Source organism: Amblyomma americanum, chromosome 4, assembly GCF_052857255.1.
Source record: "Amblyomma americanum isolate KBUSLIRL-KWMA chromosome 4, ASM5285725v1, whole genome shotgun sequence".
Lineage (NCBI taxonomy): Eukaryota > Metazoa > Arthropoda > Arachnida > Ixodida > Ixodidae > Amblyomma > Amblyomma americanum.
In genome coordinates, this window is record NC_135500.1 from 114,819,666 (window position 1) to 114,891,754 (window position 72,089).

Consider the following 72,089-nt stretch of genomic DNA (forward strand, 5'->3'; position numbering starts at 1 on the left):
GGGGTACGTTACAGCGCCATTTACTTTCAAACTATGATCACGGAGCGTTCGTCAATTTTGAGCCCACGAGTCTGAAGGAGGGGTGGGAAAAAAATAAGTGTTGCATTATCAAGACAGATTTTCTTCAGCAATGAATTCGTCTCTTGGGGTGGAACTAACATCAAGTGTAACAAAAAGCCAATGCCAGATATTTCTGGGAAATAAATGGAAGTGAAAAGAAATGAAAATATTCTATTTATAGAAATAATACAGCTTGGATGCACTTGGCCCCGGCGTTCCTTCAACCGGTGCGAATGGCCAACCCTGTTCACACCTGCGATTCACATCATCGACGCTTAATATTGCTCTGAAATAGTTTTTAAGGCGGAAGCCTTTATTGACTCATCGTTGTCCGCCCTTGCGTCCTTACGTCCATCCGCGAAATATATTACACTATAGCTGTCAATCAAATGCGGTTCGGGTGCCCATCGAGTGGGGCAGGGGTCATTTCTTCTCCTTAAAACAAAATTTCATTTCATTTTTCTTTCCTTACGGCTCGGTACGGGTGCGGACCGAGATATGTGAGACAGGGGTTATTTCCTTTCCGTAAAACAAAATTTCGTATCAGCATCCCTCGATCACCCGGGTTCGAACCCTACCGCGGCGGCTGCGTTTTTATGGAGGAAAAACGCTAAGGCGCCCGTGTGCTGTGCGATATCAGTGCACGTTAAAGATCCCAAGGTGGTCGAAATTATTCCGGAGCCCTCCACTACGGCACCTCCGTCTTCCTTTCTTCTTTCACTCCCTCCCTTATCCCTTCCCTAACGGCGCGGTTCAGGTGTCCAACGATATATGAGACAGATACTGCACCATTTCCTTTCCTCAAAAAACCAATTATTATTATTATTATTATCCCTCGGTCACGAACTAATAACGCTCGCAACCTGTACGTGTTTCTTATGTTGTCAATAGTTTGTGTATATTACCTATCCTCTTATCCTCTCTTCCTGTCCCTCACCTCTTTCATTTCATTTCTTCTTTCTGTCTGCTATCCTTAATTCCGCTGCCCCAGTTCAGGTGCTTCAGTATCGATGGCAGATGCCGGGGCTAGCAAAAATGTTTTCTGTTTTTTTTATTATTATTTTATTTAAAGCTCTTACTACTACCACTTTTCTTACGGCGCGGTTCGGGTGTCTACCGAGATATGTGCGACAGGCGTCATTTCCTTTCCTTAAATTGTCCAATGAGCAAGGCGCCGCGGCTAACGGCCGGTCGCATTCCTGTACCCCTTGGCAACATTGCAACACGCTGTCGCGTCCCAATCTTAGACAAACCTTAAGCGTCCTCCAATGTGGAAGCATCCGCGCGCAGCCAGACGCCTCCTAAACGCTGATCTGGAAGGATGCCGCCAGAACACTGTAGTTTTTAATCAACGTCTTCACCACACATCACCGACACAAGCAGCAACACCGCGAAAACCTTTAACGGCTCATACTTGCGGTCAAGACCTTGTTATGTCTCAAGTGATGCCACAACGATGACTAAATTAACTCGATAAGAAAAAAATTGTCGGTCCAATTCACGCTGTGAAGGTGGACGGAAAGCGAAGCTATGCAGTTTGCATTGGATTTTTAGCTTGGCGTTTTTTGCTTACGATACGAAAACGCAATCTTCACCAGGAAACACATGCGAGGAGGAGGAACGTGCTTCGCATTGTTTACAGGCGCCGTTATCATGCATTATGCCATTTCCAGTTCACACGATGGTTTCGAATGAAGTAAGCCCCTTTCGAAGCAGCTGCAAACGTAATTTTTACCGGAACGCATAGTTGTAATTGACGGTCCCGCGTGTCGGTACCAGTTTTCATTTCTTTCCCTGCCTTACAGCACGGTTCACGTATTCTCCAAGATATGTGCGATATGCGTCTCCTCCTTTCCTTAACTTGTCCAACGGGCAAAGCGTCGCGCCGAACGAACGATGGCGTTCCGTGGACTCCTTGTTAAGGCTAGCTGCAAAACTCTGTCGCCTCACGCTCTTAAAGCCGAAGCTGAAGTTTTATTTGAAGTTTTTAGCTGTATTTTTCTATTCTTTAAAGTTCTTTATTTGTATTTCTTTCTCACTGTTTGTTATTTTTTATGTCACGACTCCTTTAAGATTCATCTTTAAAAGGGGGCCGCCGAGGTGGCAGAGTGGTTACGGCGCTTGGCTGCTGGCCCAAAAGACGCGGGTTCGATCCTGGCCGCCGCGGCTGAGTTTCGATGGAGGCGAAATTCTAGAGGCCCGTGTACTGTGCAATGTCAGTGCACGTTAAAGAACCCCAGGTGGTCGAAATTTCCGGAGCGCTTCCCTACGGCGTCTCTCATAGCCTGAGTTGCTTTGGGACGTTAAACCCCTATAAAGCATAAAACAAGATCGGGACGCAACAGCCTGTTGCAGCGTTGCCAAGGGCTCCACAGAACGCCATCGTCCGTTCGTCGCGCGCCATGCCCGTTGCACAATTTAAGCAAAGGAATGGCGGCTGTCAAACATATCTTGGTGGACACCCGAACCGCGCCTTAAGGCAAGCAAAATCAAATGAAAATTGGGTTTAAGGAAAGAATTTGACGCCTCTCTCATATATATCGGTACTTTTACACTCCTAGGGTTTTTGCTGACGACGACACGAAAATTTTTTTGGAGGGTAGAGGTATACAGCTTATAAAAACCTTATAAGTTGAATGACGATAACAGAGATGCGGGGCAACACCGCTTCGCCGAAGCGCCGAGGCTAGCCTGAGCAACAGATATCGGAAGTGCAAATTAAATCCCAGCGATGTTGTCACTGGTTCACCTCAATGTGGTGTCAGTATTCCTGAATACACTCACCAAAATTTTGAGCAACCGTTCGTGAGCAACTGTTTCCAGTTGCTTCATTAGCAGGCACGCCCATGTGCTGGCTGATTTGTGAGGCAGGCGAACTATTTGCATTGAGTGTTAATGAGATTATGCGTACGAGTTTGCGAAATTCGCTTATCAACGCTTCGGCGTAGTTAAACTTCTTGCATTTCTCCTGATGGGATGGCCGGATTGGGCTAGTCGGTTGCTCCTCGCGAGCGGGGAATGAGGATGGCACGCTGGCCGGTGATCGAATATATGGCGGTTAGCGGTATCAAGAGCACTTCGGGTCTTCGTCCGCTCGTCTTGCGACACGTTGCCGGTTGGTGCAGCAATTCGAACTCTTAAGACAAAACTTATTTAATAAAGACGGGATTAATAAAAAAATGCATATGAGCAAAAGGCAGTTTAAGAAAGGCTGATAAAGAAGCTGTTAAAAACGGCCGAGCTTGAGACTCGGCGCGGTCGTCCAAAGTCGTTGTTTCACGCGGGATTTAACCCCTTCGATAATTGGCGGAGCTTTACCAAACTAGCTATCGCCCAATTTGACCCAATAGTCATGCAATGTATAAGTGGGCGGAGCCCAGGGCACACTGGTCCGAACCCAGTGGACCCCGCTCCTCCCGGAACGTGCAGGGCGCGTGACTCCGCGTACGCAGCTCGCTGCATGCGCATTCCATCGACTTCCACGCACGGGATCGACAGCCAAGGAGTGTCTTTCCAACACCCTCTAAATACTTTCTTCAGGCCTCTCCAGGCCCTCCTTTCCACACGCGCTACGTCACGCCAAGTGTCCGGTCAGGCTGCTCACCAAGCGCGGCTCCGCTCCGCTCGGTTGTCTCCCTCGATGTGCTCGCGCTTGCCCGGGCAAGCACAGACACGAACGCAGTCTTGCAGTGAGCGTCTAGCTGCTGCTTGAGTCTTTCAGCCTGGCGTTGGGTGCATTTCCGTTCGCTCCTCGCACGGCTGTGTCTGTTTCGTGTGGCCGTTTCTTGTGTGGCGTGCGTACCTGTGCTAGCGCACGAATGGGAAACTGATTGCCTGCCGTGTAGCGAGTGCAACTTCGTGAAACATGGGCCGGTGCTGTGTTCCCGGGTGCCGCGGGAACTACCAGAATGGTCCCAAAGTACGTGTTTATTGCTTCCCAAGAGACGAAGTACGAAGAAAAGCCTGGTTGCGAGCCATTCCACGGAAGGATTTCACACCTACAGAGCATTCGAGGGTAAGACTCTGAAATATTGCTTAATAGGCGCTGGTAATTATCTTAGTTGTGAGCTGTCGCTCCCGGAAAGGCATGCTGTCTTTGTAGGCAATGATATCACTTCTTACACTTATGTATGAATTGTCCAGGAAGCATTTAGTTCTGTGGATGTGCATAAGGCTTGTGTAAAAGCTGTGTAAATATGTAAAAGCTGTTCACTATTCAGACTCTTTTTACTTAGTGTTTTAGGCAATGGAGAGTCATGGCGAATGGCCTTGCTTCATTTTCTCGTGCAGGTGTGTGAACTGCACTTCCACGCAGGCGACTTCATTACGACGTTGTCACACCAAGATGAACTGACAGGGAAAATAATAGAGGTGAAGCGTGACAGGCTACAGTTGAAGATTGATGCTGCGCCTTCTGTTTTTCCAAACTGCCCAAAATACTTGTCCTCAACGCCTGGACGGAGTGAATCGCCAGAGACGAAAAAAGCAAGAAGGGAAAACGCTGCTTTGCAGGAGGCTATGAGTAAGTCACTTCAGTCTAATGAGCTTGAACAGAAAAGAAACAAAGTTTCATCTTACGAGGAGTCAAATCTAAGTTGCCTGGAATCTGCAACACGAAATTCTGGACCGTTTCTGTCGATGAGCAGTGCGTTAGGTTCCTTCTCATCGAGAATGATCCTTCACCTAATGTGAAATGCGCCTTGGTAGTTCTCCCTGATCTGTCACTTTCTGTTTTCTTGAATGGAGTGAAGCTTCTGTCGCTTCCTTCAGGCAGGATTCTGCCAGCTCAAGTATGCGACACCTCCAGCCTGTCCTTGCTGCTAGAAGAACTCGAGATAGGCTTGCATAATATACCTGAGGTGACGAAAGAGTCGAAACATACTAAAGTATTGCAGTTTGTCGGTTCACTGCTTGCAGACCTCATTGAGGACAGTGATACGACGAAAGAACAGTCTTCTTTGCTGAAATTTCTGGTTGAGCAGATAGAGCTTCTCCTCGCGAAACAGCATGTGTATAGCGCAGAGCTGCTGGTATTCGCCAGTATTTTGAATTCAATTTCTCCTCACGCATATCACTTCACAAGAGCTGCATCAAGAATCATTCTGCCCCATCCTTCCACACTGCGCCGTGTTTGCTCAAATTACAAAGCTGACCCTCTTGTGGAGCAAAATCAACCGCACTGTCTCTCCTACATCCGAGAACGAGTCAAATCAATGAAAGACCACGAGAAGACAGTGACCCTGATGATCGATGAGATCCACATAAAACCATACTTCGACTACAAAGGGGGCACAATAGTAGGATCGTCGGTTCATTCAACGGAACCAGCAACAACAGCCCATGTGTTCATGGTACAATCACTCCTTTCTGCAAACAAGGACGTCATTCACATATTACCTGTGAGCAAACTGAGCGCAGAAATTTTGCACGAGCATGCTAAGAACATAATCATTAATGTTGAGAAAATGGGGCTCAAAATTATCGCTGTGATAACGGACAACAATGCTCTGAACCGCAAGATGATGTCGTTATTTGCTACAAGTCCTCAGGTGAGCATTGTCTATCCCCATCCAGCCGATAACGCTCGCCCTCTTTTCTACGTGGTCGATCCTGTGCATCTCTTGAAGTGCATTAGGAACAATTGGATTAACCAGAAAAACCCTGGAACATGCCTCTATTTCCCTGAAATGGACTTGAGTGGAGCAATGCCCGAAGGGCCTCCTCGTATGAAAGCTGCTTCTTTCGCAGCTGTGCGGCAGCTTTATTCTTCAGAGAAGACGTCGCTTGTGAAGGCTGCTTACAGACTGAACGCAAAAGCCGTGAATCCAACCTCAATGGAGCGGCAAAATGTAAAGCTCGCTCTCGACGTCATTAATCAGTTTGTTTCAAATGCCCTCAGGACACATGGTTCCGCGTTCAAGATTCCTCAAGCTGAGTCGACTGCTCTTTTCATTGACGTTATCCTCACATGGTGGCAAATAGTCAATGTTAAGACCCCTTGCAAAGGCCAGAGGCTAAGGGACAGCATGCAAGACCCTGTAAGGTCTGTTGATGACACACAGTTAGCTTTCCTGAGCGGCGTTGTGGACTGGTTGGACGCTTGGGCAAGAATAAACATCACCAGTGGCTCGCTGACGAAAGAGACTCACAGTGCTTTGCGACTGACATGCTATTCTCTGGTAGAACTCTCGCGCTACTGCTTAGAAGAACTTCACTTCAAGTACGTACTGCTGGGCAAATTTCAGACGGATGCGCTAGAAGACCGGTTCGGCCGTTACCGCCAGCTGGCAGGATCACAGTACCACATTTCCGTGCGTCAGCTCTACGAATGTGAGAAGAAGCTTCGTCTTCAAAAACTTTTGACATTTCCACGCGAGGAAACAGAGTTTGAAGACGTAAGTGAGGATCTTGTCCCATGCAACTTTTCTGTGGCTGTCAGCGACGACGATATTACACACGCCCACTCTGACATGGATGCTATTGTCTACATTGCAGGATACGCTGCTCATGCTGCTTTAAAGAAGCTTTCATGTTCTGATTGCTTCAGCACATTGGTGATTGAAAATCGAGAGATCGAAGCGGAAAATACTGCCATGATAGCTAACCTGTCGAGAGGAGGGCTGAAGTTTCCCCAGCCATGCACAGTTCACATGGTACTGATGACTAAACTAGTTGCAGAGAAGTTGTCTTTTGGAGCAACCGCGGAAGATTTTCTCTCCTGTAGAAATCAACGTGGTGTCGTGATTTCACAGACGATTTCCCTCCTGGACGAACACGACATTGAGACATGTGAAAATGGCCACACTGCACAAACTCTCCTGCGCTTGGTAGTACGCGTTGCAACCAACGTTGTTCTAAACAACTTTTGCAAACTAAGAAATGATGCCATACAAGACAATGCGCAGCAGAAGGCCGCAGCCCGGAAAGCAGCAACGCTTAAGAAGAAGTAAGTTTTATTCCCAAGCAATAAAAATGCTTTGCGCACACTTCATTGCTGGTGTCTCGTCGTTTTTTATTGTAAGGGTCAGATTAGCTGTACAAATACTCAACAGCGCAACATTATTGTGAGTGTCATTATTGCTGTGTGTGAAAGCTTTAAGCAAAACACAATACAGAATAAAACTAACACAATGCGCAGTAGACGGTGTTTTTTTTTTCAATGTTCACGAACTTCTACTTTAACAACTAGATATACGCATGTGCGGTCTGTGCGGATGGATTTTACCGCACGGCAGACATCATGTACGTGATAGAACCTAATAATTAGATGATTAATTGAAATTAACTAATCAATTTTTTATTATAATGACCAATAATGCGAAATTGGCGGCCGTATGCTAAATTGTTTATTATAAAAAACTGTATTAGCAGCTCGAACTTTCTTGACAATAAGGTGTTCTGCAATAAAAAAAATATATAAAGCAGATAAAATGATAGCCTAAGGCGCGCACAAACTAGCGAATTTCTTTTCTGCAGCAACGACAAAAATGAAAATGAAGGAATCACTTATAAGGCAGCTACGTACGGCAGTACCCGAATAGTGCAGACGGGCGCGGCGCGCTGAAATCGCGGAGCGCGGGGCCTGCACGGTCCCTTGGCGTGACGTCACGCGGCCGGTGGAGAGGCCTTAGCATTGAGAGGGTGTTGTTTAGAGACCAGTGTGGTGTTCTCGTTGGAGGGTGGTACGTACGGAGGCCATCTGTGCATCTGCGTTGGCATAGAGGGTGCTAACACTGGACCTAATTATTGTCACCGCAATCCGCCGCCGTCGGTCGAGGAAACATCATTCGTGGAAGAATGCGTACGCATCTAACATTTTAGGCATTTTGCGGTACAAGCCCGTGTGAAACGGCACGATGTTTGTAGGAAAACGCTCTAGCCAGAATTTCTTAGAGGCAATCGCATTATTCGGTTGAAAGGATTCCTCATACTTCCCAGATATCAGTGCAGCTAGAACTGCTCAAATCGAAGCGTGCAGACAGAAGCTATCCCACTAATATGCAGAATAGAAAGCACAAAGGTAAACTTTTCAGAAGCCCATTCTACTCGACCAGTGCTGTTGCGCTCGACGCCAACCGCAAGGTCGCCTATGGGCCGGAAATGAGCTCCTTCCTCGAGCCAGCTTTGGCACAGAGGGAAGAATTTGAGTAATGAATGTTCCCTCTCGGGTAAGGCCGGTCAGCAGAGAACGTGGCCCACGTGGAGGGGAGACGTGCTCTTGCCAGGGAAGCAGGCAGAGAGTTCGCAGGCAGTGACGAGCCACCTGCACAAGGTGCTGGCATGTGCGCAGCGGCGAGTCGACGCCGGAGTCTGAATGGATTAGCGCTGGTTGGGCTCAGTTCGGTGACCCCACCCCCATGTATACCAGGAGGGAGGGCGGATCGAGCCTCATGCGTGAAGCCGCTGGCTTGTCGGTTGTGCTACTGCCGGGTCGCCAAGTAGCAGAAATTGATGAATGCTCCAGCACTGACGTCCTTGCGCGGGTGCGATCAATTGGTGCGATACGCGAAGGGTGCGATACGCGTCTGACTTTGGTGGAGAGTGCAGCTAGGCCACGGAGGTGATGACAGCAGCGAGGGCAAGACGAACTCTTTTTTGTTATAGAGAACGCGCAGCTGAAAACCAGCTGTGCAATGGTGTCAACTAGGTGGCGAGACCCTGTATCCAATGTCGATTTACCGCCATCTCCGATGGCAAGAATGAACATTGCCGGAGGACGGGCGTCTCCCCACCCCCCCCCCCCCAGGGCTGAACCTGACCCTATTGGTGCGCATTGTGTCTGAAGGGTATTTAAACCATGTAGAAGGGTGGAGGGGGAACTTTTGACTGGGATGATGATGTGAACGAATAAATTGAAACCTGTAACCTGACGGTTCTCAGGGAAGCTCCTTCCATATGCCGGCAGAGGGAAAGAACGTATGAAGAAATACAAATAGTGCCGATGACTGGGGCGCGGCAACACAGAACAACGCCTTGCAGACGTGCAGCGGAAGATCGTGTGACGTTTTTGATTTCCAGGGCAGCCTCCAGCAGCCCTAATCGCCAGCGACGTATTTGCGCGTTCATTGAGGCTGACGGCAGTCTTTTCATGACCTTAAATAAAAGTGCTTTTTGGACTAGGGGGATTTTTGGGGAGCTTTATCCTCGGCTCATTCCTGCTCTTCGAGCGAAGTCCATTCGCTTCTATTGCTTTTTTTCTGTAGCTTTCTTTTTCAAGAGCAAAAATACAACACTCAGAGACGTTATATTTTCGATCCCTTTCCCGAGTGTAAAAGAATTAAGTAAAACGCTACGTCAAGCCAATGAAAATGGGTGCAGCCCATTTCGCTCCCACCTCATATCCACTGCAGAAAATCGCCGCAACGTTTCGTCACCATCGGCACAAAAAATCAATTATTGAGCAAATTAAAGCATTTTATATTACTAATTCGGCTATCTCCTTGGCGTCAAGGCGTTACCATGTCCGATGTTATGCATACAAAAAGTAAGAAAAACATACATGCTTGATTTGCGATTAGGGCTCCTTCAAGTAAACGACAGGAACAAAAACCACTGGCGTTACCGAAACGAGCGCTTGCTTTTCGTGTCGTTTCGGGGCTTGAGCCAAGCTTGTGCAGTTCAAGAGCCGTGCAAAATGCGCAAGGTTCTTCACGCTGGTCCAGTTCAACAAAAAAAATTACGGCCATATACAATGCCTACAACAGGACACCGAAAAATTGCAGGGGACACTTAAGCTCTACCAAGAATATGACGTGATAGCATAATGAGTTAATTCAATGTATGCAGAATACGTCGTTCTCTTCAATACAATCATAGAACTCCGGGCCCAGTGGTACAGGGGTTAAGCGATGCGCAACAGCCCTGCGATGGCAGCTGCTGCCACCTGTAGTCTTTGTGCAACCCAGGTTGCTCTTCCCGAGTGACCCATCATTAATTTAACTGCCAACTGCCACGACGTGCAGTTGCTCACAGTCCGGTAGGCAGGTTGTGATGACAACAAGAGATCACGTGGACCTAGGTGGCCCACCTGCATCTTAGGTTGCTTTTCTTTGGATTCGTGGGTTTTTTTGGTGCTCACGGTAAGTCACAACGCCGGATTTTCTGCGACACGAGCTCCTTATCGCTCTCGCGTTAAAAACCAAAGCGTCCACTGCAGTACTCGAGATCCCACTTTACGCTAGTTATAGCAGATAATTTGCCCGGCCTTGTTTTAGCAGCACGCATGGGAACTCTTCGTATTGGAGCCCAAGCCATGTAGAAGTACTGACAAGAGGCATCTACATTTCTAGCAGTCGCAAGGCGAATTTCGATCAAAGTATCCGACACAATTCGCAGCGACTCATTGCACCCGCGAAGGGCGTGTGCTCTGACGCCAACAGTGAACTAGTAAGGCGAACAGGAACGAAAGACTGACGCTACTGCGCCAGCGAAATGCCATGCTGCTGTCGTCAAAAAACACCGGCATGGTGCCTTATGCGGCCTCGAGGCGCCCTCGGCAATGAATATTTGCTTAACTAAGCTTTCAAGAACATGAATAGCGGATACTTTTATCGCGAAACACGCGACAAACTTCGCTGTCGCGTGCACACGCCACTTCCATCCACTCACGACCACTCGCACCCATTCACTTCAGTTCACATTCATTCTTCACTCATGTCGATTCACCACTCATCACTACTCACACTCCTCACTCATCTCCCCTCACACTCATATCCCCTCACTCGCACTCACACGCAAATACACTCCCACTCCCAACCAGTCACTGACACGCACATTCACAGGCGTGAGAGTGAGTGAGTGGGGCGATGTGAGTGCACTCACGAGCGATGTGCCGCCCTGTGGGTCGGGTAAGACACAAAGAGGCGGTGAAAAGAGAGAAACAGGAACAGTGGCTGGAGTGGACAGTTCCCGTTATACATGCATGCTGTGCCAGGTGAAGGTAAATTCAGGAATCAAGGACTGCCCTCTCCAGTCGGCACATTGCCTGTCTTGTTTTGAGTCGGCTCTGTCCGTGCGGACTGAGAATAACCAGATACGAGTTGGACTCCTAGGCAGCGTTTCACTCTTAGCATGCACGTGCTTCGCACTCACCTCGGTGTCCTTGATGTGTGTCAACGGTCCGTGTACGGGGCAGTCGCCGGGGTGGTCGCTCCCACAGTCGTCGCAAACTGCGAGCACAGTGTCCAGGTCAGGGTTTCGCCGAAGTCGCAATGAGAAGGCCGACATTTTGTATGCAATGCTCGCTGGCTGAAGTCAGGGATACGAAGTAGTTTACATCCACACGAAATTTGTACGTCTATAGGTGCCTAAGTCTCATTTGGTCATCAATTAAAAGGCAGTCTTCAACGAGCTCCTTCGAGAAGTGAGACATGAGCACCATAATGTAGTTTTCCAAATGGCTGCTCCGGAACGTAAGACAAAGAGCCAGAAAGACCAGCTAGAAAGAGTCTTCTACGGAAGACTTCGTGCAGTGCTGTACATGCCATCCTGCATTGCCAATGTCCACGCAGTTACTAATTACTACTGAATTTATTTACGACGAGCGTGAGTTTCCTAAGGAAGTTGGGAACAGATTTTTGTGGACAGCTCACACAGGTATTGTTCGTCGGAGTTCTCGCAGTCCATGGACTTGACTCTCTTTCGTTTTCTTCTCGGGTAGCGGGACTCGCCGGAATGTTCCCTGGAGGAAACTGCGATTAATCGCATGAGAGTTGTTGTAAAAATGGTTTTTGCATAGAGTCCTACAAGCATTTGCGAACGCAAGCAGCGATTGTGCGCTAAGATGAGTAGAGGCTTGAGCCTAATCAAGTGTCAAGCATTGGGGATATATTTATAGGGAAAATAAAATTAACAGCCCCGGACACGGTAAAAAAGTAAGTTCTGACCCAAACCGAGCTGCTGTTTCAAAACTTAAGGAGGCCATGACAGCCTATTTTCACACATACTCTGTTTATCGCGTTTAGTTTTCAACTTGTCAAATCAGAATTCTTCCAAGTTTCAGTTGTATCTGTGCGGTAAATATTTTTAATGCATTTCTTTCGTTTTTTCTGCGAACTGCTTGCTTGTCTGGCAACCTCTGATTTTTGACGTCAGAGAAGCATACCCGCCCCACGTCGGCTGCTGCGCGCTGTTGAGGTGATTGCATGCACACCGTAGAGGGCGGTCGCTCGAAAGTTTTCTTTTTTTTAGCTTATCGAAATAAAACGCATTTTCAGTGTTTTATTTTCGGAAGCCTCAACTTAGTACACGATCTGAGTGATTTCTTCGGCTTCCCAGGTTTGGCGCATGCGCTCAGTTGTTTGGCTCAGGTCCCGGTCGACACGGTTTTGTGGTTTTCCTTTAGTCCGAAGTTAGCGCTCGTTCTGTGGCTGTCTTCGTCCGTCGTCTTGTTTTCGCGCTCCTTTTATCATGGATCGATACCGACTAGCCCAACATTTCACCCTTGTACCTAAAACGTTACAGGTAATTGATTGCTGGCAATCAATTACGTTTTCTTCCAATTTTGAAATTTTACTCATTTACCTTATTTTTTCAAACCGCAACGGCTCGCGTAATTCAATAACTTTTATGTGTAACAGCTTACTAGTGATAAGTTACTTTTTCCAAAACAGAGTGTTAACGGCCGATAGAGGTTGGAGAAACTAAACCTGAAGGCAAACACAGGTGGTAGAGAGGATAATTCCGCCGTGACACAGCGCCAATCTACCACCTTCGGAGGAGCATCTTGTGTAATCATATCCGTACCTCATCACACTACATGCCGTCAGCGCCCGACTCTACGGATGTCCTCGTCTCGAGAAATATCATGTGGCTGCTCTGAGTAACCTCCGTCCTGTCTGATAGCGCCAAAACTAACCTCTAACAATGCACCAACTCGGATGCTTCCACACAATGCACGGAACAACAACGAAGCAAGGCGCTTCGTAGAGTACTTTGACACTAGCATCGAGGTACTGGCCAACTACAACCTGTTGCCTGAGGTGTTGAAACGTTCTAATGCCGTCCTTCGCTCCAGTGCATGCTTTGAGAGGGGTGAGTGCAGGTTTGAAAATCAATTTCTATGGAAAATTAAGAACGAGTAACTCGATATCAAGCAAGCCGCAGTAGTTTATTGTATCCTGAATAAATTGATGTAATGGCAACAAAGATTAGAAGAACAACACAATAGTAATAATTTTTTTTCTGTCATTGTTCAGTCATTTTTCTGAGAATGATGATGATGATGATGGATTCGCATGGCGCAAGGGTATCTGAGGCCAAAGAGCGCCATGGCACAAGGTTTTTTCGACTAATCAATGTGGGGTCAAAGACCCATTTCCCAAACATTTCACCCTAAAGAATCCGAGCACCAGGCAGGGGAAATCTTGTACCCATTGTATCACCGGTGGGTACCCGGCGGCACTGGAGATCGAACCCCGCACCTCCCGTATGCGAAGCCGACGCTCAACCACTTGGCCACCGCTGCGGTTTTTCTGGGAATGTAACCTACCACTGTAATCAGTTACGTTTCAGAATGCAATTGGTTACTTATTTTTTCGTGACGTGTACCACGACTGCTCTGGATTCTCAAACCAGAGCTGCGTGTTCATTACACACGGCAAAAAGCTGCTTGTCGTAGCATGCAATTAAGAGCAGCGGGACGACCGCACATGCGGCTGGTATTTACACTTCGGCCAGCCCGTGACATCACTGCGGGTAGCCCCGCTAACTCTGTCGGTTTCGGAAGGAAAAACGTGCAGCCTTACTGCAAAGAGGTGGAGCAGGCTAAAAGATACTTTCAGCTCTGGTAACGTTCTCGAGATACTCCAGCATGAACACACGTTACCAAAGTGCCTGCTGAAACTCGTTGTTTTACGCGATAGCATAAGAAACCCGTTGAGCCGTTTTGCGTTAACCCTTATTGCACACTGCCAAATAAAAATGAAAAGCTACATAGCCCAAGCGCAATTTGATCCCAGGCCGATACGAGAAGATCCGCTCCGCTAGCCAGTGCCTCAGACCACTACGCCACTGCGACAGGCAAAAAGCCCGCCTGTGAAACAGCCAGTATCTGGCCATGTGATCTGGGTGTGGCGGTGTTCATCCACTTATCGCGCTCTTGCCACTGACGACGCCGTCCAAACACCACACCGGATTGCTTTTACTATTGGTAACCGGGCTTGAGATTGAAGTTTTCACTTTTTTTTTTTTTTGAACGGATCCAAGTGTAACCTTTGATCTCCCGTTACAAAGGGAATGACACCAATATCGTCCCCGTAAGATGCCTCCACCCGTTAAACAAACTGACACAACAAACTGAGGATGCGTTCCGATACCCCCAAGTAGACATCTAATTAAACAAATAGCTGTCTAGCTGGAGAGCCGCCATCTTCAGACGCATTCCATTTGCGCGCGAATCAGGCAGCGAGGACATCAATGCAGGCAGGCTTCCTATCTAAACATGGTCGGGCACTATGGGGATCAGACTGCCGAGCCATCTGGACGCTTAAGTACGGAGCGGCACATTCTGTCAAGCGTGAGTGATAGCGTTAAGTTAACTGCGTGAACTATCACCTCATTATGCAACATTCGTGGACGTGCGTTTCCGGCTGTGCATATTCGTGAATTGTGGAGAAAGGAATCACGCGGGTGAGAGCATTACTAAATCAGTGGACGGCTCGAAACAAGAACTGAGTCCAGTGGACGTTGTAGGATTGTTTATAATCAGAAGATGCTGTCTGTCTGCATCTTGATTTTATAGTCTGTTTAAGATTAAACCTAGTTGCTGTCTTTGCTTTCTTTCCAGGTAGGGATGGCTAGTGTAACAGCACGTACATGTTCATCTTCCTGTAGTGTCCGTATCAAAACATTTTGTTCATATTCACTTTTACACTCTCGTAAGAAAAACGCTCCTGACGATAAGGCTTGCTGCACCTTAATTTTAGACACTAACATTAAAACAGGTTGCTCTTTCTGGGTTCCTTGCCGGGTAACACGACAGACCGCAGGTGCAATGGCACGCCCCTGCGTGTTTCTCTCGCGGCCACGCTGCAGTAGCCGTATCATCTTTCTTGCTTATTGTTGTTATGCTTATCGTCTTTCGTATCTTCTTTTTACGTTTACAATACCATCTGGGCGAGCACATTCGAGGATCACGAACACTCTGACACTGTCGTCTTCAGAAAGGCGTTGCCACCACTTGTCTCATTTGCACAACTTGACGATGAAACAGGCAACGGTATTGCACCACATGCACAAACTGTTTTGAACGCGTTTTTAATCTGCATTATAAACAAGTGTCTGAAAAATAGCATATTTAGTTTATGTTTATGCCCCGTGTGTACATGAACCGTGTTCCTAGACTTCAAACCAGAGGTCTCTTTGGGAGTCCAGACAATTGTAACATGACCTGAGAACGGCACTACAACGAAACAGCGAAGCGCCAGGACACCTTTTTTTTTTCTTCTTGGCTGATTGTACATGTGCACTCTTCAAATATTTTATCATAAAAGAGCGAGCGCCGACTGCCCGGTGACAAGGGGAAGCAGAGTGGAAACCGGGAGAGGGAACGAGCATGCGCGCCGAACATGCCGCTGTAGCTGGCGTCGTCTGCTTGCACGTGCTGTTCCGTGCGAAGCAACCACTGCGAAACAAGTTTTATGGCCGAATTCCGAGAGCGTTTGTTCCGTGTTCTATTTTCTGCTTGTTTCTGGCTCAGGGCTGGTGCGGACGCGTAGATTTCCAGGCACGAGACCCTGGTTGTATTTGCGGGTAGCGTCTTAACGAATTTAACAAGGCAAGACAGAGGGTCCTGTTCAGTCAGATTTTAGCAATTAACAGTCTTTACTAGTTCCTTGGACGTGCTAAGCTGTTCTCAATTGCATGCTCTTTCCGGAATCTTCCACACTATGTGCAGCGGATAAAAACGATTGCTTGCAGCCTTTTGGGGCTCCAATGCTTAACAGCCGATGATGGGCAGGGGTTGCTGCACACTAATCTGAACAGCCTAGCATACGAAGCTGAGCATGCCCTTGCCCTCGCACGCTATCTCCTTTCCTTCTTCCAGTGCGGTAGCCCTGGGCAGTCGACGCTCGCCCGTTCATGAATGATAAAAATTGGAAGGTTCTGCGTAGGAATTTCACCGGGACAAAATAGAAATAATGGCGAATAGAAGACTAGGGACACAACAGTACACTGTAGAAACAAAGACAAATAACATACATTTTTAGAAACTTGAAATATTTTGACTTGCCTCGTGCCGACGATTAGCGGGTCAGTATTTCGCGAATGCGGCTGAATGTCTAACTGAAGTTAAGTTCCCGCGTTTTCCCACCAGGTATCAACGCGCACGACGGAGAGCAAGGAAGAGTTTGGCAGAAGCCTCGCGACGCAATCGGCAGTAGGCTATAGCGGGCAGCTGCCGCAGCGAGCACTGTGTCGACAAGCTCACCAGCTGCTGCGCTGCCGCAGTCGTGGAGGCCGGCACGTGTCCGAGAGAGAGGAGACTGACGTCGTCGTCGCGATGACCGAAGCTCCATGGCATCTGTCACTGGTTGCATCCACGAAGTTGTTCAGCACTCACTACGCGCACACTCCCAATAACTCTCTGCACACCACAGGAGAGGAAAACGTCTGAAATAAACGAATATCAAGCGTGTCAGTGCAGAGCTCCTTGTGCATGCGAGCGCTGCAGAATGGCAGAGGGATACAGGGTGAAAAGATAATCACAAACACTAGCCGCGGTTACATGGCAGCGACTAAGTCACAGCGGAGCGAGTTGGCGCAGCATCGGCTGCGATTAGGCACTGTTTACATGAGAGCGCATCGAAGCACCCGCGATGGTGGCGCCTTCTTGTGTCGCAGCTGAGAGTTCAGGTGGATACACAATGGCCAGTCGCAAACGTTGTGCGTCCATACAGTTCCCGAAGGACGAAGAAAGCGACGAGAGACCACAGCAAATCGATTTCAACCTGTCGAGCGACTTCCAGCACCCGCCAATGCGAACCAGCCTTTAGGCCCCTGTTGCTCGTCCCCTGAAGCGAGCCGACGCGACGAAAACCGGTGTCGGTCGGTGAACCCCCCTGCGTTCTCCCCCACCCCCCTCCCTTCCGAGCTCAGCGACTCCCAAAAGGTCGTGCGAGCCGCGACGAACAGCCGCTTCATCACACGTTCCCAAAGGCTTCCAACAAGCATGCCTGTCAGCCACTCCTCAGCAAGATTTTCCCTCGTTCTGCGGATTCCTACTCGAGGATGCTAACTTTGCTACGGCTTACTGCAAAGACACTTGCCTGCACGGAGACGACGCGGAGGCGAACAGAGGCAGCCATGCTACGCTGGCTGGAATGGCAACCACGCGGCAAGGCTCAGCACAGCGGAGAAGAGAAGGGGGGCGGCGCGCAGAAAGAAAGCTTCGCACCCCTGTTCCCAGAAAAGGGAGACACCACTCACAAGGATGCGTCGAGTGGCCTCTACGTCAGTAGTGGACTGAAATAACTTTGCGCTGCTTAGACTGCTACAGTGTGCATTGTCGCCACGAAGACACGCGTGTAGGCGTCGTGCAGTCACGAAACACTCGGTCATCCACAGCACTTCACTGATCCCTGTCCTCTCCCTATCCCTTTTATTTCCTCTGGCCTCAGCTCAGATGCCTCTGGTTACGATGGCCGAAGCCGCAGACAACAAAAACCTTTTCATTCCCTTTTCGCGCGAAAACATGCTCTTGAGGTGGGAAACACAAAGCTGTAGTCCAAGGCAGATGGTCCGATCCACAAACCTATACTTCTTTTCATACATCAGGTGCAACGCTGTCAAAGCTAGCGCTCTTATTTGCGCTGCCTGCATCCACGACCAAAAAGTAGTGTGCTCCTTTTGGCGAGTGAAGCATATTAAAGGCTTTGTCTGCAGGCTTAATAGGTGACACATTTGTCATCAGCTTTATTAAATGCACTCTAACTGCTGACGAGAAGTCGTCGCTTTCTCGTGCCAGAGACCACTCGGCGACAGAACAAACGCGGACTAACACGCCTCCCTTTATTGTAGCGACAGCTACATTACGGTAGCATTTCGAGCCTTCAGCGCGGCGGCGCGCCACCCTGAGGCTGCGCCGCCACGCAATCACGTGGTTGGTCACGCGGTGCGAAGCAGCTGCCGGCGGCGCGGTGCCGTGGCTGATCACATGGTTGGTCACGTGACCAAGTTCCACTCGGCCAGCTGTAGCTATCACGTCACTCCAGGTTTAACCAGAGCTTAACTATCGCCAAATTTCTTTTCCGTACCGACTATTTCCGTACCTTTTCACAGCGTTGCACCTGATGTATGAAACGGAGTACAGGTGACCTCATGACGCCATCGACAGTGCCTACATCCTCAAAAAAAGTAGTAAAATATATATTCTCTAGTACCCCTGTCACACGGGCACGTGTAAGGCCTTAGGAATTAAGGTCCTTTGCCCCAAAGGCGCCTGACGCGCATCTACACGGCAAAGCGTCGAGACCTTTGCGAAAAAGGTGCGTAGCCGCAAAGGCAGCCATCAGCCTCCTTAAAGTTGCTTAAAGGAGCAACCTAGAGTCACTAATGACTCTAGAACAACCCAGACGGCAGCGCCAGCTAGCGAGCTCAAAGAATAGAAAATTGACGCAATATTTAGTTTTGAAAACGTAAAAAAAATATCTAATTTATCTTATTTAATGGCTAATTTTGCGTTACAGTGCACTTAACCGTAGAGGAGGATGACTTAAGACATCTACACTGCTAAGAAAGGACTTGAACACATTTCAGCAGCCGCATCGACACACACATGCTTCCGCTTCTCGCTTTGCTGTTTTTTTCTTCGTTTGCTCTTGATGGCAATTACACAATTCGTTCGAACGTCTTGCGGTTCGTCGCTCGTGATTACGGTAGCACGCTAACCAGACACAACCTAATTTCTTTGAAATATGCACAAGGACATAAGCAACAAAGCACGCTTCTCACACACAACGAGGAGCCGAACGGAAAAGTGCGCCTACTGTGGTCGGACCGGGAACGATGAAAAAAAAACTTTTGTTTCAAAATATCTGTTTCTCACCGTCAGAACGCTCTTTTATTATCGTGATAGCCACTTTTTCAAACATACACGAAAGCACTCTTATCCTCTTAGCTGAAGTGCTACAGTCTGCTTTAATTTCATAATGTTACTAGGGCCGCTTCACACACAGCGGTGACTTTTGGCAGTCACGAAGGCCGCGTTCTAGCTCCTTTGGATTTTCCGTGTAGCAGCGCCGCTGCTCCTTTTCGGTTTCCCTCCTTTAGTACATTAAGACAACTTTACGGCAAAGGCTGTGAAGAAGTCCCGTGTGACAGGGGTATAAGATTCTCTGCCCATTTGAGTTTCGAACCAAGACCGGCACAAAGAGATTAGCTTCGCTGGCCAATTCATTACAGCAAGGCACCGACACAACTTTTTTTTTCAACATCCTATTTACAACAGTGATGTAATCCTCTGCGTATATGAACAACGTAAAAGCCATGAGCATAACAGTGGAAAATTAACACGATGAATAATAAAACACACATAATCGACGGAGCAGAAGAAAAAATGCAATTAAGACCACGGCGGCTCGATCTGCCGCAGAAGCAGCTCGCTGATTGGGCTGTGCTGCCGATGATCGCGAAAGTTCCAGTTTGTGCCCCCACTGTAGCTGCCATGGCGTTGGCTATCAGCGAAGGATTAGTTACGTAAATATGCAAGACAGTAGAATAAAGTGTAATGGTTAGAAATAGAACTACAGTTGAAGAGCGATGAAATAGGTGTGTATGCTCTGTGCGAGACTCATCCGAGGGATCTGCAAGATCTACCGTTTATTGATGGCTGCATCTGAGAACGGTGCAACAGAACAACAACGGTTAATAAGGGAGGAGGAGTAGGTGTGCAGATACACCAAGGAACAAATTGACAACGAATGAAATCACCTTGCAAAGAACATGTCTGGGTATTTCATTTCATTTATTGAAGCCTTAAGGGCTTGTGGGCAACACTTAAGTTGTGGGCAAGAGCATTCTGGAACAACACGTCGATACCAGTTGAACTATTAAAAGCAGCTAAAAGACAATAGAACAGAATGAGATTATTTCGTAAGGCTCAAACATCAAAACACAGGTGACTCGCAAGTTTAGAGGGAAAATTTGCTCGATCTGTGCGCGAAGCAATATTATTAGGCACGACTTTACATCGGGCTCTTGCATTTGGAAGGAATGAATCATTCGTCACTGACGTGCGGCTTTTCATGAGAGCTACTGGATGACTGGTTTAGACGAGCGGACTTTCTTGACGTTCGCTGTCGCGGGGGGTGTCTGGTAATAGTGTAGGATAAAAAGGAATGACGGAGGCAGAGGCGTGATCGATGAGACGTGATTGAAGAGCTGGGAGGGAGAAGGTTCGTTTTAGTGCTATGACGGCAATATCACCCGAGTACTCTGGCGTGGTAAACCGCGCAACTGGGCTTTGAATGTCTCCTAATCCATAGGTAAGGTATGATTGTGTATAGGGTTCCAGACGGGTGAAGCATATTCGGGCTTCGGGCGTACGTATGTCTGATAAGGCAGTTATCTAATTTCACATGGTGCTGATTTTGCGTTTCGCCGCAAATAACCGAGAGTGCGCGAAGCCTGTAAGCGTATTGAATTAATATGAGAAGCCCATGACAAGGAAGGTGTCACGTGAGCGCCAAGGTACTTGTAAGAGGAAGTTCGGGCAATGGGAGATAGCATATGCTGTTAATAGAGGTTTGTCTACGAGAGAAGGACATGAATTGGCATTTTTCAGGTTAAGAAGCATCGAGCATAAACAACGCTCCTGCATAGTGCTGGCGTCGCAATTTAGGTATTAAGCGAAGCCTCTGCTTCGCGAGATGTGGAACGCAGCCGTGCCAAGCTTTCTCTAACTCTGCAGCCAAAGCTTGTCAGGAATGGAAAAGAGACAGACCTTCGTCCCCGGGCTGTGGAAAGAGGGGAATTATCGTACGGAAGTATAAGCGCATGTAGGGCGTAAGGCTTACAACACAAATCTCCAGCGCTTCTCCCAACTTCTGCCCGCGGGAGGAGCCCCGCCACCATAGAGAAATGTTTTTGCTTTGGAGGGAAGCTGAATTCTGCATTTCTGTAACCCGCCTATGTTGTTATTGACTATACATTAAATATTAAAAGACATTTTGGTGGCCGCTGCAAGTAAGAGGCAGGGATAGGAAGAGCGCCCGGTAGGAGAAACCGGTGTCACTCTCGGTGGAATGTCCTTGTATGCGTTCTGTAACCTGCGGAGGTCCTCAATTAATGTAGACTGCACCAAACAGTTTAATACGACAGCTTTAAGGGTGCCGATAAGCGTAAATGCTGGCGTAGTTCCTAGTTTATGTGTCAGGAAACTCCGGTTTTGTCGGAAAGGTCGCTACTTCACATGTGGAGCGGCGTGTTTAAAAGTGACTAAAACGATAGAAACCGTTTAATTAGAAGGTCGCATCATGATTCAAATTTCAGTAAGACATTTAAGTAAACCAGGTCTTTCATGTAACATTTCTGCAATTTTTAAATTGGTCTTTTCGAGTTACAAGGGTGTGTTTTTCGGCGTAGCATGGTCAGTGGTGTAGCGCGTCAGAATACAGCTAAGAGGTGCTAACACGTAGGCTTGTTAACTTAGATTGAATAGCAAACATTTTAACTGTTATCGTTGGGATTCTTAATTACTGACAGGCTTGCAGCCCACCGTAAATAATATAGATATATATTTTTAGAACTTCGAAAACGCATATACTCTCTGTGCTGTGGAACAATAAAACTTGGCTACTCTGACGAATTGCGTTGTGGAAATATGGAGGGAGCCTTCCGACACCGCACTCCAAGTCCGCGGATACAGCGTTTCCGCTCGACAACCGCGGAGGGGTTCGTGCTCGAGGGAACAAAGGGAGGGATGCCAAAGCGTGAACACTCATACGCTATTTAATACACTTGCAAGTAACACACAGAGCGGGCCAAGTAGCTGATCCGGAGTTCCCGGGTTCGAACCCGACCGCGGCGGCTGCGTTTTTATGGAGGAAAAACGCTAAGGTGCCCGTGTGCTGTGCGATGTCAGTGCACGTTAAAGATCCCCAGGTGGTCGAAATTATTCCGGAGCCCTCCACTACGGCACCTTCTTCTTTCACTCCCTCCCTTATCCCTTCCCTTACGGTGCGGTTCAGGTGTCCAACGATATATGAGACAGATACTGCGCCTTTTCCTTTCCCCAGAAAAACAATTATTATTATTATTATTATTATTATAAACGAGGCGCCCAACTGGTAGTGACATTGCAGCACACCCCGGTGCTCAGAAACCGAAACCGTAATCGCTCGGTATAAATAATGCAATAATAAATTATTTACCGCGCTTATATATATTGCGCAGCGTCTATCACGCGTCCTGGGGCAATACGCAGCGTTTGAAACAAAGAACAAGTGAACCAAAAATTTGATGTCTCCACACCTTTGACTGCTGTTCTATTTCTAACCACTTAATTCACTTTCTTTACACGCCCTTGCATTTTACGTAAATAATCTTTCACCGGTAGCTAGCGCCATGAGCGCTGCGGCGGTGCAAACTTGAACTTTCGTCATCACCGGCAGCGCCCCTTCCCTTACGGCGTGGTTCAGGTGTCCAACGATATATGAGACAGATACTGCGCCATTTCCTTTCCCCAAAAACCAATTATTATTATTATCACTCAGCGAGCCTCTCCTATCGGGAGACCTATCCGCCGCGGTATTCTTTGCCTTTTTTTCTAGTGCTGTGTCGATTATGCGTCTCGTATTATGCATCGTGTTGATTTGCCAATGTTATCGTCATGGTTTGTACACTGTTCACATACGTATAGGACTGTGTCATTGGAATAAATACCACATTGAAAAAAAAAAGCTGTGATGGCGCAGTGCTGAAATGAAGCGGCCAGCGAAGCTATATTCGAAGCCCAAATAGGCAGTTTAATCTCAAATTATCTACATACTTTTTCTGATGATGAAGGCGCTCCTGATGACGTCACGAGTTCACATAGGCTTGCAGACCGTCTGGCGTGGACGAGAACTTTGTGTTTCCCACCTCATGAGCTGTAAAATGTTTTCGCGTTAAAAAGGAACGAAAAAGCTTTTGCTGTCCACGGCATCGTAACCAGAAGCACCTGAGCTGCGGCCAGAGAAAATAAAAGGGATAGGGAGAGGACAGGAATCAGTGCAGTGCTTGAGAAGACCCAGTGGTTCGTGACTGCACTACACGCGTGTCTTCGTCGCGGTTATTTCGGTGCACTACTGAGGCAGAGGGGATTCAAGGCACCCTTGTGTGCGGGGTCTCCCTTTTCTGGGAACCGGGGTGCGAAGCTTTCTTTCTGCGCGCCGCCCGCCTTCTCTCCTCCGCTGTGCTGAGCCTTTCCGCGTGGTTGCGTTTCCAGCGAGCCTAGCATGGCTGCCTCTGTTCGCCTCCGCGTCGTCTGCGTGCAGGCAAGTGTATTTGCAGCACGGAGGAGTGGAAACTCCGTCTGCGGCGACCAGAAAAGGTCACAAGCCCGCGGCGCCACTATCCTGCTGGCGGCTTGGAAAGATACTACTGAAATACAACGTCACGGCATGCCCGCTGAAGCAACGTTGGCTGAAGCAAACAACCGTGTCGTCTGCTTGTCGTCTACTTTGAGCGCGCGTCGCCGGAGAACGCGCCGGAGCCGCCTGCCAGGGCGCTGCATTTTTTTTTTCCTGCTGCTTCTACGAGGCGCCGCAAGGCGCCGCCACTGCATGCGCCCTCGTCGGCGCATACAACTGTGACTATCTGGTCGCCTGCGCTCGCTCGCCCAGACGGTAGTTTCACCTCCTTTATAGTCTTGATCCGTGATTTGCAGAAAGCCGTCGCAAAGATGGCATCCTCGAGTAGGAATCCGCAGAACGCTGGAAAAATCTTGCTGAGGAGTCGCTGAAAGGCATGCTGGCTGGAAGCCTTTGGGAACTTGTGATGAAGCGGCCGTTCGTCGCGTCTCGCAGGGCATTTGGGAGTCCCTGGGCTCGGTAGTGCGGGGGGTAGGGGGGGGGGGGGGGATGCAGGGGTTGGTTCACCGACCGACACCCGTTTTCCGCGCGTCGGCTCGCTTCAGGGGACGAGCATCAGCGGCCTAAAGGCTGGTTCACATTGGCGGGTGCTGGTAGCCGCGCGACAGGTTGAAATCGATTTGCTACGCTCTCTCCCCGCTTTCCTCGTCCTTCGGGAACCGTACGGTCGTGCGACGTTTGCGACTGGCCATTGTGGACTCTGCCTGAACTCCCAGACGGCGCCACCATCGCGGACGCTTCCATGCTCTCCCTTACACACAGTGCTTTATCGCAGTGGAGGCTGCGCCAACTCGCTCCGCTGTGTCTACGCTGCCATGTGACCGCGGCTTGTGTTTGTGAGGAGCTTTTCATAGTGTATCGCTCCGCCATTCCGCGGGGCTGGCATGCACAAGGAGCTCTGCACTGACGCGCTTAATCTATGCTTATTCCAGACGTTTGCCTCTCCTGAGTTGTGCAGTGAGTGCTTCAGATTGTGCGCGAACTGAGGTGGTGCGTGCTGAAGGACTTCGTGGATGCAACCAGTGGCGGATGCCATGGAGCTTCGCTCATCGCGGCGACGTCCGTCTCCTCAGTCTCGGACACGTGCCGGCCTCCGCGACCGCGGCAGCGCAGCAACTGGTGAGCTTGTCGACACAGTGCTCGCTGCGGCGGCTGCCCGCTAGAGCCTACTGCCGATTGCGTCGCGAGGCTTCTGCCAAAGTTTTCTTTGCTTTTCATTGTGCGCGTTCGGACCTGGTGGGAAAACGCGGTAACTTGAGTTGGACATACGTCAATCGTTTAATTTTTGCGAGGACCTAATGCTGGTGTATCCGTGCAAATAGCAAATCATTTGAGCAATATGACGGAATCTGAGTTTCCTCTAAAATGGTTCGAGAAGAGCGCGTTGGTCCCGTCTTCAAACTGTATAGTTGATAACAATGAACATTCTGAGCCATGAATTCACAACTGCTCAAAAACATTGATTTCCCAATGCCAACCGCACGATATCCCTTACTCCAGTGCTCTTGCACGCTTGCAGTTCGCGGCGCACATGAGCGAGCCATGCCGCTTGAAAAGGGCTTCATCACGCATGCTCTAGAGTGTACGGGCACGCGCAGCATACAACCACGTGAAAGCGTTCCGAGAAAGGGGGAGCACTAGGAGGCCTGTCGTGCCTGCTTAGCTGCTTAGCAAAATTTATTACCTGCGATGTATTCGGAATCATCGACTTCAGCCGCATTCGCGAAGTACTGACCTCGCTAAATATGCGTCGTGTGCACGAGGCAAGTCTGAAATATTGAAGTTTCTAAAAATTTACGTTCATTACCTTTGTTGTACAGAGTACTGTACCGTCCCTCATCTTCGAGTCACCACTATTTCTATTTTTTTTTCGATCAAAATTTGTAAGCACTGCCTTCCAATTTTGAACATAAAACGCCGAGCGTCGACGTCGAGACGATAAGCATAAAAGCAATGAGCACGAAAGATGATGCGGCTACTGCCGAGAGCGAAACACGCTGCTGCGTGCTATTGCACGTACAGTACTCACGGATTGAAATAGGACATTCGGAGCGCGTGGCCGTCGCTTCATGGAGCGCCGCCCGTAGACGCTCATGGAACCAAGGTGGTGCATTGTGGTATGGCGTGAGAGGGAGAACATCTACAAAGCAGAATTGTTCCTTCCAGTAGCCAATCAGCCGGCCTGTGGTTTACCACATGCCTGCGTGGCACTGCAAGGCTAGCGCTCCGAATGCCCTATTTCAATCCGTGAGTACTGTACCTGCGGTCTCCCGTGTCACCCGGCAAGAAACTCAGAAAGAGCTACCAGTTTTAATCTTGCACTGTCTAAAATTAAGGTGCAGAAATCTGGCATCGTCAGGTGTGTTTTACTTACGAGACTGTAAATAAAAATGAATATGCACAAGATGATTTCATAGAGACACTACAGAAAAAGGAACATGTGCGTGCCGTTACACTAGCCGTCTCTACCTGGAGAGGAACCAAAGACAGCAACTAGGTTTAACTTAACCAGCTATAAAATCAAGGTGCAATGAGGCAGCATCGTCTGATTATAAACAAGCCTGCAATGTCGACTGGTCTCAGTCCTTGTTTCAAGCCGTCCACTGATTTAGCAATGCTCTCACACGCATGATTCCCGTCTCCTCCGTTAACGAATATGCACAGCCAGAAACACACATCCACGAATATTGCGTAATCAGCCACTAGTTCACGTAATTAACTTAACGCTATGACTCACGCTTGATGGATGCGGCCTATCCGTAATTAAGTGCCCACATGGCTCGGCAGTCTCATCGCCATAGTGCTGGACCATCTTTAGTCAAGGAGCTTACTTGCATCGACATCTTCGCTACCTGGTTCGTGCCCAAATATATTACGCGTCTCAAAATGGCAGCTATTCCGCTAGACAGCTATTCATTTAAGTAGATGTCTACTTGGTTGTATCGGAACGCATCCTCAGTTTGTTGTGTTAGTTCGTTTGAGGGCTGGCAGCATTTATTGGGGACAATATTGATGTCATTCCTTTTGTAAAGTGAGATCAACGGTTAGACCTGGATCGGTCCAAAAAAAAAAAAGAAAGAAAGAGATTAAAACTTCAATCTCAAGCCCAGTTAGTGATAGAACAAGGAACTCGGTGTGGTGTTTTTATGGTGTCGTAAGTGGCAAGACCGCTATAAGTAGATGTAAACCGCAACATCCAGATCACTGAGCCAGAGTCTAGCTGTTTCACAAGCAGGCTTTTTGCCTTTGGCATTGGCGTGTACATAGTGGTCTCAAGCACTGGCTAGCGGAACGGATCTGCTCATATCGGCGTGGGAAAAAATTGCGGTTTAGCTATGTAGCTTTTGTTCATTTAATTAATTTCACAATGTGCTACGTGAGTTAACGCAAAATGGCTCAAAAGTTTCTTTATGGTATCACGTGAAGCAATGAGTTTCAGCAGGCACTTTGGTCACGCGTGTTCATGCGGGAGTGTCGCTCCAAATGTAGCTCAGCCTGCTCCTACTCTCCACAGTAAGTAAGGTGGACGTTTCTCCTTCCGAAACCGACAGCGTTAACGAGGCTATTCTCAGTGGCGTGATTGGCTAGCCGAAGTGCAAATACCATCCGCATGTGCGGTCGTCCCGCAGCTCATAGTTGAATGCTAGGGCGAGCAGCTTTGTGCCGCGTGTAATCACCGCGTAGCTCTGGTTTGAGATTCCAGAGCAGTCTTGGTGCAGGTTACAAAAAATAGCTAACCAATTACAATGACTCCATCTGAAATGTAACGATCACGGAGGTCAATTAAATCCCCAGAAAAATAAGTGACAATTACAGAAAAATAATCGATTACTATAGCGCTCTTCTCCTTCCAACCTTTGTTGCCATTACATCAATTTATTCAGAATACAATGAACTACTGCTGCTTAATTGATGTGATGTTACTCGTTGATTCTCCATACAAATTCATTTTCGAAAGCTGCACTCACCCCTCTCAATGGATGTGCTGGAGCGAAGGACGGCATTAGAAGAAAGTTTGAACACCTTACGCAAAAGGTCGTAGTAGGCGAGACATAGATGCTAGTGCCAAAGTTCTCTACGAAGCGGTGTGCTTCGTTGTTGCTCCGTGCATTGTGTGGAAGCATCCGAGCTTGGTGCATAGTGAGAGGTTAGCTGCGGTGCTGTCAGGGAGAACGGAGGTAGCTTAGAGCAGCCACATGATATTTCCCGAGACGGGCACTGCCGTAGAATCGGGTGCTGATGGCATGAAGTGGGATGTGGTGCTGGCATGATTACACAAGATGCTCCTCCGCAGCCGGTCGGTTTTCCCTGTGTCTCGGCGCAATTATTTCCGTAACCACCTGTGTTTTCCATCAGGTTTAGTTTCTCCGACCTGTACCGGCCGTTAACACTCTGTTTTGGAAAAAGTTAGTTATCACCAGTAATCATATACAAAGTAATTGAAATATGCGTGACGTTGCCGTTTGAAAAAAAATTGTAATCGATTAAAATTGCAAAACAAGAAGAAAATGTAATTTATTAGGAGCAATCAATTACCTGCAACATGTCAGCTACAACCTGCTCAGGAGTGACCATGCAGATATGAGGGTTGAGCTTCTTTGTGTGCCCCACCACTCAGCCCCTGTCTCTAATGTGCCCTTCAAGAAGCCCCCCATGGTTTCTGTGAACAGAACAAGGAGCGAGGGGGGGGGGGGGGTCTCACTGCTTTTCCCTTAAGAAGGGATGCTCCTTGAAATTCACAATCGCAATCGAACTCGATGGAGCTGTGTCGCTGCTACATGGCAAATCTCTCTGGCCACTGAAATCATTCTCGTGTCTTACACCAATTTTGTGTGGCGCATTAATCGCTACTTTGCAATTTTGCTGAAACACACGCATACGCGCATGTTAAGAATCCTTTTAGTTGCACGTACGCGACGTATGACGATGGATGGATGAATACGGCTGAACCCTTTAAATCGGGCGGTGGCTCAGGCCACCTAGCCATGTCTTGTGAAATTTTACTCCTGTCTTGCTTTTAGCCACCAATCGTATAACCTGAGCTTGGTTACTTCTACCCACTTAAAATCTACTTTCCCTTCACTATCCTTTAACCCCAATGCCTTGGGTAAATCAGCCCCGCTGCTTTCCACTTTTGGGTGAAGCCCTTTACAGGAAAGTATCAAGTGTTCAGCCGTTTCCTTCTCTCCACACGCAAAGCACAACGTGTCTATCTTGTGGTACCTGACTCTGTACATCTTTGTCCGCAAAACTTCAGTTCTGGCCTCAAATAACAAAGTGCTTCCCCTACAATTATCATAGATATTTTTTTGGCAATTTCCTGTTTAAAGGTCCGGTATGTTCCCAGTGCCGATTTAGTCAGCATCCCGGTTTTCCATAGAGCTCTCTCTGTTTCTTTAACCTTTTTCTTAAACGATAATTGCTGATTTGCCCCCTTACTGCTGTCCAGATATTTGCTTGTCAATTTTCTAGTTTGCTTTCTCCATTTCGTGTCAATATTCTTTATATACAGGTATCTGAAAAACTTTCCTAGCCCACTGCTTTTGCCCCATTTTTCTCAATCGTTCCTGAAATGCTATCTTACTCATAACCTCTCTGCTCTCAAAAGACGCCCATCCCATATCACCCTGTACTCCCTGATATGGTGTATTGCCATGTGCTCCCAAAGCTAACCTCCCTACTCCCCATTGTTTAATTTCTAACCTTGCTTGTACATCTGGTCTCATGCACACGACTGCATTACCGAAAGTTAGGCTAGGGACCATCACCCCTTTCCATATCCCTCTTACCACTTCGTACCTATTGTAATTCCACAGTGCGCTATTTTTCATGACAGCTGCATTCCTACTAGCTTTATTCATTACATATTTTTCATGCTCTGTCAGATACTCAGAACTGTTATTTATCCACGCCCCAAGATACTTGTACTCATCCACTACCCCTAGCATGAACTCCTGTATTCTATGCTCGCCGACCTCTTCATTAAATATCATGACTGCAGATTTTTTCTTACTATACTTGAAACCTAATCTATCTCCCTCTGTACCGCATATGTCTATCAACTTCTGCAAGTCTTCCTTGTTGTTAGCCATTAGCACTATATCATCCCCGTATATTAGTCCCTTTAATTACTGTTTAATCCATTCATTTGCTTGAAAAAGAAAGGTTGAAGCCTAGTCTGCTCCCCTCTAGCTTGGTCTCCAACGCTTGCTGGTACAACATGAACAACAAAGGGGATAGAGGACATCCTTGCCTAAGCCCCCGCTGTATCTCTACAGGCCCTGATACATTTTTTCCCCCATTTTATGAGCACTCTGTTACCTTTATATATATCTTTTAAAAGATTAATTACTCCATCTTCTACATCCAATGTGCCCAGTATGTTCCACAAATACTCCTGAATAACATTGTCATAGGCTCCCTTATAACCAGAAATGCTAGCCATAGGGGCCTGTGTTCCTTTTCAGCAATCTCTATACACTGCGTCAATGAAAATAGATTGTCCTCCAACCTCCTTTGTTTCCGGAGCCCATTTTGTAGTTCTAGCACCCCCTCGTTCTCCACCCAAGCCTGCAGTCTATCCTTTATAATCTGCATCACCACCCTGTAAACCACAGATGTCACTGTTACGGGACGAGATAGTTAATTACGTCTGCTTTGTCCCCCTTTCCCTTATATATCATGTTCATTCTACTTAATCGCCATTCATCGGGGACTTTCTCATCCACTATCATTTTGTTCACTACCTGTATTAATGTTTTCTTGGAATTTGGTCCTAGCTTCTTTATCAACATAATCGGGATACCATCTGGTCCTGTTGATGTGCCACTAGGAACCTTCTTCTCTGCCCTTTCCCACTCTCCGTGCTCAAATGAAGCTTTTGCTGTAACCGGTCTATCCTCCTTCGACAGATTATGTACAACATTCCTTTCTGTAAATTTTTCTGTCATCTTTGTTCCTATGTGTTTTATTGCTTCATCCCCTTCTAGTTGAATACCCTCATCTATAACAATAAACCTTTGTTCTAGCCTAGTCTTATTACTCATTGCATTTAGATGTTTCCAGAATTTTTGGCTGCTTTTCTATCCTTTTCGTTTACTTTTGACATTCATTGGGCACCCTTTCTTCTAATTTTCTCATTAATCAAATAGGATGCTTCCTTTCTACACTTAATGAAGGTATCCCATTTTCTGTCTACTTCCAGTTTTGGTTCCCCCCTCTTCTTGGAATATCTGTGTTCCCTGGATGCTTCCTGACGTTTCTCTATTGCCTTCTTGACCTCCTCATTCCACCAACTCTTGGGTTTGCGTCTCTTCCCTTTTAGCTTTACTCGCACCTTAGCTAGCTCTAGCTCCAGTAATCGAGCTAATCTGGTATAAGTCCGTTCTGTTTCACTACCCTAAAAAATTACTTTCTCGATTTCTTTGGCTGCTGCTTCCAATTGTTTTTCTGAGTAGAATTCCCCTCTGAATGTTCATCTCGCTTCAGTCCTACATTGGTTTTTCTTCTGAAGCTCAACTTGATACGCTTGTGGTCACTACCTAGACTTCTGGAACCATGTTCTTCTATGCTCATTACCCCTAATCTGTTATACATCCTCTCTGACATTAGTGCATAATCTATCGTTGAGTGCAGACTCCCCGCCTCCCATGTTATGAGCCCTTCACACTTCTCGGTACTGTTGCATACAACTAAATCATGCCTGTCACACATGTCCTGCAGCATGCTTCCTGTCGAATCCGTGTACCCATCCAGGTCTTCCATAGGTGTGTTCATGTCACCTAATGTATTTATATCGCCCTGTCCTCCTAGCTCATCAATGTTGCTTGCAATACGTTCTATAACATTTTCCTGTTTTCCTCTTTGGCATTAGCTCCTGTCCACAGGTATACAAAGCCAAGGAGTGTTTGCTTGCCTGCCACTGTTCCTTTTAGCCATAAATGTTCCTTGCATCCAAGTCTAACCCTTCGAAAATTCATACTTTTATGCATGAATGCCCCAATTCCACCCCCCTTTCTGCTGCCCTCTGTTCTATTGCAATATTCTCCTGCGTAGTCTGGGTTACAGGGTGGTTGCTCCATGTCTCTAAGATGCGTTTCCACTAAACCATATACCATTAATTTCTCCTGCCCTAACTGTTCTTCTATTTCCTCCCATTTAAGTCTTCCTGCCACCTTGCATGTTAATGAAAGCTATATCTGAATTAACTTGGCCCTGGCGCTTGCGTCTATTTCTTCCCCTATGGTTCCATCGTTCCTTTGATCTTAATTCTTCCTTCTCTACACTGGTTCCTTCAGAGCTCTGGGTCCCCCCAAAAAAGCTGTTGCCTGGCGACCTATCCAACTGCCCACCCTCTTGCCAGTGGCACCACCGAAGTGGCACGCGAGTTGTTCCTAGCGCCATCTACTGACAGATGCATACACTGCTGTAGCCACTCTATAATACAAGACGAGCCAAAACCAAGCCATTCGAACTGCGTCGGAGCCCTGCTTATTCAGGCCAGCGCCTCCTCTATTTTAGAGGAGGCTAGAGGAGGCGCTGTTCCGGCATAACACCTGGGAAATCGCCTTAATATCTGAAAAAAAAAGCTACTTGTCTCTTGAAACTTTATTCGAGGGTAAGAATGGGCAAATCGAAGGCGAATACAACAGTTTAGAACATTCTATTGTTTTGAGGGATTAGCGACGAAGCTGTTATTTCTGAGAAGCGAGCAGGCAGGGCGCCGCCATGTTGTCAACGCTACGTACACAAGCAACGCAAACTCCGCAACGTAAAAATGAACGCACATAAAGCGCTCAAAACCAGAGGGAGACAATTTTAAAATAATTGTACATACTGCTTGCATTACACTTTTGCCGAATACTCATTGCTCATGCTTTTGTACCATGAATGTATCGTGTACGAAAGTGCGCTTGGCGCCGCTCGACGCAACCCTAGCAACCTTGGGCAGCGCTCGGGGGCCCTCGAAATCTCGATGGAGTTTTGCGCTGCTCCGTTGACTCGATTGGCTATTGACTCGATGGCCATTGAAACTGCCCGCGTAGCAGCACTCGATCGCCTTTGAGTCGATAGATTATCGGTTCGAGGACCTTCGAAAATGCCCGTGAGTCGGGGGATAATCTTTCCATTCCGGCGTCGCATATCTAGTGGGCTACTTCTATAATGCACTGACATACTGAGCATTTCTTCGGCGCGAGGTTGCTAGCAGGAAATGAACGGACTGCCGAATGGTGACAAATTTTCCATACAGAGAGAAAATCAAAGCTAGAAAGAGAAAACGAAAATTTGCGCACAGCCGCGTCGCTGTGGTGGGTCGCCGCCATACTTGACGTGCACGAAGCAGACGAACTCTCGCTCCGCCAGCGCGTGCTCTTCGCGTGTCGCACGGCCGCTTGTAAAACGCGTGCATCGGAGATTCGGCCGCTAGTTGCCGGGCGCGATAGCCGTATACGTAAGTACGTTGTAAACAAACGTCACTGCAATGGAGAAGATGCATTTGTTAGCGTTGTTGGGGCCGGTCGAGAAAGCAGGCGCAGCGACGAAAGTTAGCCACAGGTTTGGTTTCCCTCGATTCTGGGATCGAAGCGCGGATAGTGTTCAATGACAGCAGCGCTACCGTGAAACGAGAGAGCCGCATGTAGTTCAGGCACATTTAAAGTGACGAGATCCGTGGTCTGGCCACTCGCTGCGGCGTGTGCGGGGCATGAGCACACCTGGTAATGCTTGTTTCCCATGGAAGGGAAAACGCTAGCGAATGTAACAACTTTAAAATTTTCTGCGACGCGCCACTCAATCCTTCAGTCGCTTTCATTTAAGCCACCCTTAAATATGTTCGATCGCGGCCGTGGCAGTCGAGTTTCGATGGAGGCTAAATTCTAGAGGCCCGTGTGCTGTGGGATGTCAGTGCATGTTAAAGAACCCCAGGTGGTCGAAATTTCCGGAGCCCTCGACTACGGCGTCCATCATAGCCAGAGCAGATTTGGTACGTTAATCCCCCTCTCCAAAAAAACTAAGAAACAAAAAGCAGCATTAAATATCGGAGAAAAGGCGCATTCACATTCTCAAGTCGCGGAAGGAGGCCGCACGACAGGTTTAGGTCGATTTGCCCCGTTTTCCTGGTGCTTTGGAAACCGTAACTAATTGGCTGAAATCAGTCGTGCGACGTCTGCCACTCAATCCGCCTAGACAACAACAATTCTGTCTAGCTTGGGTGTCCTATACAAACAATGCATACATATGACCAGACTTGGGAAGCCTTTTTACCACTTTGGGGAAGTTGCTTTTTTTACACAAAAATGGTCTTACCTTGTTAAAACGGCTGGCAGAAAGACAGCAAGGTGGGCTAGGAAGTTGTTTACTTTTGCCGACTCTGCGCCGTGTTCACAAAATTCAACACTAGAGTGTCTGGTAGCTGACACTTGATAGCCGGCGCTTTTTCAGTGTCGTGTGTTTTTTTTTTTCGTGTTGGCTTCTCACAGCGCAGAGCACTGTGCAGAAATTACGTGCTGTTCTCCTGCGCCAGCACACGACCTTGCAGTATCATCATGACGCAAGCGCAGACTTCACATCGTCCACATTAAAGAGATGCCGCCTCGGTGGTGACGACTCCACTGAAAAACAGAGCGCATGCCCCAAGAATTCATTTCAAGGCCCAAGGCAGCACTAGATCACATACTTAAGTTCAACTCTGAAGCAAACTTTGGTGGCTGACCTACGCTTGTTTGCGGTGCACTTTCTCCAAAAATTAGCGAGTCATCCTAAGATTAACACTGGAAGCATTATATGAAGGTCAGATGTGTAGTGGAGGTGGGAAATCAAGGGGTCTGCGCATATACGCAGCACACAGTTATGCATGGAGCAGTGCAGACACGCCGCAGATATCCAGTGGCCGGGTCACCGATCTCTTCCTTGTGAATGTGTCTGAACTACATGCGGCTCTCTGGTTTCAAGGAAGCGCTGTTATCATTTACCTCTATCCGAGTGTGGATCCCAGAATCTAGGGCAACCAAACCCGCGACCATCATTGGTCGCTGTGCCTGTTTTCTCGACCGGCTCGAACAGCGCTCAGAAGAGCAACTGTCCAATCAAAGTAACGTTCGTTTGCGACGTAGTTAAGTGCGGTTATCGCGCCCTGCCACGATCATTTGAAAAATTAGTGCACTTCAGCTCAGGAGTTGGCTATGCAGGTTCCATAGTGGCGCTAAATTGTTCATGGGCTTTGGAATTTCTTTACATATAATATATTCTTCGCCTGTACTCTCTCTAAAAGTATTTGCAAATAAGGAATTATTTTGCGCGAACATAAAGGAAAATTGTGGGTCCAGACAGCAAAAAGTCAGCTGAACACTGCAGCAGCGCTGACGGAGACCGCCACCGACCAAAGTACGCATACAAGGGGCAGAGTTTCATCCCGTAAACCCTGGTGTAAATGCAAGTTACCATGCGGCGTCGCAGTCGAGATAAAACGGCAACCGAAAAGAGGGCTCTGCCTGTGACCAGCTTAGGCGCATTAACAAGTTTCCTTGATTGAACGATTGACTGATGCTTTTGCATTGAAGGTAGGCGCCTGTAGGTTCAGCTTAACGCTTTGCGTAGTCGGTGTAATACACAAAACCGATTACAAACTGGAGATCGTTGACCTGGCCTGCAAACGTCTGCCATGCAAGGTGACCGTGAACTATCATCGTCCACGGTAAAACAGCATGGAAAAAACACGAGGGCGAAACAAACACGGCGACACGAGCGCTGTGTTGTGTTTTTTCCGTGCTGTTTTACCATGGATAGTAGTAACCAACTTGCTCAGCTTTCCGTACTTCTAAGTATCGTCGCCCAACTCCAGGACGTTTTTGCTGACGTCAAGATCGCCAGCACTGAGCGTTTCTACCTGGCATTGTCGCGTTGCATTGATAACGTAAGCACGGCTTTGAGAAATCACTGCATAACGATGAAAGCTATAGGTGGTACGCTCTGGCGCATAGCCGCGCCGCGTCGCTGTGGTGCGCCGCCGCCGGCCGCCACGATTGAGGTGCACGTAGCAGACGAACTCCTTTTCTGCATGCATGTTTTCATCGCGCGTGGCATTCGGACTGCCGTTTGGAATCCGTATGCATCGTACATTAGGCCGGTAGTCGCAGGGCGCGATAGCTGCACGTAACTACATCGTAAACGAACACAACTTTGACTGGGCAGCTGCGCTTGTTAGCGCTGCTCAAGCCGGCCGAGAAAACAGGCTCCGCGACGAAAGTTGGTCGCGGATTTGGTTCCCTTCAATTCGGGGATAGAAGCTCAGTTAGTGGCCAATGACAGCATCGCTTCTATGAAACCAGGGAGTCGCATTTAGTTAAGCCACATTCGCGACGAAATGATCGCTGACCCTGCGCCACTCGACAGCAGCGACGCGTCTGCGGTGTTCCTTGCATAACTCTTCACTGCTGATTCCTGCGTAGAGCCGTTGATTTCCCAGCTGTACTGCTTATCTGACTTTGATATAATGCTTCAGATTTTAATACTAGGTTGCGCTGCGATACTTTTGGGAGAAGTCCATACTAAAAAAACGCAAAACGGCAAGTTTGCTTAAATGTTGAATGAATTAAAAGACTTTACCTCGTGCTTTCTTTGATGTTGAAGTGAATTATTCAGGCATACGCTTCGTTTTTCGGTGGAGTCGTGGCCGCCCAGGCGGCGTCTATATCGTGGACGATGTGAACTCTGCGCTTGCGTCAGGTTGATACTGCAAGCTCGCGAGCTGGCGCGGCAACCTCAATTCCTACCAAAACAGCACGCTACTTTTTGCACCGTGCGCTGTGTTGTCGGATGCCGGCACGAAAAAAGAAACATGACACTGACGAAGTGCGGACTATCAAGTGTCAGCTAGCAGATGCTCTCGTGTCGAAATTTGTCAACACGGCGCGCACAGTGCAAAACTGAACTACCATTGCCCAGTTTGCTGCCTTTTAAGCCGCCGTTGTGACAATCTACGACCACCGCCTTTGTGCAAAACATCGACTGCACCAGAGGGGCAGCAAAGCTTCCCAAGTCCGTTCATGTGTGCCAGAGGACTCCCACACAAGACATAATCGGCGCCTTATTGTCGGTATTTACCCGGTGTGCTCATGCACCTCAGACGCTGTAGCAAGAGGCCGGATCACTGATAACTTCCCCGAGAATGGTTTACCTAAATGCGGCTCTCTAGTTTCGTGGAAGCGCTGCTGTCATTGACCACTATCTGAGCTTCTATCCCCGAATTGAGGGGAACCAAACCCGCGACCAACATTCGCCGCGGCGCCTGTTTTCTCGGCTGGCTTGAGCAGCGCAGAGTGGCGTTTGTTACGACGTAGTTACGTGCAGCTGTCGCGCACTGTGACTACCGGCCTAATCTCCGATGCACGCAGATTCGAAACGGCAGTCCGAATGCCACGCGCGAAGGAAACATGCTTGCGGAGCAGGAGTTCGTCTGCTACATGCACCTCAATCATGGCGGCCGGCGGCGGCACACTGCAGCGCCGCCGTGCGGCTGTGCGCCAGTGCATACCACGTATAGTGCATACCACATATTCCTTAGATTTCAACTCAGGAAACTGAATCGCGGTAGCATTTACGTGTGGCGAACACTTCAGTTGAGCAAGCAACGTGCTTACATGTAACATTCGTGAGAAGACCTGATTAGAGCGCTGGAGTGGTGTGCTGCGGAAGAAATCATAGCGCGCAAATGCTGTTCATTCCTTGCTCTTATTTCTGTGCTGATTAACTTCAGCGTGGGGTCAGGCTACGAAATGCAGTACCGGCTGTAAAATTTCGCTCTGTTTGCTCTGCAGAGGACCTCCTGAGCGCTACCATACCAGCCTGTTCACGTCTGTACATTTGCGGGTTGAGCACGACACCATCGATCCGAGGCGCGCCCTCGAAGGAGGGTCGGCGCGGGTGGGGCGGTTCCCTTAGGTTTGATTTTTTTTTATTTTGCAGTCCGTTAAACACAAGTGTTTAGAAGGAATAGATACCAATGCGAAAATGTAGAACACAGAGAGGAAAAAAATAAAATGCCGGGGCTTGAAATGCACCTTCAGTTACGACGTGGTACAATTTGGAGAGTATCACCGTCGCATCGCGGGAGCAGTTACAGCGACCAGCCACGATTATGACCCGAATCGTTCAATTAAAGCCAGAGAAAGGTATAATCGCGCTGAGTTCTTAAAAGGAAAAAAGAAGTCGCCTCCCTGAAAATGCTGCAAAAAGACGACCATCCACAGTTGACATCAGCATCGGCTGTGACTGGTCGCCAATCCGCACTTTCTATTGCCGGTGTGAACCGATACATGACTGGGGAGTGTTGCGGGTGTGTTGGGGGTCCTGTATTAGGAGGATTCGGGCGCGAGGGTGAGTTTGGGGACGATAAGTTGAAGAGGCGCTCGCTTTCCACGGAAGCCGCGACAGTTCCATTGGAGGAGAGGTAATTGGGTATAATTAAGCATCTTCCCCGCCATGCTGGAGTGGGGGGGGGGTGGCGATTGAGGGGTGTGAAGCTGCTAAACGCGTTTCCAGCACCTGCATCATTCTGTTGTACAGTTGTTCAATCTGGTGTTCAAATCGGTGAGTGATTTGATCTATGGTGATGGTAAATATTGCCCCAAGGCGCGCCTCCATTTCTTGCAATTTTGCGTTGAGTTTTCTTCTAGTTTCCTGTGGTCGTCTTGGGTGACTTGGGGGGATTCCGGTGTGCGTTTCTTTTTGGCGGGTGGGTGATCGGATTCACAGGTGGGTTGCCTAGGGAGGACTGGGTGTGATGAGGGGCTTTGTGACGGGGGCGAGGCGGTTTGTGTGGGATGGATTAGGGAGGAGAGGAGGCTTACCTCCGCCCTTACGGGCTGTAGCAACACCCTCTCAATGCTAAGGCCTCTCCACCGGCCGCGTGACGTCACGCCAAGGGACCGTGCAGGCCCCGCGCTCCGCGATTTCAGCGCGCCGCGCCCGTCTGCACTATTCGGGTACTGCCGTACGTAGCTGCCTTATAAGTGATTCCTTCATTTTCATTTTTGTCGTTGCTGCAGAAAAGAAATTCGCTAGTTTGTGCGCGCCTTAGGCTATCATTTTATCTGCTTTATATATTTTTTTTATTGCAGAACACCTTATTGTCAAGAAAGTTCGAGCTGCTAATACAGTTTTTTATAATAAACAATTTAGCATACGGCCGCCAATTTCGCATTATTGGTCATTATAATAAAAAATTGATTAGTTAATTTCAATTAATCATCTAATTATTAGGTTCTATCACGTACATGATGTCTGCCGTGCGGTAAAATCCATCCGCACAGACCGCACATGCGTATATCTAGTTGTTAAAGTAGAAGTTCGTGAACATTGAAAAAAAAAACACCGTCTACTGCGCATTGTGTTAGTTTTATTCTGTATTGTGTTTTGCTTAAAGCTTTCACACACAGCAATAATGACACTCACAATAATGTTGCGCTGTTGAGTATTTGTACAGCTAATCTGACCCTTACAATAAAAAACGACGAGACACCAGCAATGAAGTGTGCGCAAAGCATTTTTATTGCTTGGGAATAAAACTTACTTCTTCTTAAGCGTTGCTGCTTTCCGGGCTGCGGCCTTCTGCTGCGCATTGTCTTGTATGGCATCATTTCTTAGTTTGCAAAAGTTGTTTAGAACAACGTTGGTTGCAACGCGTACTACCAAGCGCAGGAGAGTTTGTGCAGTGTGGCCATTTTCACATGTCTCAATGTCGTGTTCGTCCAGGAGGGAAATCGTCTGTGAAATCACGACACCACGTTGATTTCTACAGGAGAGAAAATCTTCCGCGGTTGCTCCAAAAGACAACTTCTCTGCAACTAGTTTAGTCATCAGTACCATGTGAACTGTGCATGGCTGGGGAAACTTCAGCCCTCCTCTCGACAGGTTAGCTATCATGGCAGTATTTTCCGCTTCGATCTCTCGATTTTCAATCACCAATGTGCTGAAGCAATCAGAACATGAAAGCTTCTTTAAAGCAGCATGAGCAGCGTATCCTGCAATGTAGACAATAGCATCCATGTCAGAGTGGGCGTGTGTAATATCGTCGTCGCTGACAGCCACAGAAAAGTTGCATGGGACAAGATCCTCACTTACGTCTTCAAACTCTGTTTCCTCGCGTGGAAATGTCAAAAGTTTTTGAAGACGAAGCTTCTTCTCACATTCGTAGAGCTGACGCACGGAAATGTGGTACTGTGATCCTGCCAGCTGGCGGTAACGGCCGAACCGGTCTTCTAGCGCATCCGTCTGAAATTTGCCCAGCAGTACGTACTTGAAGTGAAGTTCTTCTAAGCAGTAGCGCGAGAGTTCTACCAGAGAATAGCATGTCAGTCGCAAAGCACTGTGAGTCTCTTTCGTCAGCGAGCCACTGGTGATGTTTATTCTTGCCCAAGCGTCCAACCAGTCCACAACGCCGCTCAGGAAAGCTAACTGTGTGTCATCAACAGACCTTACAGGGTCTTGCATGCTGTCCCTTAGCCTCTGGCCTTTGCAAGGGGTCTTAACATTGACTATTTGCCACCATGTGAGGATAACGTCAATGAAAAGAGCAGTCGACTCAGCTTGAGGAATCTTGAACGCGGAACCATGTGTCCTGAGGGCATTTGAAACAAACTGATTAATGACGTCGAGAGCGAGCTTTACATTTTGCCGCTCCATTGAGGTTGGATTCACGGCTTTTGCGTTCAGTCTGTAAGCAGCCTTCACAAGCGACGTCTTCTCTGAAGAATAAAGCTGCCGCACAGCTGCGAAAGAAGCAGCTTTCATACGAGGAGGCCCTTCGGGCATTGCTCCACTCAAGTCCATTTCAGGGAAATAGAGGCATGTTCCAGGGTTTTTCTGGTTAATCCAATTGTTCCTAATGCACTTCAAGAGATGCACAGGATCGACCACGTAGAAAAGAGGGCGAGCGTTATCGGCTGGATGGGGATAGACAATGCTCACCTGAGGACTTGTAGCAAATAACGACATCATCTTGCGGTTCAGAGCATTGTTGTCCGTTATCACAGCGATAATTTTGAGCCCCATTTTCTCAACATTAATGATTATGTTCTTAGCATGCTCGTGCAAAATTTCTGCGCTCAGTTTGCTCACAGGTAATATGTGAATGACGTCCTTGTTTGCAGAAAGGAGTGATTGTACCATGAACACATGGGCTGTTGTTGCTGGTTCCGTTGAATGAACCGACGATCCTACTATTGTGCCCCCTTTGTAGTCGAAGTATGGTTTTATGTGGATCTCATCGATCATCAGGGTCACTGTCTTCTCGTGGTCTTTCATTGATTTGACTCGTTCTCGGATGTAGGAGAGACAGTGCGGTTGATTTTGCTCCACAAGAGGGTCAGCTTTGTAATTTGAGCAAACACGGCGCAGTGTGGAAGGATGGGGCAGAATGATTCTTGATGCAGCTCTTGTGAAGTGATATGCGTGAGGAGAAATTGAATTCAAAATACTGGCGAATACCAGCAGCTCTGCGCTATACACATGCTGTTTCGCGAGGAGAAGCTCTATCTGCTCAACCAGAAATTTCAGCAAAGAAGACTGTTCTTTCGTCGTATCACTGTCCTCAATGAGGTCTGCAAGCAGTGAACCGACAAACTGCAATACTTTAGTATGTTTCGACTCTTTCGTCACCTCAGGTATATTATGCAAGCCTATCTCGAGTTCTTCTAGCAGCAAGGACAGGCTGGAGGTGTCGCATACTTGAGCTGGCAGAATCCTGCCTGAAGGAAGCGACAGAAGCTTCACTCCATTCAAGAAAACAGAAAGTGACAGATCAGGGAGAACTACCAAGGCGCATTTCACATTAGGTGAAGGATCATTCTCGATGAGAAGGAACCTAACGCACTGCTCATCGACAGAAACGGTCCAGAATTTCGTGTTGCAGATTCCAGGCAACTTAGATTTGAACTCCTCGTAAGATGAAACTTTGTTTCTTTTCTGTTCAAGCTCATTAGACTGAAGTGACTTACTCATAGCCTCCTGCAAAGCAGCGTTTTCCCTTCTTGCTTTTTTCGTCTCTGGCGATTCACTCCGTCCAGGCGTTGAGGACAAGTATTTTGGGCAGTTTGGAAAAACAGAAGGCGCAGCATCAATCTTCAACTGTAGCCTGTCACGCTTCACCTCTATTATTTTCCCTGTCAGTTCATCTTGGTGTGACAACGTCGTAATGAAGTCGCCTGCGTGGAAGTGCAGTTCACACACCTGCACGAGAAAATGAAGCAAGGCCATTCGCCATGACTCTCCATTGCCTAAAACACTAAGTAAAAAGAGTCTGAATAGTGAACAGCTTTTACATATTTACACAGCTTTTACACAAGCCTTATGCACATCCACAGAACTAAATGCTTCCTGGACAATTCATACATAAGTGTAAGAAGTGATATCATTGCCTACAAAGACAGCATGCCTTTCCGGGAGCGACAGCTCACAACTAAGATAATTACCAGCGCCTATTAAGCAATATTTCAGAGTCTTACCCTCGAATGCTCTGTAGGTGTGAAATCCTTCCGTGGAATGGCTCGCAACCAGGCTTTTCTTCGTACTTCGTCTCTTGGGAAGCAATAAACACGTACTTTGGGACCATTCTGGTAGTTCCCGCGGCACCCGGGAACACAGCACCGGCCCATGTTTCACGAAGTTGCACTCGCTACACGGCAGGCAATCAGTTTCCCATTCGTGCGCTAGCACAGGTACGCACGCCACACAAGAAACGGCCACACGAAACAGACACAGCCGTGCGAGGAGCGAACGGAAATGCACCCAACGCCAGGCTGAAAGACTCAAGCAGCAGCTAGACGCTCACTGCAAGACTGCGTTCGTGTCTGTGCTTGCCCGGGCAAGCGCGAGCACATCGAGGGAGACAACCGAGCGGAGCGGAGCCGCGCTTGGTGAGCAGCCTGACCGGACACTTGGCGTGACGTAGCGCGTGTGGAAAGGAGGGCCTGGAGAGGCCTGAAGAAAGTATTTAGAGGGTGTTGGAAAGACACTCCTTGGCTGTCGATCCCGTGCGTGGAAGTCGATGGAATGCGCATGCAGCGAGCTGCGTACGCGGAGTCACGCGCCCTGCACGTTCCGGGAGGAGCGGGGTCCACTGGGTTCGGACCAGTGTGCCCTGGGCTCCGCCCACTTATACATTGCATGACTATTGGGTCAAATTGGGCGATAGCTAGTTTGGTAAAGCTCCGCCAATTATCGAAGGGGTTAAATCCCGCGTGAAACAACGACTTTGGACGACCGCGCCGAGTCTCAAGCTCGGCCGTTTTTAACAGCTTCTTTATCAGCCTTTCTTAAACTGCCTTTTGCTCATATGCATTTTTTTATTAATCCCGTCTTTATTAAATAAGTTTTGTCTTAAGAGTTCGAATTGCTGCACCAACCGGCAACGTGTCGCAAGACGAGCGGACGAAGACCCGAAGTGCTCTTGATACCGCTAACCGCCATATATTCGATCACCGGCCAGCGTGCCATCCTCATTCCCCGCTCGCGAGGAGCAACCGACTAGCCCAATCCGGCCATCCCATCAGGAGAAATGCAAGAAGTTTAACTACGCCGAAGCGTTGATAAGCGAATTTCGCAAACTCGTACGCATAATCTCATTAACACTCAATGCAAATAGTTCGCCTGCCTCACAAATCAGCCAGCACATGGGCGTGCCTGCTAATGAAGCAACTGGAAACAGTTGCTCACGAACGGTTGCTCAAAATTTTGGTGAGTGTATTCAGGAATACTGACACCACATTGAGGTGAACCAGTGACAACATCGCTGGGATTTAATTTGCACTTCCGATATCTGTTGCTCAGGCTAGCCTCGGCGCTTCGGCGAAGCGGTGTTGCCCCGCATCTCTGTTATCGTCATTCAACTTATAAGGTTTTTATAAGCTGTATACCTCTACCCTCCAAAAAAATTTTCGTGTCGTCGTCAGCAAAAACCCTAGGAGTGTAAAAGTACCGATATATATGAGAGAGGCGTCAAATTCTTTCCTTAAACCCAATTTTCATTTGATTTTGCTTGCCTTAAGGCGCGGTTCGGGTGTCCACCAAGATATGTTTGACAGCCGCCATTCCTTTGCTTAAATTGTGCAACGGGCATGGCGCGCGACGAACGGACGATGGCGTTCTGTGGAGCCCTTGGCAACGCTGCAACAGGCTGTTGCGTCCCGATCTTGTTTTATGCTTTATAGGGGTTTAACGTCCCAAAGCAACTCAGGCTATGAGAGACGCCGTAGGGAAGCGCTCCGGAAATTTCGACCACCTGGGGTTCTTTAACGTGCACTGACATTGCACAGTACACGGGCCTCTAGAATTTCGCCTCCATCGAAACTCAGCCGCGGCGGCCAGGATCGAACCCGCGTCTTTTGGGCCAGCAGCCAAGCGCCGTAACCACTCTGCCACCTCGGCGGCCCCCTTTTAAAGATGAATCTTAAAGGAGTCGTGACATAAAAAATAACAAACAGTGAGAAAGAAATACAAATAAAGAACTTTAAAGAATAGAAAAATACAGCTAAAAACTTCAAATAAAACTTCAGCTTCGGCTTTAAGAGCGTGAGGCGACAGAGTTTTGCAGCTAGCCTTAACAAGGAGTCCACGGAACGCCATCGTTCGTTCGGCGCGACGCTTTGCCCGTTGGACAAGTTAAGGAAAGGAGGAGACGCATATCGCACATATCTTGGAGAATACGTGAACCGTGCTGTAAGGCAGGGAAAGAAATGAAAACTGGTACCGACACGCGGGACCGTCAATTACAACTATGCGTTCCGGTAAAAATTACGTTTGCAGCTGCTTCGAAAGGGGCTTACTTCATTCGAAACCATCGTGTGAACTGGAAATGGCATAATGCATGATAACGGCGCCTGTAAACAATGCGAAGCACGTTCCTCCTCCTCGCATGTGTTTCCTGGTGAAGATTGCGTTTTCGTATCGTAAGCAAAAAACGCCAAGCTAAAAATCCAATGCAAACTGCATAGCTTCGCTTTCCGTCCACCTTCACAGCGTGAATTGGACCGACAATTTTTTTCTTATCGAGTTAATTTAGTCATCGTTGTGGCATCACTTGAGACATAACAAGGTCTTGACCGCAAGTATGAGCCGTTAAAGGTTTTCGCGGTGTTGCTGCTTGTGTCGGTGATGTGTGGTGAAGACGTTGATTAAAAACTACAGTGTTCTGGCGGCATCCTTCCAGATCAGCGTTTAGGAGGCGTCTGGCTGCGCGCGGATGCTTCCACATTGGAGGACGCTTAAGGTTTGTCTAAGATTGGGACGCGACAGCGTGTTGCAATGTTGCCAAGGGGTACAGGAATGCGACCGGCCGTTAGCCGCGGCGCCTTGCTCATTGGACAATTTAAGGAAAGGAAATGACGCCTGTCGCACATATCTCGGTAGACACCCGAACCGCGCCGTAAGAAAAGTGGTAGTAGTAAGAGCTTTAAATAAAATAATAATAAAAAAAACAGAAAACATTTTTGCTAGCCCCGGCATCTGCCATCGATACTGAAGCACCTGAACTGGGGCAGCGGAATTAAGGATAGCAGACAGAAAGAAGAAATGAAATGAAAGAGGTGAGGGACAGGAAGAGAGGATAAGAGGATAGGTAATATACACAAACTATTGACAACATAAGAAACACGTACAGGTTGCGAGCGTTATTAGTTCGTGACCGAGGGATAATAATAATAATAATAATTGGTTTTTTGAGGAAAGGAAATGGTGCAGTATCTGTCTCATATATCGTTGGACACCTGAACCGCGCCGTTAGGGAAGGGATAAGGGAGGGAGTGAAAGAAGAAAGGAAGACGGAGGTGCCGTAGTGGAGGGCTCCGGAATAATTTCGACCACCTTGGGATCTTTAACGTGCACTGATATCGCACAGCACACGGGCGCCTTAGCGTTTTTCCTCCATAAAAACGCAGCCGCCGCGGTAGGGTTCGAACCCGGGTGATCGAGGGATGCTGATACGAAATTTTGTTTTACGGAAAGGAAATAACCCCTGTCTCACATATCTCGGTCCGCACCCGTACCGAGCCGTAAGGAAAGAAAAATGAAATGAAATTTTGTTTTAAGGAGAAGAAATGACCCCTGCCCCACTCGATGGGCACCCGAACCGCATTTGATTGACAGCTATAGTGTAATATATTTCGCGGATGGACGTAAGGACGCAAGGGCGGACAACGATGAGTCAATAAAGGCTTCCGCCTTAAAAACTATTTCAGAGCAATATTAAGCGTCGATGATGTGAATCGCAGGTGTGAACAGGGTTGGCCATTCGCACCGGTTGAAGGAACGCCGGGGCCAAGTGCATCCAAGCTGTATTATTTCTATAAATAGAATATTTTCATTTCTTTTCACTTCCATTTATTTCCCAGAAATATCTGGCATTGGCTTTTTGTTACACTTGATGTTAGTTCCACCCCAAGAGACGAATTCATTGCTGAAGAAAATCTGTCTTGATAATGCAACACTTATTTTTTTCCCACCCCTCCTTCAGACTCGTGGGCTCAAAATTGACGAACGCTCCGTGATCATAGTTTGAAAGTAAATGGCGCTGTAACGTACCCCCAGGAATTCGTGCTGTCCAAAAATAAAAACAAACTAGTTTGACGCTTGCGGATTGTCATGAGACATTGTTTTCAACCTTTTCTGGCTTATAAAAGCTCAATTTCAGTAAACTAGCCTTTTGCCGTTGTAATGCTTTAATATATCAATGAAGCACCAACTTCAGCAAGTCCTCAGCTAGACCTAAATATTTCCCACCTGTCTTCTTCAATACGTCACATAATGCACTGCGCCATCCAGTTAACGCAATATTTTTGTTTTACAATGTCCCCTGTCGTAGTCGTACCGAAGTTCCCCGGCTACAGTGTAGTACCGCGCAAATGACGTCATCAGTTACGTAATCAATGAAGAAGTTCTGTATTAACTTAGTCTTCACATCTCACACACCTCTAGACTCAGCTGACAAACAGGCGATGAAATTCACGCCACAGGCAATCGTCATAAATCTGACACGTCCACTGCAGGACAAATGTCTCTCCCTTATCACCTGCGGCCACTCTATCAACGCATACTTCTTAATTTTGTCCGACCAATTAGCTTTCTGCAGTCCCTTGCCACGCTTGCATTCTTTTAAAATCCAGCCCGTTTCCCTTAAGGACCATCCGTTATCCTGCCTTCGATATACGTGCCCTGCCCAAGTCAGTTTCCTCCTATTGATTTCAACTAGGGTGTCATTAATCCGCGTTCGTTTCCTGACCAACTCTGCGCTATTCCTCTTTTAATTTTATACCTCTCCCTTTCCTTTCTCTAGCTCGCTGCGTCGCTTCAATTTAAGTTGTACCCTTTTCTTCAGCTGCACATTTTTTCCCCATAGCAGAGCACTGGTAAGGTTCAGCTGCTGTATACTTTTCGCTCGAGGAATATTGGTAAACTGTCAATCATAATATCAGAGAACCTGCCAAAATGCGTTGCAACCCATTTTTATGCTTCTAGTTATTTCGCTCTTATGATCCGGATCAATGGTCACCACCTGCCCCAGTACACGTACTCCCTTACCACTTCAAGCGCCTCGCTACGAATTATGAAGTTCTCTTCCCTTCCGACACCGTTGAACGTTACTTTGGTGTTCTGTTTGTTAATTTTTAAACCGAACGTTCTGCTCTGCTTGTCTAACTCGATTATGCTTTGCAGACAACCTCATGGGTGACAGAGCCCGGCAATGTCATACACGAATCGCAGATTACTAAGGTATTAGGTATTAACTCTTATCCCCAACTGTTCCCATTTCATGCCTCGCGAAACCTCCTTTAAAGAGGCGGTGAATGGCAATGGCGAGATCGTCTCTCCGTGCGCGACACCCTTCCGTATTATGATTTTATTGCTCACTTTACGGAGGACTATCGTGCTAACCCATAACCTATAGGACAGTGGTAAACGTGAGTTCCTTTGCGCTATGCAGCTAGGGCAGCGCACCTCGCTGCTTGCTCTGCTGGACGCGCCACCAGTGGCGGAAATTAGGAAGGGGGGAGGGAGGGGTGGTCTTGACCCGCCCTTCGTTATGCGCGGAGGGGAGGCACACCATACGAGTACACCCCCCCCCCACCCTCCGGACATCCGTCTTGCGACTACCCGGTCGGAATCGATTTATACAAGTAGCAGCACACGCAGCACAGTGGAGCCGTAGAGGGAGGAGGTAACTTCGTATCCACAGAATAGCTCAATAAAATTGGATGTCAAAAAACAATGCTCTCAAAACTACAATCTGCCAACAATCAAAGGACATTGTCTTGAATAAGTGTGATTGCATTTACCTCAAAGGCACTGCTTTTCTATAATTGAGTCATTTTGTGATTGAGAGTAGTCCTGGGTTTCGAGGGCCGGCGCTACGCAAAACTTTCTCAGGGATATTTCCTTGGTCCGTCCTGGCGACGACTTCGGTGAAAATTGTGTATGCATTGTGAAAAAAACAACAGAAGTGGGAGGAGGGCGGTAGATTCTCTGTGTAAACTGGTGAAAAATGCAGCGAGATACGGACTCACCAACTCGTCCACCAGCCCAGCAGCAAGTGGAACAGCGAGTGCACAATGTAAAAGGATTGGGACAGGAGCTTCCATGAAAGCGGCCCAGCCTTACAGATGAGCTATACTTCCTTGGCTACAATCGACAGACAAATTAGTAAACATAGTAATGGAAAGGCTTCGAAGATCTTCAAGCGGGAAAGGTAGACATCTTAATATTTTGGCGAGTGTGCCAATGATTTGTGGTTTACGTTTGAAGCTACTTTGAATGAACCTCTCCAGTTTTTCACCATCAAGTTCTTTTTCAAGAACAACCACTTATTATCGCTTTACAACTCAAGGCCCCAAAAACAAATATTAAATTATTGATCTGAACACAAGAACACTAAACAAAGCTATTCAAATATCTTGCATTCGCTCGAGCCTACAGAACTCGTATCATCATTGTATCCAAGATATTGTACTGTTACTGAAGTTGGAGAAAAGTGTTTCGGAACATAAGTAAACACTTTTTATTTCACCTTGAGGTGGTCAAAGTCAAAATACAGACGATGGCGGGTTTAGTAGAACTATTTATTGGCTTTCATTTTTGAAGTTTTAATTGAGGTAGTTTTTGTTCAAAGCGAGAAAAAGATTTTTAAAGTCGAGCTCTCACGCTGCAAGTTGCATCATCTTTTAATGCTTCGTCGAGTAACACAGCACCTGTCATGACACATTTATGACCACATGACCACTTTAGTTTACCCTCACTCACTGTAGTGCATGTATAGGGCTGGAGCTAAGGAAGGTATCGCATGACATTCGGCGGGTGGTATGCAATATGCGAGTTTGTTTTTGCTTTTGAAGTTCAAACGAACCCGCTATGGCAAAAGGCAGCCAAGAGCAGCAAAACTATGACTTTCAGTGTGTTGTCTCGCTTCAGCCACAAGAAAGGAACGACCACCTGGCACTATCGTAACACCAGTCCTTTTAATGTCCGAATAAGATTATGGAAAGCATGTGCCCCGGAGCGCACGTGATGGTACGAAGTCCTCACCATGGCTTCTGGTAACGCGAGACACGCTGGCGCTGGCACGGTCCGATCGAGTGGAGCTGCCTTGCTCTCGTGTGGTCAAACATACTGTGACCGTGGCACCGGCATGCAGTCGCCCCCTCCTTGAATTCTGTATACTCTTTTTCTTGCTTACCAGGCAACGCTGCCAAAACTAGCACGCCTTTTTGCAAATGTCAAGTCCATGCCCAAAATGTAGTTAACCATAAAAGCACAGTGACCCCATGCGTATTTTGTGCTGTAAATCTTAATTACCGTGAGTTACTGCCTCCTGCCCTTCGTTTTACCTCTTGCCACATTTTTGTCCTGCGGCTCATCGAGACTTCGAGAAGTAAAAATGACATGTGCTGATATGATATGCATCTCATAGGGCGAATCGCATATGCACCATCCGTGCCTAAAAAGTAGTCCTCACTCAGTGATAATTATATCCAGAAGTACTGAACACTAAGCGCCTTACTGCTTTTAGCGCGGTTTTCAATGATACCAGTTAATTTTATACCGCTTTGTTTTCATTCAAACACTCAGAGAGGCTTTGAGAAGAACAGATATGTGGTGGACTAAAATGGTTTTGCGAACACACTACATCCGCAGCGTTGCCTGTTATGTCTGTCATGTCTCTGACAACATTGACTTAGTGTGGTATGAACAAACTGAACAACAATCTCACTGGTGCAAGTGCCAACCCGGCAGCACAAAGAAAATCTTTTCCCACGATTATCTGTTCGCGTACACAATGTTCTGAGGGCTGTGCTGTGCTTTGTGTTGAAGAGGCGCAAAGAGACGACGCAGCTCGTGGCAGACGAGCTCTACTTCATAAATTTTATTCTCGCTTTAAACAAAAAACCTCAATTAAAACTTCAGAAATGAAATGCAATAAATTGTTCTACTAAACTTGCCATGGCTGGTAGTATTTTTATTTGGACCACCTCAGAGTGAAATGAACGAGTTTTTATGGTCCCAAATGCACTTTTCTGCAAATTCAGCATTTTATTTCACTTGGACTCATTCAGTTGCATGAGCTGTAACTTTTTTTATGACTAATAGACATCTAGAGAAGCAGGATGGCTATTTCTTAATTTCCAAAAAGGAATTCATATTTATATAAGTGGCAGTGGAATTTTTACATTTTAATTTAAATTTAAAAAAATAATTATACCGTTCAAAAATACAAGATCTGAATCATATCAAAAGCCAGAATCTGCAAAACTCATTAAAACATTTGTCGTGTATCTTCTAAAAATCTTGATTTTCGGTCGATCATAGAGCGATGCCGGTTTCACACGTTTCCTAATTGTTCAAACTGCGCTCACCTCATGATTAAATTTTTTGGCATCTGGCTGATTTCACACATTGCAAAAATTTTACATTAATTTTTTTCAACAAATCGTATATGCTTGGGATTAAATCTGGGATGTTTGGCTTGGAATGACTCCTCATTGACAGAGTCGAGGGATGATGTTTTGGGTGAACTGTGACTTCTTTCACACTTAGCTTTCCTGATTGTGACCAATGTTCCCACAGTGCTCCTATCTCTTGACGTTGTTATTTGCATTTGAATTTTGTTTCTGCTCAGTCATAATACAAGTCAAATTTTTTTACCCAAAAAACCCTGTGTTTCTGGTTAACCACAGCTTTTGCACTGTTACCCTAAAGTCATCACGGTAAGGAGACACATAGTACCTTGGTTGTGACAGTGACCAGTGCGACTGACTGTAAGTGCCAGAGAGAATAATAAATATTGCAGTCAAAGTAACAAAAATAAATAGTGAGAGCAGGAGCTTTGTATAGCCTGCCCTCATTGAGTGTACCCACCCTATCACATTTGCTAAAGCTCCCCCCCGGCTGCATGTGGCTTAGGCCGTCGTGCTTTTTACTAACATTGGACATCAGGTCAGTGCAGGCATTATCAACTGAAGGCCTTAACCCTCGTTGAGGTGGAGTTCCAAGTGTGGGCTCACTGAGCAAGAAAGTGCACTACAAATAATTCATCATAATGCTGATTTTTTGTGTGGTGTACAAAACTGAAGTAACCCAGCACTGCAACGTCAAAGTAAACTAGCTACGGGGTGGCACTAAGATGGGGTAAAACCCCTTGTGCAGTCATTTCACTGCTGACGGCGGCCCAGCCATATGCATATGTTCTTTAGTGTGGCAAGCACACCAAAAGAAGGCCGCTGATTGCCATTTGATGCTGATTTATCGTGATCAGGCTGGTCACTATCTCCATTATTTTGCAACCTCTAGTTGGATATAACCCGAGAACGAGGCTCCAAATGCCCGTTAAAGAATGCCCTCCAACCAATGGGTCCGATCGATTCTCAGTGTTCTGGTTATTCTCCTTAGACCTGCTAGTGTAGCATCGCCATGGGGCGGCAGATGAAGAGGGATGAACCAGAGCTTAAATCAGACTAACCGGGACATCAGAAGAAGCGGTCAGTGCCATTGGTTAAAGGGCCTTTTTGAGAGGCATCTGCTGCTTTGTTCTTGAGTTGTTTCTGACTGTAGCATGCTCTGATGGAACTCATGTCACTTTTGTGTTTTCATGGCACACATGCTCACGCACCATATTATATTTGCAATGCAGGAAGCCCCCAGTTAGCTGTCATCTAAAATGATTAAATTAAATTCTATGTAGCTATTGCAAGGAGGTTATGGTATATAGAGGCATCGGAAAATGCTCTTCTCGGGGCAGTGCCATTGCTACATTATATAGCCCTAGTTAAGTTTTTGGTGCACACATCTAGTAGCCTCAGAGCATGAAATGGTTTTCACCTACTTATAGCGGTTGATGCCATTTTGTGATGGAACCTTAATTTGGCACAATGTTGTGTCACATGAACCTATCTGCCTTACTTTTTCAGGAAACAAAGAATTGTGAGAACTAATTTTTTGGGCCGGTTTATTTTTCTTGATTTCATGCGAACAGTTGAGCACAGATTGTTTCATAAATTTTGTAACTACAAAACATCAGTTCCTTTAAGTTACTGTATTACAAAATCTCTCGTCCTTCTATGCCTCTTTATGTGTTGTATTAAGTGCGTGTGTATTTTTATCTGCTGCACAGGTATCTCCTGCTTTCTGGCCCTCCAGGATAAGAAATAGGTGGACTTGTGAGCAGTTTCCCTGTAACCTTCCACAGTCTCTGACTTTGGGACCTCCTTCTGTATTCCAATGCTTTTCTCTAACCTTGTACCATAAACATGTAATAAACGAGCCTTGAACATTGAACCTTATTTAAAATAAAGGCCATTTGGGGTGTGCTTTATTTCAGTTGTGAAAACTCTTCTGGTATTGCACTGTCTAAACCAAAAACACGCAACTATACTACACATTATACATGCCTGCTTCTTGTGTACACATTGCACCACTACTCTGCATGATTAGAAGGCCAGCCATTGCATTCTGGAAAGAAATATTAACCCATAGCAGTAAAGCTGTATGCTGCTGTGGAAGTAAGTTATGCTGTCTGGAAAAAACACTCGTTCTCAAAAATGTATCAATACTCCTAGACAGCCTAACGTTGCACTGGTATTGTTGGCATAAATTTACGTTGCTGTGGGAGTAAGAATTAACTCCTTTGTACTAAAATATAGTATTCCTGAAAAGGTGTAACTATAATCTTTGGCAGCATAAACTTATACTGCCTTTCAAGACGTAACTTTACACTAGAGAGAGTGTAACATTCGTACTGTTTGTCGCGGACTAAAACATTGTCTTTCTGAAAAGATGCAACTATAGTCTTGGGCAACAAAAAACTTACACTGCCTTTCAAGGTGTAACTTTATGCTAGAGAGAGTAAAGTTTACACTCTCGTAGACTAAAAGTCTTCCTGAAAGGTGCAACTATAGTCTTCAGCAGCGTAAACTTGCACTGCCTTTCAACATGTACATTTACACTAGAGAAAGTGTAACGTTTATGCTGTTTGTTGAGGACTAAAACTTAGTCTGGAGCAAATACCGTAATATTACCCTCCTAAAGGTGTTAGCTCAGCGACAAGTGGTTTACCCCCAAAAAAGACTAAAATCACACTCCTTTAAATTTAGAGTATAGTAAACCAAAGATATAACGCTCTTTCCGTCAACGTCTTCTAGACGATGGCGGCCTATTTTGTCCCACATCTGACAACAAAGCAAGCTTGGATCACTCTCCTTACTGAGACCGATATAAGCACTTTCGTGATAGCAATAGTCAGCGTTATCGTTTCGCGTGTCACAATGCAGCAAGCAGGCGACGTCCATTTCTGATAGGGGGACGCGATTACCAGCCGCTGAGGTTCTTTGCAAGTTGCGCTCTCACTCCAGCTGCTGTTGCCAGAAGCAGTCCGTTCTCGCCGTCTAGGAAACTGCATTTCAGCGACATCTGACACGGGATAAGAACTAAACGCTCAAGTGTTTTTGATCCAAGTGGCGTTGGCAGAGCTCGTCGTTTATAAGTGTTCGAATGAGCGAAAGCACTCACGCTTCGATGTCTACGATTTAACTTTCCGGTGCTTCGGACGTTGATCAGGTGAGTGGTCTGCGCCTGACTCACTTTGCCTCGCGATGTTTTCTACCTGTCGTGCGTGGAATATCTGCCGAAAGTAGTGTTAGTCACTGAACGGCTCAAGTCGTATCGAGCCGGACGCTTCAGTACCGATTTGGCAGCCGCTTCATTGGCGAGCTGGTACAATAATGGGCGTGTCATGCGGCGGCTTCATATTCCTGTATTGAGCCGCAGATTCTGCGTTGACCGAACGTCTGAAGTTGATGGGATTAAACAGGGAGCATACGGTGACTGTGTTACTTTGTTGCTTCACGCTCGCGTTATTCCGATACGTTTGTGGACAAAGTCGGGGAAAGGAATTACCCCTAAGTGGGTAGACTTAGTCACTAGTACGTCTGACAGCGCGGTAGCGTACCCGCTCTCCATAGAGACCCATGCTGTATAGGCAACCATAGTGTCTCCCGTTCTTATAGACCCTCTTGCTTGTGCTGGTTCACTTACCAATGCCTGGCACAAGTTTCCACTAGCAACTGTGTTTGATCTCTTGCAGATTCGAACTCAGTCTGTACTGCTATAGTGCGACCATTAGGGGGCCCACAACCTTAGCACAAGAATACCTCAAACCTTCACCGAGTGTGACAGAGGCACAACGCCTGAATAACTCCTCAACGTGCTCTTCTATCGCATAGTATTAAAACTGGTCCTGAGGAAAGAATAGACGCAGTAATCGTCTCAATTATAGGTGCGCACTTCAGTTTCGCTGTGAGGAAAGTGATGAATGCAGAATGTGAAAGGAGGAAGAGGCTCCTTCATTGTGGGCCCCGGATTAATTCCGAACACGTAAATCTGCACTGGCTTCGCACAGAGCACGGACTTGCTCTGCACTTAACTCGCACAGAAACGCGGCCGCCGTTGCTGAGGTGGGAACCCGAATCCTCGTGCCGATGCTCTGAATGCTTTGAGCAGTGACAGCCCAATGCTCACTCCCCAAGGCACTGATACGCTGCTTTTTACAAACGCAGACATCCTCCAGCATTATCGGCTCGAGCAGTGTATACCCTCCAGCGCACCGGAAATTCTCCTGGGCGACGCCGTCCGTTGGCGCAAAATATAAACAGGAACCTTCCGAAACCCATGGATATCTCACACTTCCCCAAACGTACTGCACTTGCATGCAATCACTGCTCAGAACCGGCAATATTCCGTCAGATGTTCTGGACATGCACACAACACAACGCTGAAAATTCAGCTACTGTAGATGCGTGGGAGTCCCTGCTGCGTGCTCCCGAGCTGACCTAACAGCGCCAACTCATTTCGAGCGTGTTTAGGGCCCCAGAGTCATAAGAGATCCCTGCCGACCTCCTCTACTGCACCGCAACCAGACTTCTGGCTCGTTCCCCTATGTTTGGGAGTAAATAAAGGGTTTATCAGCATGATCAGCCACCGCCGCCGGTTATCAATGCGAACGCATTACTAGGGTATTAGGCATTTGACGTGTCCGCAAAAAGTGGATTAAAAAAAAAGCAAATTGGTCTGATGATATGACGTCATCAGCTAGTGTATAGTAGTCACGACTGAATGTGCATGAGAATTGATATCAAAATAGTGTCAGATCACGGTCATGTGAGACATTGTAATTTAGTCGCGATTCCGAAGTCATTACCGCGGTCATAATCAATGTTATCAGGACCAGATTTGTTGTCTAAAGGAGGAATTGAGTGATGGTTACCAAACGGGCCATAGAGTTGTAGAGTCATGGGTCACAAAAAGTGCCGTCTCATGTGTCACAGAATGGGTCACAAAAAGCGTAAGGTTGTGTTGAGGTGTTCACCGAGATCTGAGAGCTACTGTGCCCTTTCTTTTCCTTCAAAACGTGTCCTTTGCTCAAAACACATGCTTTCGCATTCCTCCTCGTAAGCAGGCTTAAGTGCCGTCAGTTTTTTGGTCAACAGAAGGGATACACGTGACCCACCCCGGTTCAATGCATACCTGATGCTCCGCTCGCTGATTTGAGCTTCTGATGTTATGAGGTGCATTATACGTGTCAAGACAATTGGCCAAGTCCGCTGAAACACGAGTATCACGCGTGCGAGCACTAACGCGTGTTTGCGTCGTGTCGAACGGCGCTCACTTCCCGTCGTTCGGCCAGTCACGCTGTAGACCAGCTAAAAGCGCTAACGCCAGCGCGGGAGTGGAGTTGCGGACGCAGGAGGGCGCCTACGCGCTTTAATTTGCGGTCGCTTGGTGACGTGAAACAAATACTGATTTGTTGCCTCTACAAACGCCGCATAATGCACTGAGCAAGCTTGATTTTGATTATTATTATTATAGCTTCGCTTTTATCGCATAGACAAGAAAGCCGCGTAAGATTACAAAAACACATGACCACTCACGTGCGCTCCGCGTCATCAGTCCCATCAAACGAGGAATTGCAAAATAGCCGCTATTGTTCCGCGCCAACTTCTTCAGTATGCATATAAACCAACTAGCCCAACTTTCGGCTCTCCTTAGCAGCTATTAACCGAGGCATATGACGCTGAAATCAATAAAGGTGATAACAAAGACGCGGCCGCTGATTAACACGGGCCCAAGGCCTGTTCGCGTCCAGTGCAGAAAACGGACCGGCTACTTGTGGTAGCGAATGAACGGAAGCAAAAACCGGCGTTACTTTGGTATCGGCCGCCGTTTCACCAAAGGCGTTCGAAGCGGTCGCCCTGCTCGTGGCGCCGTCGGCAGAGGACGCTTTTTTCAGAGCTCCAGCGACTACGTCCGAAGCTAAGTGTTTTTTGGTACTTGCGCTAGTAGTACATGCTGTAGGGGCGACAGCTTGAAAACATGTCAAGGGTAGGAAGGCTGGCGGAAGTGTGTATGGCGAAGGTTCTTGTGTAAGAATTTTGGCAGACTTTTAAGTTGCGTAGTGCCGAAGGTTTCTGTGTAGGAATTTTGGCGGGCATTTACGTTGCGTAGTGCCAAAGGTTTCTGGGTAGGAATTTTGGCGGGCTTTGACTTTGCGTAGTCGGTAGGACGACGGGTCAGCAAGCTCGGAAAGTCAAGGTGGACGAGGACACGGAGTTAGTGCTGTGCCAGGAGTGCTACCGTTGCTGCTATTTAGACGAGAACAAATTCAGGAGCTTAGGCGAGGCAGATGGGGCTAGCTTCGCGTTCGTGATATGTTATCGTTTTGAGGAGGGCGTTCAGACTTTGAAAAGGGAATGACCAGCTAGGACACCCTGGCGTCCGTCGTCTCATAGTCTCTATTGTGTGTATGAATTTTTTGTGCCAGGGTGTCTTACAATTTCAGGATGGGACGTGAGGGAGATCAGGAGGGATGAAACGAATCACAGGATTCCGGAATGCGTCATAGGCTGTTGAGAAGGCGATTGGAGGCAAGGAAACGACGACGCGAAGGTTCCATACTATTGTCTCAGTGCAAGAGGGAAACCAAGAAAGGACAGCGAGCCTCATGTTCGGAGCCGGAAACCTTTGAAGCGTGGACCTTGGTCATCAATTTCTCCAAAACGACTCCAAACACTAGCTTAATGTTTGTGGTCGTGTGCTGTAACCTCTTTGGTACAAGCTGTGATAAAAATGTTACTATGAAAATACCAAAAATATGAAACAGTAACTAAAATTACCATGCACAATAAATGCTCTTTGAGTGTTTTACTTGTGATGCATGTGGCAAACAAAGTAGAGCAACACACGTCCAACGTCCAAGCAACTCCCTTCAACAGTAGAATGATTCGCCGGTAGGAGTGAAGAATGCGATATTTTTTATTCACAACAACATAGACAGATTAGCCTGAGCCATAGTGATGTGGCCCGCCCTTGTGTTTCTGGGCTCGCTCTAAATGACGCGACGCGCTACACAACAGTGACACCAATTCAGTACGGCTGGTATTAAAACTTCGCGCAAAAAGAGCAAACCCAAACAGAAACGAGTAGAATTGGGACTGGTAACAACTTCCGATGCTTTTAATAAATAAAGCTATCGTTTATAAGCAAAAGCGTATGCAAGAGCCATCAGTACAAAGTACTCATAACCACAGTAAAATACCAAAGAACAATCGACAGCATTAAAAAAAACTAGCGGCCTTAGCTTCGCTGCTTGAGAAGGCAGGTTCGTTTTCTGCTGATTTTTTTTTAAATCCAAGCTATATATGTCTTTTCTTTCTTGTAATCCGCCTGTTCACGCAGTAAATTTGCAGCAAGTAATCACGCTTGCTGTTCTTCAAAGGCCAAATTGACCGAAACAGTTACTGCGTGACTACACTATATCACATATCAACAGTGGGCCGTAGAGCCTCTAGATCTATTGATACCTATAATTTAGATCCGTTATACAGGGCGTCCCAGCTAGCTTTAGCCATGGTTTAAATAAATATCGCGGCACTCTAAGACGGCGCTACCAAATGCATGTTGCTGGCTATTGTATAGAGCAACTCACACTATTTTTGTATTGGATTTAACTGCGTAATTAGTCGAAATGAATTACCAAACTTCACGATCAACGAAGATAGCCGAAAAATTCCACTGAGAAAGTTGTAGAACCGTTCACGAGACGTCCATCTGAACAGTTTCTAACTCGTCATCTACTACGTATCGGCTTTTTTCCACTCTCTGCCGACGCCCGCGAAATACAAAAATACCACGTGACATACCCACTTGCACGCCACGATTGCAGTGCTCTCAAACGTTCCGTCCAACAAACGAACAGATTATTTAGCTGGGGGTGCTGCTGATTAAGGGGACAGGGCCGCGACGAAAGCGCTGGCTGAGCGACTACGGAGCGCAAGCGATAAGGACTGCGTCCGCTTGAGGCTATCACCACGCGCCGCGAGGGAGGCATACCGCCTTTTATTTATTTATTTATTTATTTATTTATTTATTTATTTATTTATTTATTTATTTATTTATTTATTTATTTATTTATTCATGTATTTATTTATACATACTACAGCCCCTTTATGGGGCTAGTGCAGGAGTGGGTTAGACAAAAAGAAGTCATACAAAAAACAAGCAAACAATAACATTTAAAAATTCACGAGAAATAAGCCAGATGGCACAAATTAAACTCAAAATTACAGAAACACTGAGATACAGTACAGAAACGAGAATGACTCAATACACTGTAACAACAAGAAAGTGCATAAAATCAGGTGTAGTTAACTTTTAACAGCAAATCGTTTAATGGCAGTGACCTAGTTGTTCCGGGAATTCAGTTCCAGAATTCGAATGAAGGTGCAACACATCGGGCTAAATGATCTGTTAGTTCCTCTACGGAACATTTGACAGCACTGCAATCGCGGCGCGCAAGCGGCCATGTCACGTGGTATTTTTTTTTGTATCTCGCTGGCATTTGCAGTGAGAAAAAAAAAGCTGATACGCACTAGATGGAGAGTAAAAAACTCTTCAAACGGAAGTTTTGCGGATCGTTCGAAAACTTTCTCATTGACCTTTTTCGCCTACCTCCGTTGCTGGCGAAGCTGGTTAATTAATATTGACTAATTACGCAATTAAGCACAATACAAAAAAATAGTGTGACTGGCTCCATAAAAAAGCCAGCAGCATGCATTTGGTCGTGTCCACACCATTTGCATAAAATTTGGGGCCACACGTTTGACGCAGAATGTTCGAACTGGAATCAAATGACTTGGAATGTTCCGGAGAATAAAATTGACATGAAGGCCAAAATATGTATGGGATTCGCACCGATGACCTTTCCGCCCCCAAAGCGTTCGTTTCGAGGACCTTCAGACGGTCGTTACGACCGAACCGCTGGTCCCGGGAGGTTCCGGGTGGTGTCAAACGATTCGTCGTATTGTGATGCACACGTTTGTAATTTTTTTTAATGATATAACGAGGAAATCTACCGGATATAGCGAAGGTGGCTGTAAATTGCAGTAGTAGCGCAAAATCCATTAGGATCGCGCTGCTCGTGCCTTAGAAGGGATGCTTCAGAAAAGGAAACATCCGCGGTTGTTTAGATTTGGTCTTCTCCACGTGTGCCGAGCACGGCGATGTAAACACTTGAAGCTCCCGTAGCTAACGCTCCGAAGTCCAACACTGATTCAGTGTTGGCGGAGAATTTTTCTTTGATATTTCGCGGGCTTTTGTAAGAGGAGACGCGGGTCTTGAAACGAAGATTTTTATTATCAAAGAGATTGCTATGAAATTAGGAGTGTTCGTGTGTTTCTTACTGTTTCCAAAAATATATTTAGTTTAAATATATCTCAATTAGTTGCCATACTGTAGGACAGCGTTTTTCGCCAATCGCCTGCGCCACCAGCATCGAAACCTTCGCTCAGAGCCTCGTGAAGGTGAGCGACACCCGAAGACGAATTCTTGGCCAAGCCCAACCACTCTCGGGCCGCACGGCCCCTTTATCACCCGAGCCAGCCCGCCGCTTCCGTTAGGCCTCGCTCCGCCTAGAGCTTGTCCTACTGCGCCGTGACCTCCCCTCGAAGCCCCACCAGAGAAGCTCCACCATGCACTGAGAGAGCTCAGTGGTTAGCGCGCTCGGCTACTGATCCGGAGTTCCCGGGTTCAAACCCGACCGCAGCGGCTGCGTTTTATGGAGGAAAAACGCTAAGGCGACGTGTGCTGTGCGATTTCAGTGCACGTTAAAGATCCCCAGGGGGTCGAAATTATTCCGGAGCCCTCCACTACGGCGCCTTTTTCTTCTTTCACTCCCTCCTTTCTCCCTTTCCTTACGGCACGGTTCAGGTGTCCAACGATATATGAGACAGACACGGCGCCATTTCCTTTCCCCAAAAATCAATTATAACATTATGCACTGAGAGACCCTCGATCCACGGGATTACGACCCCCATAACTGGACTCATATTTTCATTGTTCCAGAACGACGCCAAGAGCTGTCTAGAATTCCCGATAGCCCGAGAACGCCGTCACAAAAAGCCGTGAATGCCGGCATGAACGTCAGCGCGTGAGCCGGCTCGCCACCCGCTGTCTCCGCGTCCCACCTCAAAAAACCCACCGCACCCCACCACCGCTCATGGGCCTACAGATCAGCTGGCAAGACAACCCCACCCCATGCGGATCCCAGGGACGAGCAGCTACAGCCAACACCCTCTAAATACTTTCTTCAGGCCTCTCCAGGCCCTCCTTTCCACACGCGCTACGTCACGCCAAGTGTCCGGTCAGGCTGCTCACCAAGCGCGGCTCCGCTCCGCTCGGTTGTCTCCCTCGATGTGCTCGCGCTTGCCCGGGCAAGCACAGACACGAACGCAGTCTTGCAGTGAGCGTCTAGCTGCTGCTTGAGTCTTTCAGCCTGGCGTTGGGTGCATTTCCGTTCGCTCCTCGCACGGCTGTGTCTGTTTCGTGTGGCCGTTTCTTGTGTGGCGTGCGTACCTGTGCTAGCGCACGAATGGGAAACTGATTGCCTGCCGTGTAGCGAGTGCAACTTCGTGAAACATGGGCCGGTGCTGTGTTCCCGGGTGCCGCGGGAACTACCAGAATGGTCCCAAAGTACGTGTTTATTGCTTCCCAAGAGACGAAGTACGAAGAAAAGCCTGGTTGCGAGCCATTCCACGGAAGGATTTCACACCTACAGAGCATTCGAGGGTAAGACTCTGAAATATTGCTTAATAGGCGCTGGTAATTATCTTAGTTGTGAGCTGTCGCTCCCGGAAAGGCATGCTGTCTTTGTAGGCAATGATATCACTTCTTACACTTATGTATGAATTGTCCAGGAAGCATTTAGTTCTGTGGATGTGCATAAGGCTTGTGTAAAAGCTGTGTAAATATGTAAAAGCTGTTCACTATTCAGACTCTTTTTACTTAGTGTTTTAGGCAATGGAGAGTCATGGCGAATGGCCTTGCTTCATTTTCTCGTGCAGGTGTGTGAACTGCACTTCCACGCAGGCGACTTCATTACGACGTTGTCACACCAAGATGAACTGACAGGGAAAATAATAGAGGTGAAGCGTGACAGGCTACAGTTGAAGATTGATGCTGCGCCTTCTGTTTTTCCAAACTGCCCAAAATACTTGTCCTCAACGCCTGGACGGAGTGAATCGCCAGAGACGAAAAAAGCAAGAAGGGAAAACGCTGCTTTGCAGGAGGCTATGAGGAAGTCACTTCAGTCTAATGAGCTTGAACAGAAAAGAAACAAAGTTTCATCTTACGAGGAGTTCAAATCTAAGTTGCCTGGAATCTGCAACACGAAATTCTGGACCGTTTCTGTCGATGAGCAGTGCGTTAGGTTCCTTCTCATCGAGAATGATCCTTCACCTAATGTGAAATGCGCCTTGGTAGTTCTCCCTGATCTGTCACTTTCTGTTTTCTTGAATGGAGTGAAGCTTCTGTCGCTTCCTTCAGGCAGGATTCTGCCAGCTCAAGTATGCGACACCTCCAGCCTGTCCTTGCTGCTAGAAGAACTCGAGATAGGCTTGCATAATATACCTGAGGTGACGAAAGAGTCGAAACATACTAAAGTATTGCAGTTTGTCGGTTCACTGCTTGCAGACCTCATTGAGGACAGTGATACGACGAAAGAACAGTCTTCTTTGCTGAAATTTCTGGTTGAGCAGATAGAGCTTCTCCTCGCGAAACAGCATGTGTATAGCGCAGAGCTGCTGGTATTCGCCAGTATTTTGAATTCAATTTCTCCTCACGCATATCACTTCACAAGAGCTGCATCAAGAATCATTCTGCCCCATCCTTCCACACTGCGCCGTGTTTGCTCAAATTACAAAGCTGACCCTCTTGTGGAGCAAAATCAACCGCACTGTCTCTCCTACATCCGAGAACGAGTCAAATCAATGAAAGACCACGAGAAGACAGTGACCCTGATGATCGATGAGATCCACATAAAACCATACTTCGACTACAAAGGGGGCACAATAGTAGGATCGTCGGTTCATTCAACGGAACCAGCAACAACAGCCCATGTGTTCATGGTACAATCACTCCTTTCTGCAAACAAGGACGTCATTCACATATTACCTGTGAGCAAACTGAGCGCAGAAATTTTGCACGAGCATGCTAAGAACATAATCATTAATGTTGAGAAAATGGGGCTCAAAATTATCGCTGTGATAACGGACAACAATGCTCTGAACCGCAAGATGATGTCGTTATTTGCTACAAGTCCTCAGGTGAGCATTGTCTATCCCCATCCAGCCGATAACGCTCGCCCTCTTTTCTACGTGGTCGATCCTGTGCATCTCTTGAAGTGCATTAGGAACAATTGGATTAACCAGAAAAACCCTGGAACATGCCTCTATTTCCCTGAAATGGACTTGAGTGGAGCAATGCCCGAAGGGCCTCCTCGTATGAAAGCTGCTTCTTTCGCAGCTGTGCGGCAGCTTTATTCTTCAGAGAAGACGTCGCTTGTGAAGGCTGCTTACAGACTGAACGCAAAAGCCGTGAATCCAACCTCAATGGAGCGGCAAAATGTAAAGCTCGCTCTCGACGTCATTAATCAGTTTGTTTCAAATGCCCTCAGGACACATGGTTCCGCGTTCAAGATTCCTCAAGCTGAGTCGACTGCTCTTTTCATTGACGTTATCCTCACATGGTGGCAAATAGTCAATGTTAAGACCCCTTGCAAAGGCCAGAGGCTAAGGGACAGCATGCAAGACCCTGTAAGGTCTGTTGATGACACACAGTTAGCTTTCCTGAGCGGCGTTGTGGACTGGTTGGACGCTTGGGCAAGAATAAACATCACCAGTGGCTCGCTGACGAAAGAGACTCACAGTGCTTTGCGACTGACATGCTATTCTCTGGTAGAACTCTCGCGCTACTGCTTAGAAGAACTTCACTTCAAGTACGTACTGCTGGGCAAATTTCAGACGGATGCGCTAGAAGACCGGTTCGGCCGTTACCGCCAGCTGGCAGGATCACAGTACCACATTTCCGTGCGTCAGCTCTACGAATGTGAGAAGAAGCTTCGTCTTCAAAAACTTTTGACATTTCCACGCGAGGAAACAGAGTTTGAAGACGTAAGTGAGGATCTTGTCCCATGCAACTTTTCTGTGGCTGTCAGCGACGACGATATTACACACGCCCACTCTGACATGGATGCTATTGTCTACATTGCAGGATACGCTGCTCATGCTGCTTTAAAGAAGCTTTCATGTTCTGCTTGCTTCAGCACATTGGTGATTGAAAATCGAGAGATCGAAGCGGAAAATACTGCCATGATAGCTAACCTGTCGAGAGGAGGGCTGAAGTTTCCCCAGCCATGCACAGTTCACATGGTACTGATGACTAAACTAGTTGCAGAGAAGTTGTCTTTTGGAGCAACCGCGGAAGATTTTCTCTCCTGTAGAAATCAACGTGGTGTCGTGATTTCACAGACGATTTCCCTCCTGGACGAACACGACATTGAGACATGTGAAAATGGCCACACTGCACAAACTCTCCTGCGCTTGGTAGTACGCGTTGCAACCAACGTTGTTCTAAACAACTTTTGCAAACTAAGAAATGATGCCATACAAGACAATGCGCAGCAGAAGGCCGCAGCCCGGAAAGCAGCAACGCTTAAGAAGAAGTAAGTTTTATTCCCAAGCAATAAAAATGCTTTGCGCACACTTCATTGCTGGTGTCTCGTCGTTTTTTATTGTAAGGGTCAGATTAGCTGTACAAATACTCAACAGCGCAACATTATTGTGAGTGTCATTATTGCTGTGTGTGAAAGCTTTAAGCAAAACACAATACAGAATAAAACTAACACAATGCGCAGTAGACGGTGTTTTTTTTTTCAATGTTCACGAACTTCTACTTTAACAACTAGATATACGCATGTGCGGTCTGTGCGGATGGATTTTACCGCACGGCAGACATCATGTACGTGATAGAACCTAATAATTAGATGATTAATTGAAATTAACTAATCAATTTTTTATTATAATGACCAATAATGCGAAATTGGCGGCCGTATGCTAAATTGTTTATTATAAAAAACTGTATTAGCAGCTCGAACTTTCTTGACAATAAGGTGTTCTGCAATAAAAAAAATATATAAAGCAGATAAAATGATAGCCTAAGGCGCGCACAAACTAGCGAATTTCTTTTCTGCAGCAACGACAAAAATGAAAATGAAGGAATCACTTATAAGGCAGCTACGTACGGCAGTACCCGAATAGTGCAGACGGGCGCGGCGCGCTGAAATCGCGGAGCGCGGGGCCTGCACGGTCCCTTGGCGTGACGTCACGCGGCCGGTGGAGAGGCCTTAGCATTGAGAGGGTGTTGGTTCTGCCCTTCCGGGGCAAGATGACCATCCGTCGACTGAACTGGGGAGCGCCGCCTGGGCAGTGCTAGCGATGTCGCGAAGCGTATTATATTGGACACATCTTGATATTACCAGTGTTCAGAGCGACTGCAAACTTCGCCGCGTTCAGCAGTAATCATCTACGCTGACGGAGTCAACAGAGCGCCTCTTCAAACCGATGCGAGACCTGTGCAGTGGCGGTGTCACGAAGTGTTTATATGGAGCTGTTTGTGGTTGTTGCAAGCGTTTGTAATTCCTGCGAGTATCATCAAGGACAGCGGCGAGTAACAGCTGCTCACGGTCAACTTCTTGTGCGTGCATGAGCTGCATAGCACAGTGACAAGTGTCCGCGTAGTGAACGTGATTGCGATCGGAGCGAGTGCTTTTACGTCAAGGCAGCGAAATGTGTAGCTGCGAAAGCTCACGACGGACGTCGTGCTTTCTGAATGCTGAAATGATCGTGGCGTTACGCAGCTAGTCGCATTCGTTGCGATGGTTGCAGTGATCGCCACCACACGACGTTATTTCTGCTACGTATCCATTACCATATTGACCGCGATTCGCGCGGGCACTGTGCTCGAGTACTGCCGTGTGTGCGACGTGGCACGATCTTGGCTGCACGGCCGTCGGACTGTTTTCTGTGGCGACAAAAGCAACGACGCCATCCTTTTGCGTCTTGGTGCTCCATTCAATACATTTTATGATTATGGGTGCTCGGGTTACGAGTGGCCGGCCGACTGTGTAACTTTTGTGAAAACATGGGTGTGCAGTGCAGATGTATCTTCGAGGGCGTCATTTCTTTTTATTTCGTGCCCGCTGTGCAGATATTTGTCTGCAATAAATATTTGCGCGATGAATGGGTGACTGAACACTTCCTCTAGCCATTTCGGTTTAGGTTGTGACAACATGGTATTACGCGATTACAAACAAGAATCATTGCCGCAATTAAATCACGGCTAGTTCACAGTGTAGAATCTGTAATATGTGTTAACTCATGAGTCTACTTTTCAATGTGCATCCATTATGTTGCGCAAAAAAATAATAACTGTGGCAGCTGCTTATGGGGTAAAAACTGTCCACAGAACAAGTTGGGCATAACGAGCCATGATGAAATATATATATATATATATATATATATATATATATATATATATATATTAAGAAAATCTTTTCCATGGCTTTTTTTCTCTTTTTGCTTTGTCAAATTCTTGGCAATGTGAAGTTGAGGTGGAATCTCCACTGCAACCAGAAAAATTCGGTAATCTTGAAGCGCCTCATGAACCGTGACACTGTTTGTTGTTGATTTTGCTCACGGTCCCTTTCGATCAGAAGATCAGCAGTACGAAAGTGGATGTGTGCACAATGCTATTGTTGCAGAGCAGCTCGTGAACTCTGCTTTGCTGGTGTTAAGTAGTTATTCAGCAGCACTCCCTGGGACAGCCGCACCAGTTTGTTTAACAACACAATTTCGAAGCCTTGAGAAGGAGATTTCAGAATGCACATGCACCCTGCTACCTTCATTTGCCTGTGACTGCTTGCTACGGACATGATTACTTGTCTGCATAGTGACGGTGATGGCGAGCAAAATCAGCTGGTTATCGAGAGTGTAGAACGCTTCCCAGATTTCCTTAATCATCCTTACATTTTACACTAACAAAAATTTATTTGCTGACATATAGACGCATATTTGCACCTTCCCCAGTGATCGGCTAGGTTTCATGGCCCACTTATCCTTTCACATTTGTGTGGTCACGACAGTACCATTCCTGCACAGATTCAAAGCTACAATAACAAGGCTTATTTCAGTTCTTTGAAATGTGCTAAGAATTGTTGCATGGTGGTTGGTTCTGCAATACCGACGTTGCCCTGTTTCTGAGAGTCCTGTAACATCAATGGAACCATTGACCTGCCAAGGCAAAGACCACATTTAATTTGAACCCGTTCCTTTACTTGAATGAAATGGCTGTTACTGCTTGCATTAGCAGATTCCCTGCTTTGCATCGGCGCCTAGTTCTGTTCTTGCCTGCTGCGCATGCCTGAATCGGGTGTGTTGCATTTTTCTTTTCTTCTGCGGTGTACTCAGTATAAAAGGTGCTAACCTAGCATTGCGGGCTGCGGGGAGGCATATGTGAGGTTATAATATAAACAAGCGATTCTGTTGTTTTAATTTTAAGCAGGTTATTTCATTTTGTGAATTGAGCAATTCAAGCCAGGATGTGAGTCGCCGAGTCCTGAGAGTGATTTTTACACTAGAAAGATATGCTCTTTGGCAACCAGAAAGTGTAAGAGCTGGTTAGAAGTCAGTGTGCCTGGCAGTCCACGGGTTAGCATAACAGTCTGTGCAGACAGTGGGGCAAGCATTGTGATGGCAATTCCAGTGTGCAAGAGAGGTATATGATTCAGGCAGCGTTCGATATATCTGCTCAAATCCAAAGGTTCAAGTCTTTCCCCTCTGCACAATAATGGGACAAGAACACATGCGACAATGGGCCGTACGCATTTTCACTCTGTCCACTATGATCAGCAAGTTTCTATGTTAGCAAAGCGTAAGTAAATTGAAAAAGGTTTTTTCCCCAGAAATACTGCTAATAGTTCAAGTCCATATTAACGAGGACTGCACTAATGAGGAATGACTGTATATGTGAAGGTATGGTTAATTTTTTTAGTTCTGATGATGACACAAGCAATTAATGTGTGTTATTTTGAATACGAGACTAAAGAAATACATTTATCTTGCAAATTATGTAGATGATTAGAAGGATGTGTTGTATGGCAGAGCAGTTTGTTGGTTGAAGAATAGCAGTTGGCTTTACCTGACACCACTTAAAACAGCAAACTGCAAAATGAGCCCTGTAGAGCTGGTAAAGGTATGTTAGGAACAAAGTCGACGGAAAACAGCACCACTGCACATAGTAGCAATTCTTTCTCTGTTGCCCTCGTCCCTTAACGCAGTTTCATCATACAAACTTACCGCCGGCTCACCCGACAGTACACTCGTACCATGTTTTGTGAAATTTGTAGCAAACATCAACAGGACAGGAAGCATGGTGTATGCATATCTAGTGCATACTGTGGAGATAGCTTCCTGCCTCATCATAGTTCGGCCCCTCTATGTTTCTTACCCATCATTTCTCAGCACCTATTGCCCTATTTATGCCATTGCCATGTGCTGCAAATCACCAAACACATTTTGTATTCTTGCCCTGCTAGATTGTTTTGGCCCATTAAGTTGTTTCATCCAAATTGGCAAGCTTTTAGAAAACATTCCTGCAATAGCCAACTTGCTCTTGTTCTTCACATGCACCTTGACTGCAATATCACCCTCGATGCTTTTCTTCTTGGCTTTGAAAAAGCATGTGATTCGCTTATTTATGTATGGCTTTTTTTGTCGTGCTTAAACTTGTATCCAATAGCTCTAAACTGGATCCCAGCCAGCCGTCGGCAGATTTCCCTTGCCAATTCGTAAGCATCCTGCCTTTTCCTTCGGTCTTGGATCTCCCCCAAGGCATTGTCCTTGAGCCTCAGCTTTTTACTACCTACATTATGGTTTTCCTTTCAGTGTTTTGTTACATGCCTTCACTTATGGCTATATAAAGGGGTCTGCCATCTTGCAGTCAATATCCATGTTTTAGTTCTCCAAAACAACATTTTGCATGCTCTAGAATGGCCTGTTTGCTAATGTTACTAAGAATGCACTCATATTTTTTCTTTTTAAGCAAAACTACCTTTTGCCTACTTATAAGGCTTTACCGAGAAAGGTATGTTCACTGGATACTGGTTGAAACACTCAGCCATTCACATGGCTCACATGGTCTCACCTCATAATGCTTGTACGCCCTCCCACAGCCTAGGATATTTACACCATAACATGTACTTGGCATCGCCGTCTTCCAAGTTACTTTCTTCATATCCTCTGTGTGGCATCACCTTGGGCGTTCTAACGTTGCATGGCACAAACCGAACTTAACTAAAACCCTAGAATGAGTTCAGACCTGAGCCCTAGTTTTATTTTCTCAGACTATTGTTGAAGCTCCAGTTTTACAGCACCAAAAGGTGAATCTTCAAATTTCTTCATGTCGTGCAGAAACTGCAGGTTTTTTTTTAACTATTTACCGTCACATAATCAACTAATCTGTTCTGACTCATGTTTCTTTCTGCACTAGCCGCACTAGTACTATTGTGCCTAGTTAGCTCATGCCACCGCATTTCAATATTGATTTTTTTTTTGCCACTAAAGGCTGGAATGGCCTTCCACCTCACAAGGCTTAGTAACCTCTTGTCCCTTGAGCTAGTCACTGCAGAAATACACGCAATAAATGATGCTCGTCCACTAATTAAAGTAATTCTATCAAGGCAGAGAATATTTGTAATAAGCAAGTAATCACTCACTGACATCCACCAAAGTTCAGCCATAAGGCCACAAAGAAGAGCTGCAAAGCTTTCTTTTGTAGCCGTATGGCTGCGCCTGGATGCTAATGATTGTTTACTTCTACACAAAGCTGACCACTCAAGTATTGTCAATTAGTACTGTATAGGTATAATAAATATTAAAATAAATTGTTCTAATGAAGTGCTTAGTCACTTGCTCAGCTCAGCAAGCCAACGCAATTTTCTCTTACGCGTAAGAACTTTCCTCACAATCTATTTCAAGTAATATTGGGGCAGATTTACACAATAGTTTTGTCGGATGGCATACAGTTGCATTTACGCTAACTTGTACACTGTGCACAAGCTAGGTCAAGCCAACTGAACCTGTGCACTCAAAATCTAAGCATGCATTATTGTGCCTATCTAGGTCAGATTTTTCTTGGTTTCTCTCTCTTATCATCTCTTCAGCTTAGCAACACACCGCCTTCATAACATGGCTCAGTGAGAATGCTACGAATGCATGTTTATGCATGTGATTTTTATATATTCAGGATAGTGTTAACAGGGCTGTTGGTTCATCTTGAACACAAAAGCCGTCAACTTCAATTTGCAGCAAAGAGACACCAGTGAACACAAAAGTCATCACTGCTTTTCTGGGTTTTTTTTTGTGGCTTTCTTCGGCCTAACTTCAAATTGGTCTTTTCTAAGTTTCTGATGCCTATTCATGCCTCAATTAATTTCTTTCTTTGAACACCAGACTGGCAGTGAAATAGGTATATTTTGCTGAAAATGTTGATATTCGGCAACTAATAACACACTCAAAAATTCAACACATGTTGAGTGGTATAAACATCAATTAACAGTAAGCAATGCTCAGTTTTGCTAGCTAGTGAACTGGTCACCTCTACATTCAATCAGTCTACATTTTACTAATGAGTGAAAATAATTCTTAAACATTGCTTTAAATTTGTGTCAGAGAACATGCCAATATATGCCTGTCACATACTTAAATGGCTCAATTTTTATTTCATTTTATTGTGCAACATCATAATCCTCATACTGGAAATCCAGGTTTACCAATTTTGCTTGATGTGTTGGTGTTTGCTCGAGATAACAAGATTATACGGTCATTATATCCTGTTTCCCTGACTGTACAAAGTTTTCTTTCCCAGCCTAAGCCAGGAGCCATTGCAATGTAAACCCTCCAAATTGGTTCTTGCATTTCCTCTACATGCAATCTACTTTACTGGCTCCCACATCTCGTTATGTTTATAGTAATAGAAACAAATGTGTAGACTCTTATGCAATACAAAGGCACCCACTTTGTTTTCCACTCACTGCGACATTTGAGAATGCTTTGGAGTTGCACAGAGTATATGCCAGCTTATTTTGTACATGGCAGCAATGACATGGTCTTCAGCAGAACTTCCCATACTTGTTTTCAAAGCTGTAGTCTGACTTGTGCAACGGCAATATCCGCTCGTGAAGATATGCTAAAGGACTACCTGATGGCATGCTGTCTCTGTGGAGAACAAAGCACCTTGCACAACAGCCAAGTGATGCATGTCTAAGCCCCTTTGCAGCCACATAGTGCTATTTCTGTTTTGGCTTTAATAATGGACAAAAAAACAACAAAATAATTCACTATTGTTACTGTGTCACTGTTCTGTAAAATGTAGAACAGCTTTAATTAGAACTGACTTTACCTGTTCCAAACAACTGGAAAAGTTATAATTTCTCATGTGCATTTGTGTTTGACAGCACTGTGCTAAAATGTGAATTTTTAATGCATTCACAATTCACACACATACACACACACAACTTATATATTGAATAGATAAGCATGTCTTTTGCATTAGCAGTCAGCTGACAGTAGGTAGTTGGGGGGGGGGGGGGTTGTTTACATAATAAAATGACAACTGCGCAAAAGACAGGCCAACAGTCGTCCAATTCGGTCTGCCAAACCATGTCGTCGTGATGTCTGGCTCTATGTCACACGGCGCCGACGAAAACAGTCGGTCGACTGTCGGCGTCGGCGCCACGTCTCCCACAAAACGGCAGTTGGCCGATGGTTCGCCAACTCCCATGTCATGCGAGACAACGTGCGAGACCTCCTGCCGACTTGGCCCTTTCTCGTTCTCACTCTTCTCTTGTCATTTCCTGCTGCGCGAAATTCATGGGCCGGGACGCTTCATTTTTCACTCTTTTAAATAAATCCCACCATAGTAAAACAAACTCAACACTCCTGATTATGAACCTAGATAGAGTGCAGCCCATACTGAGCGGAACTTATTGCTGGGTCAGAAAGGCATGGCTCGAAAAATAAATCCAGTCGCTCGCGGGTAAACAAGACGGGAGAGATTATTTAAAACTAAAATAATAAAATGAAAAAATTCTCGACCACGCGGATTCGAACTAGGAAACTCTGGAATGCGAAGCTAATGCTATACCCACGACGCCATGAACAAAGCGTGTTATTGTTTTCTGAGGTGCTGATAAGGAGCACTTAGCAGTGTGACACTCGCGAGAGAAGTAAAAAGCAAGCGACCCAGGTGCGAAAACTCGGCCGGCGCGCTGCACCGGTTGCTGCTTGCGAATTGCAGCCCCACTGCAAGCAGGGACACACAGAGCAGCAAGCATCGCTGCGCCGATTTGCCACTCGTATGCTTTGCCACTCGCAGCGGTCTGATCACTGCTTGGCTTGGTGTTGAAGTTCGCACCATAGAAGACAAAAAAGCCGTATTATCAGAAAGACCACCTGCTATACACGAGCAGCGACAAAGCATGCT